This window comes from Populus nigra, chromosome 3 (assembly GCF_951802175.1).
Source record: "Populus nigra chromosome 3, ddPopNigr1.1, whole genome shotgun sequence".
NCBI lineage: Eukaryota > Viridiplantae > Streptophyta > Magnoliopsida > Malpighiales > Salicaceae > Populus > Populus nigra.
The window spans coordinates 8,878,427-8,947,402 of NC_084854.1; the positions used below are offsets into that span (position 1 = coordinate 8,878,427).

At 31.4% G+C, this 68,976-nt stretch overlaps 4 protein-coding genes and 1 long non-coding RNA gene across 7 annotated transcripts; 2 read left to right on the forward strand and 3 right to left on the reverse strand.

Moving 5' to 3' along the window:
• Positions 1-6,715: 6,715 nt before the first annotated feature.
• On the reverse strand, positions 6,716-9,290 carry LOC133688794 (uncharacterized). 2 transcript variants are annotated; one of them, XR_009841205.1, is made up of 6 exons: positions 8,892-9,290; positions 8,615-8,797; positions 8,387-8,513; positions 8,177-8,290; positions 6,944-7,211; positions 6,716-6,789 (listed from the first exon to the last, which is right to left on the reverse strand). XR_009841205.1 is itself a non-coding variant. In XM_062108406.1 (5 exons), exons 1-5 carry the CDS (start codon positions 9,162-9,164, stop codon positions 7,096-7,098), a joined length of 813 nt encoding a protein of 270 aa, XP_061964390.1. In that variant the 5' UTR covers positions 9,165-9,290; the 3' UTR covers positions 6,716-7,095. The 2 variants fall into 2 exon arrangements, 1 of the variants encoding a protein (XP_061964390.1); XM_062108406.1 differs by having other exon boundaries at positions 6,716-7,211.
• A 412-nt stretch (positions 9,291-9,702) lies between these two features.
• LOC133688585 (uncharacterized) lies at positions 9,703-14,619 on the forward strand. Its single transcript, XR_009841177.1, has 3 exons — positions 9,703-9,792; positions 10,092-10,161; positions 14,467-14,619. It is a non-coding gene; the product is annotated as an uncharacterized LOC133688585 (long non-coding RNA).
• A 5,972-nt stretch (positions 14,620-20,591) lies between these two features.
• LOC133689997 (cinnamoyl-CoA reductase-like SNL6) lies at positions 20,592-23,119 on the forward strand. Its single transcript, XM_062110127.1, has 6 exons — positions 20,592-20,782; positions 20,868-21,025; positions 21,131-21,319; positions 22,291-22,444; positions 22,539-22,731; positions 22,818-23,119. The coding sequence occupies exons 1-6, from the start codon at positions 20,659-20,661 to the stop codon at positions 22,897-22,899; spliced, it is 900 nt and encodes a 299-aa protein (XP_061966111.1). The 5' UTR covers positions 20,592-20,658; the 3' UTR covers positions 22,900-23,119.
• Positions 23,120-23,339: 220 nt separating this feature from the next.
• On the reverse strand, positions 23,340-26,484 carry LOC133689998 (uncharacterized). Of its 2 annotated transcripts, none has more exons than XM_062110129.1 (8): positions 26,190-26,484; positions 25,953-26,077; positions 25,730-25,878; positions 25,567-25,646; positions 25,232-25,268; positions 24,819-24,860; positions 23,722-23,822; positions 23,340-23,555 (listed from the first exon to the last, which is right to left on the reverse strand). In XM_062110129.1, exons 1-7 carry the CDS (start codon positions 26,430-26,432, stop codon positions 23,752-23,754), a joined length of 747 nt encoding a protein of 248 aa, XP_061966113.1. In that variant the 5' UTR covers positions 26,433-26,484; the 3' UTR covers positions 23,340-23,555; positions 23,722-23,751. The 2 variants fall into 2 exon arrangements, with proteins under 2 accessions (XP_061966113.1, XP_061966112.1); XM_062110128.1 differs by having other exon boundaries at positions 23,340-23,575.
• A 25,130-nt stretch (positions 26,485-51,614) lies between these two features.
• Positions 51,615-53,506, reverse strand: LOC133688066 (UDP-glucuronate 4-epimerase 1-like). The gene has a single exon (XM_062107453.1). The coding sequence runs from the start codon at positions 53,140-53,142 to the stop codon at positions 51,847-51,849; it is 1,296 nt and encodes a 431-aa protein (XP_061963437.1). The 5' UTR covers positions 53,143-53,506; the 3' UTR covers positions 51,615-51,846.
• Between the last annotated feature and the right edge of the window lie 15,470 nt (positions 53,507-68,976).

The window sequence follows — 68,976 nt, forward strand, 5'->3', positions numbered from 1 at the left end:
CTTTTCATGTCATCTGCAATTCTTGCCCAGTCACTATTAGAATAGCCACGAAGCTTAAAATTCTGAAGATGAGAGAATTTTATACCATAGTTTATTATACCCTTGATATATCTTACTATCCTTTTTGCACCTTGAAGATGTAATTCACTTGCACAATGCATGAATCGTGAGAGCAAACTTACAATAAATGCAATGTCAGATCTTGTTGTTGTAAGATACATCAAACACCTAATTAGACTTTTGTATTGACCTTCATCTACTTTGTTTGTTCCATCATTTTTACTGCATTTTTCTTTTAAATTCATAGGAGTGCTTGTGCTTTTGCAATTCTTCATGTGAAACTTTTTTGAGATCTCTTTAGCATACTTCTTCTGACATATAAAGATTCCATCATTGCTTTGTTTCACCTTCATTCCAAGAAAGAAAGACATCAAACCAAGGTCTATCATCTCAAATACATTGAGCATTTTAGTCTTGAACTCTTCTATTAGTATCTTATCATTTCCTGTTACAAGGAAGTCATCAATATAAACATATATAATAATTAAGTTTGCATCATTTCCTTTTACATATAATGTGGCCTTACTCAGACTTTTAACAAAGCCAAGTTTATGTAGATACTCATCAATTCTACTATATCATGCTCTAGGAGCCTGTTTAAGGCCATATAATGCCTTTTTCAACAAGTAGACCTTTTACTTTTGTCCATTGACTTCAAAACCTTTTGGTTATTCTATGAAAATCTCCTCATGTATATATCCATTCAAAAAGGCAGATTTTACATCTAACTAGTAAACTTTCCAATCATTTTATGTAGACAATACAAGTAGCAATTTGATTGTATCAAGCAATGCTATCGGTGTAAAAGTTTCTGAGAAGTCCACTCCAAACACTTGAGCATAGCCCTTCACAACTAATCTGACTTTGTATTTGTTTATAGAACCATCTGCATTTTGTTTGGTTATATAAACTCATTTGACTCCTATAACCTTTTTATGTAAAGGCTTGTCCATCAGCACCCATGTATCATTTTTTTCAATCATTCTAAATTTTAATCCATTCATTATTCTTCATTGCCTCTTCAAATTCTGCAGGCTCACAAATAACAATATTACCACTTCATAAATCTTAGAAAATAATCTTGTACCTCTGATTGGCTCATCATCAATATTGTCGTTAATAATCTCCCAAGTTGATAATTCCTGCTTCTCTTCTGGTTCCTTCCATTTCCATTGTTTATCTTCCATAAAGTTAACATCTCTGCTTACTAGAATTTTTCCATTTTACGGTTGGAATATTCTGTAAACTTTTGATGGGTTGTTGTATCCAATGAACACTCTTGGTTCAACCTTCTTATCCAGCTTGTCTCTTTTAACTTGTGGCACATAAGTGAAATAAAGGCAACCAAATATTTTCAAATGTTGCAGATATGGTTTGTATCCAAACCAAGCTTTAAACAAAGTTCTTTTCTGCAACGTACTGGTTGGCATTCTATTCAGTAAATACATTGATGTATTTACACCTTCAGCCCATAATTTCTTTGGCATCTCTTTTACATGCAGCATATATCTAGTCATTTCCATAATGCTCTTGTTTTTTCTTTCACTCACACCATTCTGTTGTGGTGTGTAAAGTGTTGTAAGTTGGTGTTCAATCTCGGATTCATCATAGAATTGTTGAAATCTTCCACTAGTATATTTCTTTCCATTATAAGACCTTAAAGTTCGAATTCTGTATCCATTTTGGTTTTCGACCCATGTTTTATACTTCCAGAATATATTAGCAACTTGAGACTTGAATTTAAGAAAAAAATCCAGCAAAATCTGGAATAATCATCTATAAAGATTATATAGTATCTGTTACCATTTAGTGAAGTTGTTCTCTAGGGACCTCTAACATCTATATGTACTAGTTGAAGTTTATGTATTGCTCTCCATATAGATTGAGGAAAAGGTTTTCTAACTTGCTTTCCATATTGACACAATGCACAGTTGGTAGATCTGTTCTTCAGTTGTGGAAAACCTCTAACAAAAATGTGTTTATATATATATATATATATATATATATATATATATATATATTAGCCCAACATAATGAAAATGCTCAAGCCTTCTATGCCATAATTCATCATTGCATGTTTTTACGGCAAAAACACTCTACTCCTCCATAAGATTTAAAATAAAACCTTTTGCTTTCATTTTCACTTTGAAAACGTTGTTGCCTATGTTGTCTTTGATTAAACGCTATTTGTCTTCAAATATCACATTGAAATCTTTTTTCATAAGTTGTCTAACACTTAGCAAATTTTGATCAATGTCAGACACATAATACATCTGAAATGTACTTCAAACTTGATAGACTATTTATAGCAACAATTCCTTTGCCTTTGACAACAATAGAACCACCATTTTCAATTTTAACTTTGGAAATAGCAGTTTTGTCAAATTTCTTGAACAATTCTTGATAATTTTTCATGTGCTTTATGAAACCACTACCAATTAACAAGGAATCGTTTGAGTTGTTACTTGTTGTAAAACATGATGCAACAAACAATTGCTCCTCTTCAGGTTGTTGAGCAATATGATTCATTTTTTCTTCATGTTCATGTTGTTGTGATTTGTAGATTCTTTCAATATGTCTAGTCTAACCATATTTTCTGCATTTAATGTCTGATATCCACCAACATTTTCTTTGCTAGTGATTTGTTTTTTAACAGTAAAAACATGATGGTTATGTCTCCAACTTGTTTCTATAATTTTTAGCCTTTTTCTTCTTATTGAATATCTTGTCTTTGCCTCCTCTTGGGTATTGAGCACTTGCTTGAAAAGCCCCCTGTATTAATTCCTCATGTCTCATCAATCTTCTCTACTCTTGTGCCTGCAAAGCATTTACCAATTCTTTAAGAGATATATTGGTTAAGTCTTTTGACTCTTCTAATGAAAAAATCTTATACTCATATTTTTTAGGCATGGTTACCAATATTTTTTGCACAATTTTGTCATCATAAAATTCCTTTCCAAGCAATCTTACTTTGTTTATTATACTTAGTAATTTGTTAACATAATCTTCGATGTTTTTTTGTCTCTTTCATCTTCTGCATTTCAAAATCTCTAATTAAGTTGAAAGTCTGCATATTTTTAGCTTTTTCATTGCCCTTATGTTATTTTTTAAGATAGTCCCAAATACCTTTTACGGATTCCAAATTCATGATTCTTGTGAATATTGTGTTTAACATTGCAGCATATAAGGAGCCTTTAGCTTTGGACTTCCTTGTGCATCTTTAGTTGAGCTATTGTTGGATTTGTTGGTAAATCAGAAACAACATAGTTTTTTTCTACAGCTTCCCAGAGATCTAATGCTTTAAGATGAACTGTCATTCTAATAGCTCAAGTTTCATAGTTATCACTATTGAAGACTGATGATGAACCGTGTGAGATGATGGACTCAGTTTCAATTTCTAGTGTTCTTTTTGGTTTTGTATTTGTAGTTTGGTTTGGTTTGTGTTTTGGTTTTCTTAACTCACAAATCTCTCAAGATAATAATATTCTGAAACCAATTTATTAATTGTTTTACATTAAGTGCAAAACATGAACATAAAAAAAATAGCATAATGAAAGAAATTAAAGAGGATAATTTTATTGATTGTAGAACACTCTTAAATAAAAATAAAGTTTTAATTTGAAACAAAAATTATTAAATTTGAAAATTACGAAACAAACAAATCAAATATAATTAGATTTTATTCCTCGAGACTTGGTCTTGAAGTAGATATCTTTGGCAGCAAAGTCTCCTAATTTTCTAAGACATTCTTTCAACAAACAGCAAACAATACCTAGAGCAGTGAAGCAGCTCTCACAGGAAGCTAGCAACACCGATGCTGTCTTAGCGAGAGTAGGGGGAGGATCCATCCTCACCTAAACTTAGCAAATTAAAAGTAGAACCATGCACGTTATATGCTTAAGGATCGGCAGACAACTGACGGGCTGGTCGTTTTGGTGCCAAATTGCACACGGTTTCGCTAAATGTTTGAATAAATGTAATCCATCATCTGTGGAGTATTTATAGTAGCTTGATTGTAATAAACACCTTGGTCATTGTTGCAGACCAGAAGCTTTCCCAATAATTCATCATCATAGTAAGAGCTTGTTATTGGAGTTACGGACTGGTGCAAGATCCATTTCCTTCCCTCCTATTCAGTTCTTATGCGAAGATTTCTATCTTGTTACAAGTTTTCTTAAGCCTGATGCAAGGGACATCTAGTCCGTGCACAAGATCTGGAACACACACACACACACACACACGTTTATGAAATGTTCTTAATGTAAAAGGTGCAAAAATTTGACAATATTTTATTAATTGGAACCTATTATATTGACAATTTTTTTCTTTTTTCTTTGTATCTCAATGCATGCAATATCTTCACCAATGGCAACACTCCTTGAATTTCACCCATTTATGCATGACATCTGCATGTCTATGTATGCATAGACATGTAATTGTAATCCCACCAAATTCCCCTTTTTTCTTTTCTTTTCTTGATTGCATACACACAGGGCAGGGCATAAGAAAAGCCCTGCTTATCAGTTTGATCAATGTAGCTTCTTTGGGTTTTAAGAAACTCTGTTTTTTTTTTTTCTCGAATTATAGAATGGCAGCTGGCGGAGGACCGCAGTAGTCCATAAGAAAAGATATCGGAGCTTTGAAGGACTCCACAACAGTCGGATTGGCAAAAGTAAATAGTGAAAACAAGGTGATGTTTATGGCTGAAAATTTTAATTAAGCTCATTATATTGCTCATTCGCTGTCTTGGATGTTAGTCAATTGTAATTACAAAGAGCTAGTCATGTGGTCTAGAAGATTGATGTTGTATCGTGAAGGCCATGGTTGCATGATGAAGTATTGTCCAAAGAAAAACATATCAAGAGTGTGAGTGCAGATACCTTCTTAATCTTCTTCTTACAAGTTCTCATTAGCGTGAAAGTTGGTTAAAATTAATGAACATGTATTGTCTTGTCCACATTCATTGAAGAAGAACACAAATGCATGCTGGAATGTGCCAAAATCAGTCAATTTCAACCATTTATTTGCTTAATGTTCAAAAGTATAGTTTACTTCTTATTGGTGTTCTAATCAAATATAGAATATTCAGTCTGATCTTGTAGCATGTTGCAATAAATCTGTTACATTGTCAGAATTTCTGTTATTGTCTTCGTTACAATAGTGCACCGTATATACCTGTTCTTGTATGTTGTCAGCTATATTCGCTGCACTTTCGGCCTCAAGTCCTCGTGCTGATGTTGCTTATGGCATACATGGTCTTACCAAACGTCTTGCTAAAACACATAATTGGACGGTATGCTCTTGATCATCTTGCTGACATCAATTTCTTACGAATTTCTGCAGTGTTTCAAGAAAATATGCAAGATGGTTGGTTAAACTTACAGTGGAATGTGCATTACAGTTTAAGTGTTCCATTGAACAGTGATTGTCGCTGTTTTTTCAGTGGCTTGTAAAAATTCTGGTTTGGATTTCGTCCAACCCTAGCCCACAATATACAATAACCTGAAAGTTATGGGTGCTTTCGTGTAAAGTGGGTGGAAGCTCTTATTCAGTGCGTCATATATGACCTCTGGTTTACAGAAAATTTCCCACCAAATGTCTAGAAATGGTGAGGTGCTTAACTTTATTTGTGCTTTATGTCCCTTGTTTCCTTTACTTTATTTTTCCATTTAAAGTAAGGATTTCCCATGATTCTTGTTCATCGAAGATACGAAGGCTTTTTCTCATGACGGATTCTCAACAGATAACTACAGAGCTTGATACCCCATACTTGCTTGAGCATTTGCAACTTTTCAAGGAGCTGCAACTTTCTCGCCTACTTGCAACAACTACATTCTCAATCATGCAACAACTAAATTCTCGCCTACTTGCTTGCAACTTTTCAAGGAGCTGTAAAAGCTTTCCAATTTATAAGGGTTGGATTTCAATTCATGTAACTTTACTTCGATTTTCCCTTTCGAATCAGAACTTCCCTCGGTCTTCTCTTCATTTGGGCTAGGCATACACCTTGGCATCATGAGCTTGTTCTTCTCCTCCATTTTATGCATCCAGTAACACTGCACTGCCAAGTACTGTGCAAACGGCAGCCATGAGCCAAGAACAGCCTTACCTGATATTGCAGCAGCAGCAGTCGAGTATGGTTGGCCATGATTCAAGTTCTACTAATCCTTTTGGGAATCCCTTGTAAGATATAAAGTAGCCATCCTATCCAGCTCAAACCATAGCCTAATTTAGAGATCACAGGATTAAGACATTTCAGTCAACAAGTTTGTGGCCGACATGACAGGTGAGGAGCTGACAGGTTTAAAAGCGTAAGCAGCACTCCTTTCTGCAGTCCGAAGCAGGGAAATGCAGTTTACATTGAATAGTTAAGTCATCCATTGTTATACAGTGGGAGATACAATCCTCCATCTCTCATGCGTAATGGAGAAAAATACGAGTATAGTCTCCATGAATGAGATTTGCAAAAGTAATAGAATAATAACACAGAGTTACACCCATATGAAAGTCGAGGCCTAAATAGCCCAAAGTTTAACGAGCCAGGCTTTAGTTTTGTGAAAACTTTTATGGCTACCATTCAACCAAGTGATGAGCCAATGACCGCTAGTTGATCATCTGCTTAAAGAATATTTAAGGAAGAGTGGGTGAAAGAAGATTTACAAAGCAATAACCAATGTTCGTTCATCACATAAAAGTTAAGATCGCCGAGTGCTGTAGATCTGTGCTTCGCTGTTACAAAATGAACGGAGAGAGAAAGATGGCAATTACTTCAACCACAAAATCAAGCAATACATGATTTAAAATGTAAACTTCCACTGCCAAAATATGAAACTTCATCACTTGATACTGTCTTTAAGAGAACAGAAAGAACCCTTGCACTTACTCCTTTATAAACTTTGTCCTACTTGTATTCATAGATTCTGCACACAATCTGAAGTATAGGATTGGTTTTTCCTATCTTTTTATCTGACAGCCTTCATTCTTTCTTCCAGGAGCTGAAGATGTTGTCCTCGTTGCACCAGACAGAGCCAGAAACTAACGTTGGAATGAAATGGAATAGGAACCAGTATTCGGATCTTGAACAGCTTTGAAGTTGTCAATGCTCATGCCAAAGCGGCCTAGCAAAGAGTTTCCCATCTCTTTCAGCTTTCCTGCTCACAAAGAAAAAATTCAGGTTAGACACACACGTGTGCTGTGCAGTGGTGGAGAAGACAACGAAGTTTATAACCAAGAATAAAGAGTACATAGCCAAGAAGAGGAGAGGATTTCACACAGAATAAAGTGTATATAGCCAAAGACTGATACAATGGCATGACTCCATGACTATAAAGCACCTAAGCTCCTTTAACAAAATGATTGCATGCTCCATGATTTCGATAAGAACAAATCTTTCAAGATATCATCACATAGATTAAAAATTTTCTTATTCACCTTGCTTCTAATGAGCAGCCAGAAAAGAGCAAATGACAGACTAGGACAAGTGCAAAAAATGTCTACACAATGAAAATTTAAACTTGAAAACGCTTTCATTTTATATGGTCATGCGGACCTAAAAACATTATCTGTAACTGAGAATCCAAAGTTTACACTATCAAGTCTTTCTATCCATTTTATATCTTCTTGCCGCATGAGCATTGCCTCTCCTGGCTTTGGCATCCATCCATCAACATCAGAAATTAGAAGGCAAAACACATGATAACACCACTGGGTTGATATAATCATCAAGGGAAAAAAGAAAAACATTGACAGTATTATTTAACAAATGATGGACAATTGAAGAGACAGAATCTAGCCACTGCCTTGCCACTAGTAGTTTCAATTGTTTTGAAGATCTTAGGGGAGCAAGAGGTGTTTCAACCTCACTTTTTTTTCTTATTTCCTCTACTTTCTATAGAAGGCATGGCTCTATGATTGGGAGTATATGTTGATGGGACGAGTAAAAGGAAGAAAGCACAAGTTTTATCCTATTGAAATTGAAAGAATCATCTTCCAATATCCAACATAAAATTGGTGATTGCAGTGTAATTCCAATTAAATACGTTTCTATCAAAAGAAAAGAAAATAAATGTATTCAAGTACGAGGGGAAAAAAAAGGTAGTTGCTCCTTTCAGCTCACCAATCATCTCTTCCTTCATCTTTTCTCGCTTTTCTGCAGCAAGTGGCTCCAAGCGGCGAATGGTTTTCTTTGCTTGGTCATTTGAAGGATCAAATTCCAAGGTTTTTTTCATATCTGAAAATACAAAAATATAATTGAAAAGTTTCCTCTCCTGACAAACAGAATCTTGTTTTAAATGAGAAGATAACAAGTGCAAGAACCCACACTAACCAACAATAGCCTCCTCAAAATGCTCGAGCTTTTCATGAGCCTCTCCTCTTCTAACAAGAGCTTTCATGTAAGAAGGATTCAATTCTAACGCTCTTGAGCATTCCTTGATTGTGTCCTCGTATTTTCCCTAAAAAAATATAAATTTAAAATCACGCAATTACCATCTTGATTAGGCTTTCTTTAATAGTTGCAGCATCGACAGGTAAATTGACAATCACAAGAAAATACCAATTTCAAGAAGCAAACGCCACGATTGAAATGGCAAATGGAACACAACTCGACGGATGATGGCACGTCCTGTGGGGAAACTTGTAAAGCAAGTTCATACTGTAGTAATGCCTCCTCATACTGCCCATTCCCAAACAATCTATTGCCTTCCAATTTTGCTTCATTTCCTTCTTCTACACCTCTCTGTTTCACAACCAAATCCAAAACCTAAATAAGTGGACAAGTAACATCAATCTTGCCTCGTTATTCAGCTAATTAAAAAGAGAGAGTGAAAAACCTGAATCAATTCGGCGTTGTTTTGAGTATGTTGTTGTTGATGATCCTCAGCGTTGTTTTCGGGGTTGATTCCCTTATTGACAATATCTTCTTCTTCGTTGTCGCTGACTCCGCGCTCGCTTGCCGTTTCAAACCCATCGGAGTCGCTTCCGTTCTCTTTTGTTGTGGTGGTGTCGCTGGTGGTGGTTTTTGATGTTGAAGCTGTTGGTTGAGGTTCTGGTAGATTTTGTAGTACGGTCTCTTCGTTTTCTTCTTCTGGTTGGATCATCACCATTGTTTTGTTTCTACGAGAGAAACACAAGCTATGATTATTTTATTTATTTGATCAACTCTCTTTCTACCTCCCCCACAAGGACGGAAGGATGGAAGGAAAGCATCCGAATATTCTCGAACTCTCTTTCCAATCATTTTAACGACTATCATTTACCCTTTTATTGATGATAGATTTTTTATTGATGATAGATTGATAGTAATGGGCATGGTTGTTAAAAATGTACGATTTTACGAATTTAAGCTCATAAAACATACAGAATCGGAGTTAAAACTTGAAAAAGAATAAAATTGATTAAATTCGGTCAAACTCGTATAGAACCAGGTCAATTAGTAAAAAACATTAAAAACATAACGTTTTCACGAGTTCATCAAAATGTCACCAAATGTACTAACACAGAAAATTAGAAATGCAAAATTAGGTGTAATTTTGACTCAGCTGTGCACTAGTCTCTTTCCTAGTTCCCACCCTACCACCCTCATCCCACCTGTGACTTCGTCCTCGTCCCTGTTTCACACTCTCCCTGACTCCCTTCCCCTTTCCCTTTCCCCTTTCCCTTTCCCTTTCCCCTTTCCCCAGAAAATTAAGAAATCACTTTCCCCCGATCTGGAGTGTTCTTGGCGAGACGAAGGTAAGAATTGATGCCCAATCCCAAGCTTTGTTTTTTCTATCTAATGGTGGTGATTAGAGACAAAAATGATCTGGGTATGCTGTGAATCTATGTTTATCTTTTGGGTATTCTATTATTAATTGGTTTGCTTCTTGGTATTTTTTCAGAGGGGGAGTGGTGCTGCACTACTGCTAGTAATTTCGTGTGCAACTTTGTTTATCTTCTGTGAAGCTTTCTAACAATGGTTTACTGCTGTGTGTTGTAATTTCTTTTAATGTTCACCTATGCTCTATTTGATCTTGCTTGCTTTGGTGTTGCAGATTCTGTAATTCTGCATAAACAACAAAGCAACGAAGCAACGAAGCATTCCAGGATTGCACTCTTGTCAAGGTCACTTTCCATTATTTTTAATAAGCTTCTTTCTTATATGAAATTTTGAGAGAAAACTGAAACTGAATGTGAAGGGAATTTAGGTGTAATTTATCTAGATATTCTGTAAATGTGTGTAATTTCTTGCTTGCTAGTTTTGTGTGTTGTAATTTCTAGCATTCCAAGTATTATGTAAATCCGAAAACTGCAAACATTAGGGCAATTGATGCACCTGTTTGGAATGCCTTTTGCATTTAATTTATCTAGGCCTTTTGTGTATTAATGGATAGGTAGTCTTGGAATGCCTTTTGCAGTGCTTCATTTGTGTTTTTGTGAATTGTAAATCATTAGATTACAAGTTGTCACCTTCCATACTTATGTAGTTTAAATACTGGGAAACAAATATTTCAATTCTTTTAGCAATTGGCACTGTATTTGGTGGCAGCAGGGCAATTGATACTTAGAGCCTTGCATGATGTCTTTGTTGTTGTTCTTAGGCAATGCTATGGTTGAAAACTTCAAATCAGTTATTTAAATCACTTATTGACAGAAATGCATCATTTGCGGAGACTTTGGCAAATTTAGGATTCTAGAAGTTTAAAATCCTAATTACAATGGCTATCTGCTTGGCTTGTATAATTTTCCACAAGTCTTATTGGTTCCTCCATAATTCTAATCCTTTATATGGTAATGATTTTGATGACTGTTTTAAGAATAATGAGGGAGATAAAAACAATGAGGGTGTGTTTATTTTACATGACACACCTATAGACTGTTTGTTTTAGGTTTGTTAACTTTTAGTTATTGAAATACTATGGATATGTATGAATTTTTATTTGAATTATGTATTTTAAGATGTTTGGATATTTGTATTGTTTATTTTACTTTTATTTAAATTATGTATTTTAAGATGTTTGGATATTTGTATTTTTTAAAATATTTTACTTGCGATTTTACGATTTTAGTTAAAATATTTTACTTGCTATTTTACAGTTTTTAGTTAAAAAATTTTACTTCTGATTTTACGATTCGAGTTTACGAGTCGAGTTTATATTGTATGTTGCGTGTCGTGTCAAAAAAGCGTTTTTGACAACCTTGGTAATTGGTGTTATCCATTACCCAAACTCTAGAATGCATGGGTGATATCATAGTTTTGAAACCCGATCTAGCCCAGCAGGTCGACCCGGAACCCGGCCGGCCTGGAATTGAAACCGGGTCAGGTTGAAGAAAAAATAAGAAAAGAAAAAACCTGGTATGACCCGGCGAGTTGACCCGACGACCAGGTTAACCCGGTAAGACCCGGTCAAAAACCCGGTTTCAACTCGTTGATTTTTATTTTTTTTCTAACTAAAATGACATCGTTTTGATATATATATATAAAAAATAATTGACCTGGGCAACCCGGTGACCTAGTCAAAACTCGGAATCCGGGCCGGCCTAAAAACTATGGGTGATATAGTAAAATTACTTCTTTTCATTCTTGGAATAAAAATTAAGAAGCCTTTCTAATGTAGGTATTTTAGTATTTTTGTATCGCCTAGAAGGATTACCAAGGGTATATTTATCCTTTTTAACTTTTAAAAATAATAAAATGATTAAATTATCTCTAAATAAAAAAAAATATGAACATTTGATCAATGGTGTTTTTGTCTTTTTATTTTTTTATAAAACACTAAAAAGATATTTTTATCTCTAAATTCAAGAAAAAATAAGTTATACATCTAGAGATTTTTTTGTCCAGTCACAGCAATTCTTTTTTAATTAAGATTAATGGAGGGCAGTTTGGTCATACATTTTGAATAGTTAATATAAATATTCAAAAACTTGCTAGTGTGTGCTCTCCACTAACCGGTGCATGGGAGGCACTTGTAGTTTTTGAACAGCACGTGTGACTTCTTTTAATGGCCAAACAAGCTTTTATATCGTGTTGTTAGAAGTGATTTTGTGTCATGTTCCTTTTGGAATGATGCATGTCAACGACGGTAAAGTGGTTTATCATTGGCTGGCTGTACTTATTTTTCCTTTCTTTCTCTCTCATCTCAAAAAAGTACTGGTTGACTCTCTTTGTTTTTGATATTTTGATTTCAGTTCTTATTCTTTTGATTTCTAATTTTTATTCTTTGCTCTTTTATAAATGTTTTATTTGTTTTCAATTTAGTCCTTATAATCACAATTTATCATATTTTATTTTTTTTATTCGATCTTTATTCTTTTGATTTTTAATTTTTTTTACCTTTCTATAAAAATTTTATTATTTTTCAATTTCATCTTTCAATCCAAGTTCATAGTGTTTTATTTTTTCTTCAATTTGGTTCTTATTTTTTTGATGTTTTTTCTTCTGTTAAAATTATTTTTCTTTTCAATTTGACCCTCTAATCTAAAATGTTGGGTTGCCCTCTAGTTTATTTTTTATTTTGATTTTCTCCCTCATTCTTTTAATTATAACTTTTTATTTGAGATCATTTTGTGTAATTAATTTTTTTTATGATTTCATCCTTCAACATTTGATTTGTTAGGGATTGTGCTTCGTAGTTTTTCTATTTATGGTGCTTCTAGTCTAATGACTTAGGTTACATGTTTAAAAAGTTAATAGGATCGACATCCTTTTTTTACTTCCTTTCTTTTTTGGTTTCATCGTTTGATATTAGTTTTTTAAAAAAAGATTGACTTTCTGGTTTTCTTCAATTTCTTTTCTATCACGTTATTCTGGTCTAATGACTTGGAAAACAGGTTTTACAAGTTAACCCAGGTTAACTTGCCTCATATTTCTCAGATCGCATGTCTATCAAACTAACTCATGTTGATTCACTCACACACACACACTTTTAGATCCAATTTCAACCAACTTATTAAACTCGATCATGGTTGTAACCCGAGTTGTTTGTTTTTCTTATTTCTTTTGAAGGCATATGTGGTACCTAAACTATTGTTGTCTTTTTCTTATTTTCTTATTCTAATTTTGGTTTTTATTTCAAGTGATGTTTTTTTAACATGTTTTCTTTTTAAAATGATTTTTTAAATTTATGTTTCAATTAATATCCTTCCTCTATAATTATTAATATGTTTCCACATAGATGAAATTTATTTTTAAAATAAATAATATTTATTTTTAAATAATATTTTTAATATGTGTAGTTTTGCATGAATTTTTTTTTACCTTATTCATTCAACTTTATGTGTGTGTCTATTTCTATTATCGTTTAATTAAATAAAAATTTGATTTTAATAAAAAAAATTCATTAAACACTCTGGTAAATATTCCACGTTACAAGATCAAGTATATTGATTTACATCTATCTCTTGATTTTTTTAATTTTATTTTTAGTTATCATTAATGATTTTTTCTTATAGATGGTTATCAATTTATTCAATTTGATACTTACATAAGTTTTTTAATTTATACTTATAATTTTTTATGTTAAAAAAACACATAAAAAAAGCTAGCATATCTATTTTTTTTTAAATAAAATATTTGATCTCTAGCGGAGTACAGTTATCTAGCTAGTTTGGCTCTAAAACGTACCATTTCTAGCTACAGTAGAACTGGCTGAGATAATTTAAATTTTTCATAAAAGTTTTTCGAAGATGAAACTTCCTCCTGACTGCTGATTTAAGCCATGTTAGCCTAAAAGTATTCCACATTTTTTAATGTTAATTGTTATGCCTAGTATAGGTTAATAAACCCATTAAAGATGGGTTTGGGGCGAGGTGCAGTGCGGCCTCCTTTTTTAACTTAGTTGTTTGATATATAATATTAAACAAGCATGTATGGGTTAATCATGTTTTGTTTTTATTTTTTATTTATTTGGATTTTTATTTAAAAAACTGGAGATTATGTGATAACTCAATATTCCTGAACTTAGCTAAGTGCAATGCCCATGTATATATAGATCTAACAATCCACTGGACCTGACACCTCTGAACTTAGTCAAGTGTTAACCCCATACATGTATGAGTTTAGCAATCTATCAGACCCAGCACTCATAGACTCATCCAAACACTAAACCTAAGCATATATGGGTCTGGCGACATAATTAAGTCAAATATAATTTTTTTTTCTCTAATTAAATGAAAGATATTTTTCTTCTGATTAAGTTGGAGATTTTTTTTTCTCTGACATAGAATAGGGGGGAAAGTGATGGAGAAAAAGATGAGGATGAATTATAAAGACCAATTGAATCCTTAGAAGTCAAGGTTTTGAATCTCCACTTTTCATGACACATTTTATTTTAGAGTCTTTTTAAAATATTAATGCATTTTCTCTCAAAAAGTTACTTACTTAAGTATTGGAGAATCTTTAAATTCACCAAAAAAAATCTTTTGCAGGTATCAGACACCAATTACCAGCCACCTTGGCTAAGGATGATGGATCAGATTGTCAAAACCAAGAGATTAACCAATTATCCAAGGCATAAACCTTGCCCTTGAGCTACTTGAATTTTTTAGTATCATCAATGACACTATCTATGAAAAACTAATAAAAAAAGTCATCGATATTTCTTTCAAAATTGGTTTATCAACGTCTCTAATCACCATCAAATACAGATAATCAAAACACTCTAGCCATTTCTACAATTGTTGGCACATTTGTTCCATTAAAGCTTTAACAACTCTTTAATAAGAAAAAAAGGCTATGCAACAATTTAATCGCCCTAAGTTAATATGCTTTTTCTAATAGGCTTAATGAGACAACCAAATTTAGGCTAGGTGTTTTTCAACTTCACTAATGCAATTAGAGCCTCGAGATTTTAAAAAGCTTTCAATAAATACAAGTGGAATGTTGATTCAAACTGTAAAACATGTAAAGTTTGTTTGTCAACCATCCAGAAGACATCAACTAGATAAACTCTATTATCTCCTCTTTTGGAGCTGAAACAATGATCTCAATAGAAATGTCATCAAGCGATTATTATGTCTTAAATGGGCAATAAGAATGTATCATGATCATATACTAAAAATGTAAGTTTCTTATATGTGAATTAAATTATTCACAATAACAATGTTTTTTTTTTCTTTAAATGATATTTAGGGCAACAACCTCACAACCTTCCAAGGATAAACAAATTTAATCTTCCTATCGCGATTGTATAATTTACCTTGGAATGGATGGATCTAAAGCCTCCCTAGTGCAATTGTACAACTCTCTAATGATGGGATTGACATTATATCTTTTCGAGGCAATGATCTCACAACTTTCAAAGGATGGAATGGACTCAGTTTTTCTAGTTTGATTGCACAATTTATCTTAAAAATGATCAACTAAGTCTCTCTAGTGCAATTGCACAACTTACCTTGAAAAAACAATGAATCAACTTTTGCATATTGAGAGGCTGAAGGCAAGGGAGAAGATGAAAAAAAATGTTTAACAAGTCTTTTGGAGCAACTTTCCTAACTGGCACAGGTCAAGAATCAGCTTTTGCATACCACATCCATCAATATGCAGATGTCTATACAAGCAAGCCTGAGAACTTTTTGCTCTATCCGCCTGAAGCATGGCTTCATGTACCTTTTCATTTCATATCAAGATCATGCCACATCATGTGAAGGTATGCTCACATTTTCTTCAGAAAAACTTTCATTTTTCTCTTCCTTAATGAATAGAAAATGACAGTATATTGGTGTTCTGTGTGCTGACTTGAGGCTTTCTTCATTCTATCCTGGATGCTGTGTACATGGCTGCCTCACCATATGTTACAATATTTCATTTTATAAATCATGCAGGGTTGTCGGAACTCAGAAACAGATCGTATTTCTTGTTTTTGTTTTCTGTCCAAAGGAATAGAACTTATTATTTTTCTGCTAAATGTTGGATCTAGACGTCCCATCATCTTTCTTGTGGATGTGATTGTCACTCAAGACTGTTCCATTGAGGGAAAGATGCTAGATTTCAATTCTGGAGAAAAGAAATATTTTCTTCTTTCCAGGTCACGTCTCTGCTTTTAGCACTTTGTCTCCTACTTTTCTTCACCAGTCTCCTTTGTATCTATATGTATGAGGTGAAGCACTTTGTCAAGACATCGTCTAAAGACTAGTGACCTCGAATTATATATATATTGGCACAGAAGCTGAAAGTTTAGCATTTTGCACATGGGAACTTTCTTTTTTTCGTTTTGGGGAACCCAAATCAGAATAGATAAAGAACAAGGAGCATGATATTTCTCACGGAACTTCATAGATAGCAACTATGCATTATGATCTCTTGAACCAATCTCTGCTTTTTGTTTTTTGTCAAATTCCATCCAGAAATATCTATCTACTTCTATGCTTATAATGTGATTTTTATTTTCCTAGGTTCCATCAAGCTCATTCAAGAATCAATAGATTTTCATTTCCAACACGGTTATCCGGGGCTGGTTTTGGCAATTTTAAGCATCTGACTCACGTATTTGGATGATGACTCTAAAGTTTGTTCAGACAATGATGTTTCAGAAATGAGGACATGACAGCAACCTTTCAGTTATTCTGGTAGGGACTAGGAACACAGGATTATTTCCTCTTTGGTTACATCTGAAGATGCAGAACATGCCCTTATGTATGTGAGGAGTTGTAGTTTGACGTTGCAATGAGATTAGGTGACTTTCTTGAACCCGGAGAAGAGTGCCGCCGTCCATCGTAGTTAAGTATACATAATATATTCTTTAAAATCTGTTCTTGGTTCTGCAGTTTCCATTATTTGCAATCTCTTACGAACAGAATGTGCCAGTTGAAACACTCTCGGGCAGTTCATAATTCTCTAAATAAAGCTAATTATTTGTCCTGTTAGTGTAGTTGTTGGTAGAATTTGTGGTCTTATTTTTTTATAGTTCCAGTTATGCAGCTGGATTGTGACCTTGCATTGCAATTTGGTGCATTATGCGATGATTTGCAAGGCATGTCAAAGTGCTGTCATCTTTAATTTATGATTATATATTACTGAGAACCACTTTTATATATATATATATATATATATATATATATATATATATATATATATATTATTTAAATAAAACCAACTTATTCAACCAGTAAAAACGATAACCGGATTATTAAATTTTTCTTATTTAAAACACTCCCAGCAGCTAAACATTCTTTAACGGAAAAAATAGTAGTGGTAACTACTAAACTATAGGAATGTGACACGGGTGCAGTGACAACTAACAAACATCAGTCCAACGGTGTATTCCAAGTTGCAGTTGAAGGCACAAATCTTATATATATATATATAAAGAAGTAACAATAGTAAATGGGTAAAAAATCACAAAAAACATCATGATAAGCATGGAAAAGAACCTTTATTCAATAGCAAAAAACAATGTTTAATTCTCAATCAATTAAATATGAAAGGATAAAATAAAAAAATAAAAAAATCAGTGTAAGTCAACCTGAGCTAGCATGATAGACATATAATTTGTGGATAAAGAGGTAAGCTATTGCAAGTTAACCTGTCAAACCCGTGTTTTATGTCATAAGGACGAGATAACCTGATAAAAAAAAATTGAAGCAAACATCAAAACTAATTTTTTTTTAATAAAAAACAATGTTGAATGACAAAACTAGAAAAAAAAAAGCTAAAAAAAATATACCCACCCCAATTAACTTTTTAAATATGTGATCCAGGTCTTCATACTGTAAGTAGCATGGAAAAACTGTGAAGTCCAATCCCCAAGAAATGAAATACTGAAAAACAAAATAAAACAAAATCACATAAAAAAATTCAAAATAAAAAATAAGAGTTAAAATTAAAATAAAAAGTAAATTAGAGAACAACAAGTGTTAAATTGAAAAGAATAATAACATTAATAAAAAAAAACCAAAAGAATCAGAACTAAATTGTAAAAAATAATATACCATAAATTTGAATTGAATGATGAAATTAAAAACTAATAAAACTTTTATAAGAAAGCAAAGGAAAAAAAATCATAAATAAAAAAATAAGGACAAAATGAAAAAAAATAATATATAATAAAAACAGTGAAAATAAAATGTCAACACACATTAACTTTCTAAACATGTAGCTTAGATAATGAGATTACGAATAACCTAAAATAATTAAATGAATAATGAACTACATAAAAATACCAAAATATCCCAAAACCAAGACTTATGAATTTGTTGAGAAGAAAAAAAGCATCTTTACACTATAACAGTGACTAGAAAAACGTGTTTATGGCCAGAGAATTTACCTTCCATTTTAGTTGTGTTTTTTTTTTTAATGCGTAATCTGTGACTTTACGAGGAATCTGGTGTGGATGTAGATACGAAAAAGGTTGTATTTCCTAAATTTGCATGCATGTATGTACTGTAGCCTTTAAGATATCGGAGATTTGAGTGATCTGCAAACCCCTTCTTCTCCAACAATGGGCCTGGTGGCTTGAGCATCATCATTCGATGTCCTTTGGATGCTATCAGGTAAATATATATATATATATAGCTCATTATCCTTGAAATTAGATTACTTGGAAGCAGGTTATAACAACATTTGATACAAATTTATCTATTGCACTGAATTTGTTTATGATTTCATGCAAAAAGAGGTTCATTAATTCCATTCTCGATGATTTGCCTCTCTTTTGTTCCCTTCCTCTATTTTTTCTTCTCCTTTGGGTATCTGAAACGCCTTTTCAGTTGGGTGGAGGGTCATGAAATCTTCTGTTTAATTGTTAGTTCGCATAATGATGTATAATACCTGCTATACAGTACTCTACGTCTCAACTACATCAACAAAGCTGTGGACTCTGAGGTCAACAAGTAGATACCCAAGTAGATAAGTCAATGAAATACGAGTGGATCGCCTACTTGTGGCCATATCAAAGTAATAAATGACGGCCACACAGGACTCCTTCAAACCGTTAGGTTCGTGGTTAACCAAAACTGCAAAAGCATAAAGCTTTCTCCTTCTCTAGGGAACGACTACTTTCTGGTGCGTTCTTTTTTCCACCTTGTTTCCGCACGCAAACCCTTCTTCCTTTCATGGAAACCTTGTGCAAGAGTGGCAACCTAGCATGCCCGCCTTCAATATTATCTTCAGGAGTTGATTTTTCAAACTAACCCTAATTAAGCTTTGATAACATAATCAAATTACTCCCATGTAAGTAATGAGGCGAGGCAAGCAACATCATACTAACATTTGAAAAAGGTACAGTCAATCAAGTTTCTCCTAGTGGTGAAGCTAGTTTGATCATGCAGCTCCATCCATCAAATTGGATGAATTGTGTGCTCAAAGTGAACAAAACCCAATGATTCAAGGTTTCTTAACAAGTTTCATGGCCACATGTCCCCTTGTATTGTTATCACCTAGCTAGCTATCTGCAGAGCACATGGTCGACGATTACCAAATATTATTTCACATCAAACTCGTTACAACAGAGCATGTTTACTTGTCCAACCTGAACATCAGTAGATTCCTCCCAAACACAAATGCACGTTTTCTACCTACTTAAATTAAACGATGATTTTTAATTTATTAAACCCAAGAAATCGAAGGGAAAATCATGTAATTCTAGTGGTATAACAAATAGGCTTTGAGGCATGAAAATGACTTTAATTAAGGTATTAATTGTCTTTATTATATTTGTTGCATGGTTAAAATAATGTATCTTCAGAATATAGCAAAACTTTAAATTTATAGACAATAATTTTAATAAATTTATTAAAAAGTTTTGTTTTATTTCTAATAAACATAAACAGATAATTTATAGAAAAAAATTAGAGAGAGAAAAAATTTATTTCTTGTTTTTTTTCTGTCAACATCAAACTTGTATTTATAAATAAAATAACATCATTTCAGATCAATATATATGTAAAGTTTAGAAACATACCTTTTCAGACTAATATATACGTATATAGAGTTTTAAAGGTAACTTTTCATTCAAATTATTTGAATAATTTGACAAAAGATGTTATGTATAATTATTAGATTAATTAATTTTAAAAATTTAATTGATTATCTCAAATTAATAAATTTAAAAATAAAAAAAAAGAACATTTATATTACATATGACTTTTCCCCCAAATCTTTTCTTCAACATTCAAATCTATTAATTTGATTTTTTTTCAGATTAGAAGGTATAACAAATCCTTCAATTTTTTAAATGTAGAATAAATTTTTCTTTAACTACCTATGTACAAGGTATATTTTAACAAGCATTCCACGTCTAGACACACTCTTGACACATGAACGCTCAATTTCAGAGACTTCGACAACCTACCCTTCGTTCCTTAGCATTATTGACTAATAAAAAAAGTTAACTTGTACAAAACTTATAATTTAGTGACGTCTAATAGCATTTTTACCGAAAAATTCGAGGGTTTTCGTGCAATTTACCCTTGATGAAATCGAAACATAGAAAGGTCTTTCAAGCGAAAAGATGGTGAGTAGATGGGAACGTGTAGGAAAATAGTTCACCAACTCCTCTTCTATTCTCTCACCTTCACATTCTCCCATAAACATTGCGACATGTGTATATAAAAGCTCATTAAAGAAGGAGCTAGCTAGCAGCAAAGAAACATCAACAGAAAGAAAATCGAGAGAAAGCTAGAATGGATATTGAGGAGCTACCCTCAGTTTGTCTTCTTGATGCCTCAACCTATGTGGGTTCTTGGATCCTCAAGGGGCTGTTGAGTAGAGGATACACGGTTCATGCAGCCATACAAAAGAACAACGGCAAGTGCTTATCTTCATAATAATTACCTGCTGTCTTTGATGATTTTGTGAACCAGTTTTTCTGTTTTGGGTGGTTTTCGTTCAGGAGAGACTGAGATAGAGAAGGAAATAAGGGGCTTGGGGAGAGAGGAGGAAAGATTGGTGGTATTTGAAGTCGATGTCTTGGATTACCATAGCATTCTAATTGCTTTGAAGGGTTGTTCTGCTATGTTCTGCTGCTTGGACAGTAGAGACGGCTACGATGTATGTTGATTAATTGTCTTCTAGACTTGCTAGCTTATCCATTGCTTCTCAAAGTAATTACATTTTGTGATTAGGAGTGATTGTTTTCATGGTTAATTTGGGCAGGAAAAAATGGTTGATTCGGAAATTAGAGGAGCAATCAATGTAGCGGAGGCTTGCGCACAGACCGATACCATTGAAAAGATTATATTCAGTTCTTCACTAACTGCAGCGATATGGAAAGAGAGCATTTGTTCAGAGAAGGATGTAGACGAGAGGTCTTGGAGTGATCAAGAATTTTGCAGGAAATTGAAGGTTTGGATCTCTGAAAGATTTCACTATCTATCTTGATTGTGCTTAATGCCTCTGTTTATCTTTCTTTTTCTCCACTAGCGAGCACCTTGAAATAATAGACTTGTGATGATGATGAACTCTTTCTACTCACAATTTCCCATAGTAATAAATTTTAATTTATTTTCAAGTTTGAAAAACACATTAAATTTTGCTCAACTCATTTTAATTTCACATTACTTTGTTTTTTCTAAACTTTGAAAGATAAAACAAATCAAAAGATTATATGAGAAGGTTGATGAGAAAGTAATAAATTTCTCAGAATAAGATAATACTAAATTAAGCGTAGTTAATAGTGGAAAGAAGATAATTCATAAAATAATTAATATGTTTTTATAAAACTAAAGAGATTAAGTTATGATTAACTCTGTATTACTTTGAAAACTTCATAAAGTCTAATAATCAAATCCTAATAAACCATTTAGTAGGTGGTATGGTGATAAGAACTTGAAATCAAGATATTTGTTTTCCTGTAGTTTCAGGTTTGAGTTATGTGGTTACTAATATAATAGTCACTAGAAACTTACATGATTCTTAACTTTAGAGTCTATAAAATTAATTAATGTACACACAAACTCTAATATTAATAATAAAAAAAATAACCAAGCACTAATGATCTTTACTATTGAGTAAATTATTGTTTCTTCCTCTTGTATTTTTGTCTGTACCTTAACCCTTTCCTTGAGCGTTTAGTAATAATGAAGTGTTGAATTGTCACCAATTTAGATGTTTTTCTTCCCAAAATACCCTCTTGAGATATATTAATTAAAAGAAACTTATCAGTAATCAGGTATTTTTCTAGTTATTATATTGCTGAAAACATTGGGATTAAATAATTATTCACTCAGATTTATTTATTTATTTATTTATCTGGATAGCCATGTAAATCTATGTACTATAACTACATCTTTTGCCGTCTCTTGTTTAATTTACAGTTATGGCATGCCCTGGCAAAGACACTCTCTGAACAGGCTGCTTGGGCTTTAGCCATGGACCGTATGCTTAACATGGTTTCCATTAATGCCGGCCTAGTTCTGGGTCCTGGTGTCTCTCAGCAGAACCCTTTATCAACCATGTCATACCTCAGAGGTAAACATGTATGGCACGACATATTCATTAAAAAAAAAACGGCATCTTACTGTAAGATTCTGAAATGATCCTCAAGCCACCAAACATGTAACAGGGGCAGCTCAAATGTATGAAAATGGGGTGCTGGCCTATGTAGATGTGAACTTCCTGGCTGATGTCCATATTCGAGCTTTCCAGGATCGGTCCACATGTGGCCGATACTTCTGCTTCAATCAGACGGTCACTACCGAGGAAGAAGCTGTCAAGCTTGCACAAAGCCTGAACCCTTTAATATCATTACCGCCAAGGTAATTGTAATAAAATGAAGGGTTTCTGTTGACGCAAAAGATTGACCAATTTGGGCTCATTTTGCGCTTTAATTAATCATATACAGGTATGAATACCAAGGTAATGAAGTGCACGCTGAGAGGCTTAGGACAAAGAAGTTGAACAAGCTGGTCGAGGGTGCTGCATAGACTTGTTCATGGGCAAGGCAAGGTCGAGTTCAGGTCGGGCCTGCATCATCCTGGTTTATTTTTGCCTGCCTTTGTGTGTAAAAAGTAAAGTTTTCCGCCAGCTTTGTGATAATGGAGTGTGTACATCTTCTAGTTATTTGACTGGAATCATGTAGGAAGTGTATTTGATGGTTGATCAGCTTGAAAAAAAATCACAATCTAGATATGAAATTGATGGCTAGTTGCAACATTCTACTGCTATAGGAGGTAAGGGTGGCTTCCTTCCATGGCAGCCTCGCTGCCTCCATGTTAAACTTGACACCTGGTTTAAAGGAGACTGGGTCATCTTTTTTGACACTGAATAAAAATAATGCTTCTGTGCTCCACTTGAACAAGGTTGGAAAGTGAATTTCCCGATACAGGAAGTAATTCATTCATGCTGGCACCCTAAAGAAATCAGATAGAAAAAACAAATTGCATTTGCTCATGCCTCATCCAATCACAAGAACAAGTCAGTGCATGTTTGTGCCAACACATCCAACATTGTAACCAGAAATCTTGCCTCTCCCATGCTGGGTAGGCATAAACCAGGAGGTGGACGATTTCTCTCCTCCACTGCTTCTTGCTAGCCAACTCATGGAGGTTAAGGTGGGATAAATGGGAGGAAAAGGTAGGACCTGCATTATTATTGGTCAAACTGAAACAAATGTTCAGGTTGTAGAATCTTGATTGAAGATGTTTAAAGCAATAAGACGAGGGGAAACAATGGAGATGATTTTCCAAATCTAATCAATCCCCGGGATCTAAGTAGACAATTCAAGGTCCAGGAAACAAAACAAGTACCTAAACATCTGAAAATCTCAAAGCTAGAAACTAGCGTTCCTTTCTTCTTCTTGATGCTATCTCTAAGGCCCATGCTTTCCCCACTTCAGTCTGGAACTTCCCTGCAAATTTTTTGAAAAGAATTGCTAAGGCCCTGATGGCTGCGACAAATAACACATGATATAGTCTCACCACTATGTTTTTCCCCCCAACATGAACGCATGTGTGCAAGACTTCGAATTCAAGTTATAATAATAAAAGCAGTGGAGTTTTGAGAATTTTACAATTTCAATCCCTTCTTATTTTTAAGACACGATTCTCTCTTCTTTTTCTACGCCCTGAGGCATTACATGAAGCCAAAACTGAAATGCATTTAAGTATGATAACAAGGCGCCATGAAAGGGAACACTGCGCACATTAAAGTATCACCTACACTCCCAGAAAATAAACATAGCCACATTGGAAAATTTGATCATTGAATAAATGCCCAGTCTGCATTTTCCTAAAAGCCTTTAGTCCTCCAGTGACGTAGGTTATGAAATTTTTTTAATGGATAACTGTTTATTACTGCAAACTGCTTCAGATGATATTCTACAAGTCAGCTGGGTCCTCCACACTACCACTTTAATTAATCCCTTTGCTCTGCTATTAACCCACTGATCCAGCAACCAATTTCTTGACTCGTATGTTCTTGCCCAAACCTTCAACTTTTCAAACCCCGACCAATATATAAGCCTAGGCCTTCTTTAAACAACACCCAAATATCAAGAAGTTTTTTTATGTCAAGGTAATTGTTGCCTCAGACCTTTACGATAAGATTAGAGGTTCCCTTCAGAAAAACAATTGTTTCACTAGATTCTTACAGCATCAATGCTTACTTCTACTTCACTGAAAAAATGAATACTCTTGAATTTTCTTTTGTCCATTAAGAAATTTAACAAAGAACAAAAAAAAATTAGAAATGGTACTAGCATATGCAAGTAGGTCGTATTTGCTAGTCAACATTGTCCAGGTTAGCTTGGAATTAGATTTAGCTCTTCTCAGAAAAATTGAATCCTCCATTAAAATCATATAGAAAATATAAAACACCCAGAAGATGAGCTCGGAAATTTACATACCAGCAGTTGACTGGAAAAATTCTTCCAAGTCTTTCCCTTGCTCTGCAGAAAACCAGATATGACTTCAGTTTCCATTTTATTTTTTTTAGGTTTCAACCCATTGAAAATAATAATATAGTGAAATACTACAAAGAAAGGGCTACAATGTCAAATAATATCCATACAATTAGGCAAATGGTTATGAGATGTTTGCACTATATAAGACAACTACATGCGGCTACTCGTATTTTAAATACAGAAGAATATTTGACCCTCTAATACAGACTGTTACACAAAAGATGGCCATATAACTGTAAGAACAAGACACAGGCTTTATCTAAAATAATTTCCAGATCCTTATAAACAATAAGCAGGTGCTTGATAGAACTCTGCACTTATGAATACATGAAGGAAAGGGAAACAAGAAGCCTCACCATTTTCATATTCTAAAGCTTGAAGGATCATCTCCACCTAGTAGAAACAAAAGGATAAGAGCAGAATCAGACCATCCATTGTCGAATTCCTTATAAGTACCAGTGATCAAACACACTCATCCATTAACACAGCACATGACATTCTAATTTGACACTGGCATTTTCCGTGCAATGAATCAAAATCATGATTTTTAAGCTACATCATAGATTCCTTATTTGATATTCCTTCCTAGCAGATTGTTTCTTGTACAGAATTTTACAATATCCAAAACAATTTCCACATTAACAAAATCTCGAAACACTCCCACAATAAAGACATTAATAAACGCTAATACCTTATCAAAATCCTTAACAATTTTAGCTTCTGGTGTCGAATTCTCCTCGTACTCATTCCACAACTCACTCATTTCCTTCGCTACAAATTCACAAAATCAATTGGTTCGCCATTAAACAATCACACAAAAAAAAAGAAAACATAGCAATAAAACAAACTACAACCTCTTGACTCTGCGCCAAGCAATTTGCACATATGCTCCAATGCTTCCCTCTCTTTTCTGCTTTTTTCAGCCTTCGGAACCCCATCCGAGGGCGTTATGTCTCCAACAATTGCCTCAGCGATATCATGAACTATCGCCATTTTTATACATCTGAAAAGGCAAAAAATAATAATAATTACCAAAAACTATCAAATGCAAGCAGTAACCAAAAAAAAAAGACTAACTTGTCACGATCAATGCCGGGAATATCAGGAGCAATCAGAGCCATTAATCCCATTCTGTACATATGATCTGATATTGACTCTGGTCCTTTTATGCCCCTCTTTACCCATCCTGCTCTCTTCGTAGTCTATTTATTTCAAAAAATCAAAACAAAAAATTATAGCATATGCAAACAGAACAACAACTTTTTGAGCCAGTTAATAAACATTTATCGATTTATTTTGATTCTCAGTTCTCACCTTGAGGCGGTGACAAAGAGAGAGAAAATCAATCGTGGAGGAAGGAGAGGGCGAAGGAGAAGGAGAAGCGGTGTCGTTTGTGGTGAGGGAAGAGGGAGAGGAGGAAGGTTGGGTGGCCATACGGCGGAGTTTGGAGGGAGTGAAGGAATTGAAACGGAGTTGAGCTGAAGTGAAAGACGGAGCGAGGAAGAGTAGCGCGGATGATGATGATTTACAGAGTAAATTTCGGCTTCCACTTCCCATTTTTGGATTTCTTTTCCTTTTTTTTTTTTTTCTTTTTTGGAAATTGTTTATAATAATACTGTGCGAGTATTTTCTTTAACCAAAAAAAATTGAAAAAGAGGAAAAGACAGACAGAGAATCCTTATATACCACACTACGTAATGGGCTTGTATTGATTAAATCTGGATCGTTCACGCTTCCAAGAGATAATACTTTAACTTCGCGTTATCGGTTTAGATCCAGTCATAGAGAGTTATAGCATATAGAAATACACTAATTGGTGGTCCATTATTCAGTCATTTAGATTTCTAGCATATAGAAATATAGTAGATTGGGGTCCATGTTATTTAGGAGTAAAGTCAGTTTAAGATTAATAAAGATTTTGGATAAAATTATAAACAAGTTCTTTTAAAATATTTAAAAAAAATTTTATTATTATTTTTTATATATGTCTTACAAAGGGGTCTTAAGCAATTTTTATTTTGGATTTATAGTCTTTTGTTAAGCGGAAAAAGTATCTATTTCATACATATAATTGGCAAATTTATTTCACTTATTTGGCTTCTTTTCTTTTTCTTTTTTTCTTTTTTGTTAAGTGAGGGACTTGGATAATTGCTCAAGTTGCCAATATACTTTAGCGAGCTCTTTTTATGAAAATATATCTTTTTGATATTTTTAAAAGAATTTAATGATTTTATTTGATAACAAATCAAAAATTAAATGAGAATGAGATAATTCTATATAAAATAAAATAAAAAATAAATAAATAAATTTGAAGCTCAATTCCTAACAAATCAAATGTTAAATGATAAAATTAAAAAAAAAAAAACAAAACAAGCTAACTTGATTCAACCCAAGTTAACCTATCAAATACATAATCTGGTCATGAAACTAGGATAACCATTTAGAAAGCAAATTGAATAAAAATTGAAGCTCATTTATCAAATCAGTCAATGTTGAGGAACAAAACTTAAAACAATTATTTAAAAAAAAAAAGCAACTTAAAAAAACACATGAGTCAACTCGGGTTAACCCGTTAAGCCCGCAACTTGGGATATGAAATGGAGATAATCCCATAAAAAGGAAAAGGAAAAACATCACTAATCACAATCCCCAACAAATCTAATATTGAATGATGAAATTGAAAAAAAAATCAATTTTAAAAAATGACATAAAAAAATATTGAAATCAACCTAGGCTAACCTTCTACATGTGTGACTAGAGTTATGAGGTTGGGATTACCCCCATAAAAGGCAAATTCAAAAAAAATCATGAAGTCAAATTCTTAATCAACAAAATATCCAAAGATGAAATTAAAAAAATATCAATAAAAAGGAATCTAAAACAAAACCGATAACAATAAAAAGAATGAGGAACAAATTTGATATAAAAATAAAATGGAATCAAATATTGAGGAGTAAAATTGAAAAAAAAATCAATTAAAAAAAGGATTCAAAATAAAGCAATTAAAAGAATGGGGACTAAATTTTATATAAAAATCAAATGATACCAAATAGTCAGGGGAAAAACTAGAGAAAATCAATTTAAAAAGATTCAAAACAAAACAAATATAAATCAAAACATTGAGGATCAAATTTGATTAAAAAAAATGACAAGATGCCTTTAAATTTTGGCATGCTTGGCTTGAATTTTACAGAGAGGTGAGAGAAAAATAGAAGAGAAGAAATAAAAGGTCACCAGAAACTCATTGTTGATCTACCATGGACACACATCCCACCACTAAATAGGGCTCGATGAGACGGTTCTACGCCACCATGAAAGGCAACACAATGACATTGATATTGGAACAGGTCGCATATATCACCAAAGTGTGGTAGCCTCTTCCCACGCGTTAGCTCAATTGCCTTTCCTGACCTTTTCAGTCCTTGTTATTTTTTTAAAAAAAATTAGATCCTCTATAGAGTCATCAAGCAACACTATATGATTTATTACATGTGTCAACTAAGCATGTTACAAGGTTAAAAGCTAATAGGATTGAAAAGGCATTCAATGGGTTAATTTAGAGATATTTTGGCCCTATTTCTTACAAGACTTTAAATGCAACTTATTTTTCTACTTACAGGTATATTGCACTTATTTTTGTAATTTACAGTTTTATGTTAGATATATCTGTCGATCCAACCTTTGGATTGGGATGATATTTTGTTAGGTGATTCTAAAAGCTTTTTTTTTATACAGTTAAATTTTCATAACAATTAGACATAAAAAAAGCCTTGCGATAAAGACTAGAAACTATCGTACGAAAATTATATTAGTTTCCTAATTGATTTAGGATTATTTCTCTATTTTATTTGAAACTCTTTTATTATTTTTTCAGAGTCTTGTTTAGGATGTTTTACCTAGTATCAATAGGGGTTATTTATTTTATATTTAGGTTTTAATATAAGAGATTGATTGATTATTCAAAAATAAAACTTATGTGTGATAATTTACTCTTACTTTTGCTTCATCATCAAAAATTTTCAAGAACTTATCAAAAATTAATTGTCATAGTGCAGTTCATCCTTAACCTAGAGTTTTTAGTTCTTTATAATCCATGGCTCGAGATTTTGTCCTTATACATTTGGTTCTTAGTTCGTTATAATCAACGGGTCAGGATTTTTTATCTAATAATTTTGATATCTTTATTAAGGTAATCATTATGTCGGGTTTTTTATCATAATATAATTTTTGCTTTCTCTAGTTTTCGTTTCTTATATGTGGGTTCAAAGGTTCTTACTCTCCAAGTTCACATCACCTCAAGCTTTAATTTTTTAGGTCAATAAAATGTATTTGATTTTGCAAACTCCAGCATCGAACACACGCCGAACTTTTTCCTCGACATTGTTGAATCTCCATATTTAGGCCAAAAAAAAAACCTATCAAGCTAAATTACAAAGAAAATTTGAGGGATGAGAAAAAATGAATGTTGAATCTTTCCAAATGCAATTTGGCCCCCGATGTTCGTAAAATAAGTTCATATCTAGGCAAAAAAAGAAGAAGAGAAGCTTAGTACTTGTCCATTGTTCAAATAAGTCCCAATTGCTTTAGTTGTTCTAATTTAATCTAAGTTTATTTTATTTTCAAATTAAGCATCAATGGAGAGTTAAAAAAAATTTCTGACACCATGAGTTACCAAAACAAAACCAAACAAAACAAATAATCAAGTTCAATCACAAATTAATCAAATGAAAAAGGACCAAATAAAAAAAATGAAGAGAAAATACATTGATGAAAAATGCATTGCCTCACAATGTATAGTAAAAAGCTTATGACTTTTAGTTTTTTCTTTAATATAAAAATTACTAGCTTTAAAACCCGTCTTATGCTACATGTAGAATTTCAAATTACTTCTTAACATAATAGAGAAATGTATCAATATTACCGATGTGTTTTATTGAATCATTTTTTAAAATGAAAAATGCAAGGATTATATTTATATTTAATAAACTAAATTAAAAATAATAATGAATCAATCAATTATGAAAGAGTTGTTAAAATTAATTAAATACTAAATTAAGTCAATATTTCTTTTAAAATAAAAAACAAATGAGTATGTAAATATGTAACAACCACTTTTCTTTTGAAATTATGTGGGTTTATTTATTTTATCTTAGAGATTATTTTTCTCATCAAGAATAAATTTTTTTTAAAACAATATATAATACAAATACAATTTATTTATATTAGCTATAAAAGAAAAAAAATGAAAATATAAAGGGGTAATTATAAAAACTCTCCTATAGTCTATAGTTTAATTGCATTTTTACTTTCACGTTATACTAATAATAGTTTGCATTCTCAGGGAAAAAAAATATATCTAAATATTTACATGTTTGCCTTTATATTCAATTTAATATTTAAAAAGCCACCGGAGCCCAGAGCCTCATCAAAATAACGTATTGTGGTGGTTAAAGAAGCATTTTAACAAACAGCTTGTATGCGTGCTTGAAACGAAGCATTCTGACATTTCTCAACAGTCAAAGATTGAAGCTTAGGAAGGTGGCTAATGCCAGAAGGCGGATTGAAGAAGTGGTTTCCAGAAAAATTCAATCTTTCAAGAAAGGATAAACTCCTAAGATCAACGGAACTTGTAGCTTCGAACAAACCAGAATACCTTAGATCTAGTTCTCTCAATGAACTCAGACAATTGAAAGAAGCTGATAGCATAGCTCTAGAGCTAGAACAGCTTTGTGGTTAAAGCCACGATAAAAATCTTAAAAACCAAGACTTAGATGGTATATGATGTTGTTAAAGCCACCAAATGATAACTTTGTCAGCTTCTTCAAATATTATTTAAAACTAAACATGCTTCTTCCAAGGTGTTGGTGTGATACGTGCTGGAGTCGTTGAACCAGCCCCAATTGTGCGGCTCAGACAACACTTGTGTGGATGGGTTATAAAACAAATTGAGCTAGGTTGGGACTCACCAAGGTCTTCCATGGCATGGTGGTTTGACCACTCCACAACATGAAATTATTGGAAAAACGAGCTTCATTGATCTTTCACCGGGTTCTAAAGAAATTTGCAATCTGATACATCAATGCTGCTAGATAGACATCCCGAGCAAGAGGATGAAAATGTGGATTCTAGATTTTGGCCATTTCGTTCTAGGACTCAGAGCGCATCGATTTCTATTCCAGTGAATTCCATGGAGTCCTATGGTTATGAAACCAACCTTGTTGGCTATACTAGTCCACTGCGTAAAAAAAATTGAACCCTTTTAACAATCTGAAAACCCAGTTCCTCCTTGAGTTGATCCCAGGGACTTCTTTTTGTCACAATTGAAACCAAATTCCTTCCTTGCTTTCTAGACATGTCGACGAAAGGAAAGCTATTTGACATTAAAGATCAACCAAATCTCCTTTGACACTCTCCACAGCCTCTTTTTTTTTTTTTTTTTTTGATTCGAGGAAGCCCCACCTCCGGAAAGCGCACTTTGTGGGCCCAGGTAAGTGAGTAAAACCCCAGCTGTCCCAGGCTCTTACAAGAGGTGCACGTCCTGACTCGAACTCGAGACCTGCTGTGCAGATCTTAAACCCTTTGCCACCACGCTACACTTCTTGGGGACTCTCCACAGCCTCTCCCATCAACCAATATTATAAATCTTTGTTTTAATTCGTTTTATAAATAAAAATAATTTCTCAAATGAATAACATAAATTTTATGGATAATTTATTCCTTTGGAGTAAAAATTAATACAAGACAATAACAAAAAATTTTCTATAAAAAATAAGAATACAATTTAATAATTTGATGAACTTTGATATAGTTTTGTTTGTATTTAATATTATTTTTTGGGTTATTTTTAATTATTTTTAGTTTTTTACAGGCAAATAAAACGCTAATAATATAAAATATAGGTTAGGAGTGATTTAAAAATTTTATTTTATGTTTTTTAAGGTTTTAGATGGCTAATAAATAGGAAAATAATGAAAAACGGGGATTACCTACTTAATTAGAGGTGAGATGAGATTTGTATATTAGTATTGGAGATATGTTATAATGTTAATAATATATTAAAGGTATAATAGTTAATAAAGAATTTGAAGGATCTGGTGCTGTTATGCTTTTATATATAATTATGAATTATAAACTTTCTTCTTTTATTTAAAAAATACAATCTTGGAGGTATATTAAAGGTATATAGTTTGGACTTTGGGTTATATGGCACAATCTTGGTGGGTGTTTGTGTATTAGGTTATTGCCTTAAGTTACATTGTGGGTCTGACTAAATTTCTTTTAAAGCAAAAAAAAACCTATATGACAAAAACAATCCAAGAACATGGATTCAAAAATAATTTGTCACGGTGACATATTGTATTATTTTAAGTTAATCCTAATTAACTTGAAAAACTCATGATCCAGATATTAAAACCATGATAGCCCTATAAAAAGTAAATTAGAATAAATTAATCATATAATAACAAAAAAACAAAATATATAACAAATGCTAAATCAAAATATATATTAAAAAAACACTTAAGACGAAAATATATCGGATCGATCTTTATTTCGTGGCTTAACTCGTTAAACTTGCAATCTGGGTTATGAACTCTATTAGTTTAAATAATTTTTTATAAATTATTTTTACCTAAATATATGATAACAAAAATAGAGAAATTTTATTTTTAAAACAATTGAAAGAAAAAAAATTAAATGAAAAAAAAAGATGATAACATAGTGGATTAATATGGTTTTGTAGCTTTATCTATCAAACCCACAACCCGGATCATAGACTTCATTGAGTTTAATAAATTTATTTTTAAATTTATATTTTTTCTAGATATATGAAAACAAAAATAGAGGGAAAAAATTCTTTTTAAAAAGTTAAAAGATGTAATTGGAAGGAACAAAATTGAACTACATACAAATTAAAAAAATACAAAAAAGACTAGGAGCACGGGCTTTCAACCAAAGTCCGCGTGTTTTTTTTTTTAAAAAAGAGATAGACGGTGCATTATTTGTTTTTACCTAGATTGCAATCACTAGTGGTGGTTGGAAAATCATAGGTTGTTTTTTGGGTTAAAAATTGATCTTTCAACCCATTTTTGCCTAAAAAACACTTAAATGACAATTATAACATCATAAAACTATATTTTCAAGCTAAAACATGGTTCAAGAACATAAAATCAAATTGGGTAAAAATTTCATTTCTCGGCTTCAATATATTTTTTTATGTAATATTAAGGTTGAAAACACTCACCGTCAAACTTCTTTTGTATAATAGAACTCATTGACACTAAAACTAATCTTTTTTTTTTGTCCAAAATTGATGTCAATTGATAACCTTTTCTCTTCTCGTTCCAATCTAGTGATTTTTTCTCTTCATTTTCAAATTCAAGGATTGAAAAATAAGATAAAATAAACTTTTGGATTGAAATTGAAAAGGGATTGTGAAGGTTGAAAAGAGAAGGCACGAGGATAAAAATAAAATTTTCAATAAAAAAATTAATTTGTAATTAGATTTATCTGTGTTTTACATTTTAGTCCTTTATGTTTTAATCTTTCCCAAACTTAACAAATTTTAAGAAATTATACTTTTATTCTTGTATAGAAGGATGCAATCGAAATAAAAAACTACAGTAATTGTTGTAGGCATTTTAGTTCAATAAAAATTTTAATTGGTAATGGGATTTTTTTGTGTTTTATATCTTCATCCTTTATGTTTTAATTTTTCTCAAACTTAACAAATTATACTTTTATTTTTGCATAGAAAAAACAATTGAGAACACAAAAAAGAAACTACAAACGTTTTAGTATGTGTTATAATTTAATATATCATACTTCTATTTTTGCTTAGAAGGATACAATACAAAAAAGAAGAAGCTAAAGTGATTGTCACACACACACACACACGAAATGAGAGAACATACCAAGTTCAATCAATAAATAGCAAATAAGTACACATACATATATGCACACAAAATTGGTTTGTGTGGCGAACATACTCAGTGAGCTACCGAAGTGCTTGGTTCGGTGTTGAATCGTACTAGCAAGCTCATCAATACTAAAGAGCGGTCCCCTTTGCAGCGAATGACCGCTGCAATAGTGCAATCATTGGAACAAGCCTGTTTCCTCCTCCGCCACATTCTCCCACGTTATAGTTTTCTCTTGATCGCATGATTGGCTGCGTTTTAAGGTTCACATTTAATTCTTCTGGCATGCAAATGGAAAAGATCGCCAGCTTTTGACAAGAATGATTTACCTTTATCACATGATTATTAGCTTTTTGATTGGTGGAAGAAAAGGGAAAAAAAGTGGCCTTGCCGTTGCAACATACATTTGGTCGATGACGGCATCGAAGAATTTCAAATTGAATTTGAGTCTTTTCACAATTGGTGTGATGGTCTTCAGAAAAAAATTGTTTTCCAAAATTCATACCTAATTAACTCCTGCAAAATAAATTCTCTTTAGTAAAAATATATAAAAAAATAATATACAGCAAAACAAAAACAAATCGTGTATGAGAGTGTATGTTGTGATTGTTATATATGATATTGTATAGTTGTTTATGTTTGATTACCTAGTGACATTATGTATTTATACACCCCATGTCATGCCGTAACCAATTTTTGATATCTTTGTTTTTTAACATACTTTTAAAAATTAAAAATTAAAAGCAATAAAATTAAAAAATAATAAGTAAAAACATATATTTGTAAAGAGTCAAGTTAAGAGAGTAGCATACAGACTCCTTTTAGTTTTTTAGTTGTATTTTTTATTGAAGAGGGTGTGTTTGAATAAAGAGTATGGTTGAAGAGGTTGCTCATACCCTAATGAAAAATTAGATAGAGATGGTAAAACAAGCTTGCAGAATTTTTATAAAGACTTTCTAGTTACTTAGAAATTTTTTAAACCTCCGGGTGAGATGATCCCTAGTATCCTTAGGTCTTATTAAATGTTTTAGCATTTAAAATAAATGATGGATGTCTTGGAAGATAATTATATGGAGACATGGAGATTTCATTTAGAGATATAAATATTTATCATGAAGATTATTTTTTTGATGAAAAATGTCTAAAAATTAAGCCAGACAAGTCCTATACTAGAACAAAGATCATAGGATATGGAATGAGTAATTGTATGTGCTAGAATGAGGTGTTTGAAATTAAAAAAAAAATTGTTTATGCTTTAACTATAAATCATTTGGAGAATTTGTATGGATACACAGAGATGAACAATACTATGGAAAAAAAACATATGAAGACTAATAGGAGAGACAATATTCCTTTTTTATTGAAAAAATTAAATAATTTTGTTATGCAAATTGAGGTATAATTTCTGAAAATTATCTGATCTAAAGAAATGTTGATTAGTACTTAAAAGTGCGTTCTCATTAAGGCTTTATATTATTATATTCACTACCAGAAATTCGCTAAATAGCAACGGATTTACCGACGGATTATTTCTGTCGGTAATTTGAGGTCGAAATTACTGACAGACACTTTTCCATCTGTAATTCAGTCGGTAACAACCGACGGAATATTTGCCGTTCGTAATTCAGTCGGTAACTACTGACGGAAAGTTTCCGTCGGTGGTTACCGACGAAAAAGTTTCCGAATTAAAAAAAGGCAGGCCGTTGATGTGGAGGTTTTAGCGGGTTATTTTTGCCGACGGAATCACCGACATATTCAAAAAGACAGCTCGTGCAGTGACGTGACCGGTTCGTCATTTAAATTGCCGACGGAATCACCAAGGGATTTGAAATGACAGATCCGTACGGTGACGTGTCGATATTTCCGTCAAAATCACCGACGTACTCACCGAGGGATTGTCCGTCGGTGAAACTGTCGGAAAAAGTTAATATATGTCAGCTCTGCTGACCCTCTCCTCCCCTATTTCTCCTTCTTCTTTCTAATCCTAACTCTCTCCATCGGCAAACAACCAGCCCCCCTCCCCCCCAAAACAAAAATCTCCCTCATTTCAGCACAACAAGTTATATTTCTTGAAGTTTTGTGGTCACAGCATCTGTGTTCTGATTTACTGACAGATTTTATCAATTTTTATAAGTAATTCTATCTTTTTAAATTTTAACGTTTAATTAAATGTCAATTTTATTGTTTTTTTATTATATGTATTTTGTTAGTAGATGTACATGTTTTATTGTTATTTCTCAAACAAACTTGTAGTATATGAATGTATGGAATGAAGAGTCATGACTGCCACGTGTTTATGCAAACACTTATCCCATTAGCTTTTTGTGATTTGTTGCCAAAGGGAATATGGGATGCACTCACGAAGATCAGTCATTTTTTCAGAGATATATGCTACAACAAGTTGAATGTTGATAACATTGAGAGGCTTCAAACAAATATCGTCGAGACACTATGCATACTTGAGATGATATTCCCTCCATCATTTTTTGACTCAATGGAACATCTCCCTATACATCTACCATTCGAGGCAAAAGTGGAGGACCGGTCCAGTATAGATGGATGTACCCATTCGAACAGTTAGATATTACAGTTGCAATGTAATTCATATATGAAAGTATTTTCTATGTTTTTCTTAATTGAAAATACTTGATTAATTCAATGCATGTACTTGTTTAATCTCAAGAAAAAGGTTAAGAACAAGGCGCATGTTGAGGCTTTGATATGTGAGGCCCATATTGTTGAGGAGATCTCAACATTTATCTCGTACTATTTCGAACCTCATCTGAGAACGAGAATCAATCACGTTCCACGGTATGATGATGGCGGTGAAGTGCCTTCCAGTGGGAACTTGTCAATATTCTCCAATATTGGACGACCAACACCTAAAAATGCCGTAAGATGAAGATATTTGTCGGAAATAGAGTTCAAACAAGCACACAACTATTTTCTATTTAACTGTGATGAGCTGAGATCTTTTATTCAGTAAGTTTATATATGTGTAATACTAATTAAACTTTATGAGTAATATACTGTTAATTGTATATTGTAATATCATACACTCGCTATCACTTGCAGGCAACATCGACAATATTTGCTCTCCAATAACTCACAGCTGACTGAATCCCAGATCTTTCAATTACAAGATGAATAATTTGCCACGTGGTTTAGAACACATGTAAGCACTATCGCAAACTCATTCTAACTTGCAGAATTACTGTACGTATGCATGTCATTACGAGATTCTCGTTCATTTACTGTTTATTGATGTACATTACATACAAGGTTTATCAAATGGGAAGGAGTGCACCCAAGTCATTGTCTTCACTAAGCATGGGACCTGAAAGAAAATGTAAGTGCTACAACGGGTATTTTATCAATGGATATGTTTTCCATACTGAAGAATACGGGCAAGGAAGAAAGACATACAACAGTAGTGTTTGTGTTAAGGGATCCACTAGTAGTGAGTTAGAAGTTGACTATTATGGTAGATTAGAAGAGGTCGTCGAACTGCAATATCATAACAAGCAAAATATAGTGTTTTTATTCAAATGTTATTGGTATGACACGACTAACAGAGGAATCAGAGTTGATCTGCACTATGGTCTAGTCAAAATCAACTCAAAAGCTAAACTCCGCAACATAAACGATGTCTTTGTTTTCACAAAGCAATGTCAACAAATTTATTACACATACACCCCTTCATTTAGAAAGGATTGATCAAGAGTTGATTGGTTGTCCGTTTTAAAAACGAAACCCCAGGGTCATGTCGAGGTTGTTCAGGATGAGAATGAAGACACAAGTGTGCGAGATGAAGTCTTTCAAGTTAGTGAGTTGGTTGAACCATATCGAGTTGCTCCTTCGATTGAATTGGAAGAAAATTCAAATTTTTGTGTTTTCGATGATAGTCTTGTTGATGTTGACGCAAAGGAGTTGAATGTTGTTTTTAGCTCTAGCGGACAAGCAAATATCGATGAAGAAGACGATATCCATATTGAAGATTGCGATGAAGGTGATGACAATTTAATTGATGAAGAAGAAGAAGAAAATTCTGACTAACAATCAAAATGAAGCCCTGTGTAAAACCCTTTCTTTCATGTAATTTAGATTATGGATGATATATTTTGTAACATGAAATATTTATTACTTGAAATAATTACTTGAAATGCCACAATCACGAAATAATTAGTTGAAATAATTATAAATCATGGATGATATATTTTGTAACATGAAATAATTACTTGAAATACCACAATCACTGATGTTCATACCGACAGAATAAGTCCATCCGCATTTCACAGAGAGTTCGAAAATAATTACTTGAAATGCCACAATCACCGACGTCCATACCGACGGATTAAGTCCGTCGGCATTTCACAGAGAGTTCGAAAATAATTACTTGAAATGCCATAATCACCAACGCCTATACCGACGGATTAAGTCCGTCAACATTTCACAGAGAGTTCGAAAATAATTACTTGAAATGAACAATCACCGACGCCCATACCGACGGCTATAAGTTCGTCGATAAGTTGTCGGTGGGTCAATATTACCAACAAAATTACCAACAGACTGTGCAAATTCCAAAGGGGTGTGCATTAAATGCATCTCTGACCGCGTCATCTTCCCGACAGAATTACCGACGAACCATGAAAAATATGGAGGGTCATGAAAAATTTTGGTGCGAAATTCAAAAAATACCAACGGATTAAGTCCGTTAGCATTTCACAGAGAGTTCAAAAATAATTACTTGAAATGCCACAATCATCGATGGATTAAGTCCGTCAGCATTTCACAGAGAATTTGAAAATAATTACTCGAAGTGCCACAATCACCGACGCCCATACCGACGGCTATAAGTCCGTCGGTAAGTTGTCGATGGGTCAATATTACCGACACAATTACCGACGGACTGTGCGAATTCCAAAGGGGTGTGCATTAAATGCATCTCTGACCGCGTCATCTTCCTGATGGAATTACCGACGGACCACGAAAAATATGGAGGGTCATTAAATATTTTGGTGTGAAATTTAAAAAATACCGATGGATTTTTGACACTTTACCGATGGAATAAATTAAAATAATAATTAATTTTATATCTGTTGGTGAATCCGTCGGTAAAATACCATATAAGTTCCAGCGACTGCCCCTTCAGTTTATTTTTTCTTCTCCTCAATTTTTCACCTTAAATTTCGATTCTTTTCCTCTCCGTTCTTCAAAGTTTTCACCTGCAATCTCTAGCAAGTTTTCTTGTGAATCTTCATTAGTTTAAAAGGTATGTGTTTTTTCTATTTCATTTTACGTTAAGGGTTTTTTTTTGCTATTTTTTTTGTTATGTTTTTTGTTTTGGTGTATTTTTTGTAATGTAGATAAAGTATTGAATTCAACACATTATTAAAGTAAGCATATTTCATTCCTAAAATCTATAGTTTTGTTTTTTGAATTTATTGAATATTTTTTAATGATGTATTGGCATAATTATTATTAGTTAATTTGTTGAATATTTATTGTTAATGTTGAATTTACCTTAGAATTATTAATTGAATATGTTGGAATAATTATTAATTTTACTCTATTATTGCATGATTTGTGTTTAATTTTTTGCATTTATTTTGATTGTTATTCTAGAGGTTTTTTTTGAATTTATTGTTTTGTTGTATTGGCATAATTATTGAATAATTTTTTGAATTGTAATTGTTAATGTTGAATTTACCTTAGTATTAGTAATTGAATATTTTGGAATAATTGTTAATTGTACTCTATTATTGCATGATTTATGTTTAATTTTTTCCATTAATTTTAATTGTTAGTCTACAGTTTTTTTTTATTAAATATATTTTATTGTTGTATTGGCATAATTATTGAATAATTTGTTGAATTGTAATTCTTAATGTTGAATTTACCTTAGGTTTAGCAATTGAATATGTTGGAATAATTAGTATAGATTGGGTCGATTGGTTATGGCTTTTGTTAATATGTGCATGTTTGTGGATTTGGGTAGTATCCGGTATAGGGGAGGTGCTGTCGAATTTTTTTTTAACATTTGAATTTAATTATATAATTATTTGTATAAAATTATGGAGATGCGTAGAATGAAAACCAGAGCTGGTCACTCATGTACGGTCACAACTAGTTCGTCTAGCAGCGATGATGATATTTCCTTAGGTGCCTCTTAAAAAGAGGCACCTACATCACCTGCGCCGTCAATTGATACTGCCTCTTCCAACGCTTCTTCACAGCGCAGAAGAGGCGTGCCTTCACAGCAGAATCAATTTACCCGCAAGTACAAGGCACAGTGAAAGGACGACCTTTCAATGTAAGTTTGTTAAGGTTTTATTAAAAAAAAAATTACAGCATAAATTATGAAGTAATCACTATTTAATTTATTTCATTTATTTTCAGGTTCACAAACATTGAGACCGCCCGAGTAATATCATCGGCGTTTAAATCGTCGATGGAGATTCCATTGTTTCAATGAAGTCAAATATCCAAGCATCCTGAATGGATGCCTCAAATCAATGCATGGTTTGACAGATTTCATGTTGGTGTTAATTTATAATTTTCAGCTTATTTCTAAAAAAGTATTAATATAATTGTAAATAAATTATTATTTTTTATTTAAACTTGTTTATTTATATACAGCACAAATTCTACTGGGACAGTGAGCATAACATTGTTGTGAGGAGGGTGTGAGAAAATCACACAGCAACTAGGTAAGATTGAAAACAATACAAGATTTTTTTTAGACAAAAATTTATGTTTCGAAATGTAATTTTTGATTGCGTGAAGTAAGTTGCGTGATTTTTGGTATGAAGCACAAAAAAGGGCAAAAAAAACCGCGAGGGATAGGGGTTTCTAAGACTGGAACAATGTTGCGGATTGGAGGGATTTCAAACCGATATACATCCCAGAAGATATATGGCCGCACTATCTTGAGCACGTGACGTCTGAGCGGTTCACACGATGCTCACAGTCCGATGCTGGCAACCGGAATCAGCTAATTCATGGCTCGGTGACAACGCACACTGGCGGCTCCGTTCTGTTTGCTGCACATGCGAAACGGATGGTAAGATTAATTTAAATGAAATATATCATTAAATTAAGTTGTTGTTAATATATCTTTTTTCATTATAGGCTACGTCTCTTGGACGTGAGCTGAGCCCGATGGAGCTGTTTGTGGAGAAACATGTGCGGAGTCAAGACCGCTAAAAGGGGGCGCAACAGTTTGTTGATAGCCGTGCTCAACATTTCATAGTATGTTTGTTCAACCATTTTATTTTGTAAGTTATTATGTTTATTGAATTAAATATGATGATAATTTTTTTTATTTTCAGGGGACCTATAATAATCGGTTGAGGGAGAGATACGGGGACGATATTTTGACCCATCTGGAATTCGATCCGGATTTGTGGATGGAGGTTGGATCGTCAAGTGGACCCGATAAAAATTGGGTTTACGGGCTCTCCAACTCTACGGCCGACAACTTGTGGTCGACCCGTAGTGTTTCAACCGTTAGGAGCTCCCAATCTAAGGAGTTCATGGCCTTGTAGCAACACACGGCTCAACTCACCGACAAATACGACCACCTATCAGTGGAGTACGCACAACTCAAAGCGTCTCATGCACAACAAAGAGCGGAGTCTGAACAAATCAAAACATCTCAAGCACAACAAAAAACGAAGTATGAACAACAAAAAGTGACTTATGAACAACAAAAAACGGGTTGTTTAAATCCTTCTTCTCAAACATGCAATCCTAAGAGAGATAGGTGTGCGACACTCGATTAGAAAGTAGATAATCTTCCACTTGATGGAAATAATATTTTTTCTCAAAAGCTCATATCATTATTGACCTAATCTCGTATTGGGATCTTTTTTTTATAAGGAGTAGATGAATAAGATTTGGATGTGGATTGATGGTGATAACCATGTTTTTAGCTAAGACTTATAGACACTTTATTTTTAGATATTTGAAGTCCAAGCCTAGAGCATCTAGCTTGAGAATGAATTTCATGGTAGGAGTTGTTTTTATATAGGGTTAGAGTATAACTGTTTTTATTTCTACTTTCCTATACATCAGTCTAGACCATTTCTTTAATGAAATAAAGTTTTCTACAAACACTTTGTAGCACATATAATGGAGCTAGTTGTAGTGTTATTTGTTGAAGGAGTGATAAAGTTCAAAGATGTTTTAGTGTAGTTAGAACTATTTTCATGAAAACTTTTATTTTATAAATAATTTGTTGGAGATGTGGAAGAGCTGATGTATTTATGATAAGGACGTTAATTACGCTCTCATATTCTAGTGTTTTTAAGTTATTGGTTATGGAAAAACTAAGTGATATTTAAAAAGAGAATGAACTATTTCTTTTTTAATTTCCTAGAAATAGCACCACTGATGAAGTTAAAAAAACTTCAAATTGAAATTGGGCCTTTCTAGTATTGGTGCTATGAGTTTTGTAACATTTCTTTTAAATTAGGCTAAGCTTGTGGCTTATGAATTCTTGCAAAAAAAAAGAGAGTCCTTTTTCAAGATAAAGAACCCTTTGATGTCTAATTTAACAAACATGTATAGTAAAAAGAATAAAAGCATATAAATGTATATATTGTGATTATTGTATATGATTTTGTATTATTGTTTATGGTTGTTACCTAGTGATGTTAGGTATTTACACACCTCAATTCATATAAAATTATCTCATAAAGAGTAGAGCCATAAACATACAATACAAAGTAATTAGAGAGAATAGTTAATTTGTGCAAGTGCTTCACTAATAACTTGTGAGATAATTTAGGCTTTTAATAACAATTTTATGGTAGGCATCATAATGATGATTTATACGCTCGCACTAATAGCTTATAGAATGGAGAATCAAGTGAGTGTTACATAATACTATCAGCTGGTTACACAGTGTGAACATATATGTGACAATATTTTTTTTGTTTCTTTTTGTATCCCTTGCATGTTTTCCAATTACGATAATTTGAGGATTAAACTGAAAAGTCAGTGAATAATTAAGGACTAAATCAAGGGAAAATAATCTTTCTTGCATGTTATCTAGTTCAGCTAATTTAGAGATTCAATTAAAGATTCGTTAAAGGAATAAAGATTAAATTGAAAAAAAGGAAAAGAAATTGGGCTTGATGTGTGCAATAAACATGCTAGTTAATGGTGGTTTTTATTGGATTTATCTTAACAAGATCTTTTTTTTTATCCAATGCATATAGCTAGGGGAGCCACGATGGCACTTTAGTGGCCTCCCTTTCCTTTTCTCGTCTTATTGATTTCTGAACTAGTCTTTTTTTTTAACTTTTTCTCATTTGTCCCTTCCTAAACAACTCTCTCTCTCTCTCTCTCTCTCTCTCTCTCTCTCTCTCTTCTTTTTTGTTAGCCCTTTTTCAATCACAAAGGAAGATAATGGTGTTTCTCTAGAGATTATAACGATTTTTATAGCATTAGGGTATCCCCTTCTTTTGTTTCTTGTTATGCTATATATTAGGTTAAGTATTGCTTACATCTTTATTTATGGAATATATATGGAGATGATAATAACCTCCCTATATGGGATTTGTTTTTCAAGTGCATTATTAGCAAAATAGGAAATGCTCTCAATCTTCTTGATCCATATAAATTTTATTTATTGGATTTTTTTAATTCATACTTTATAGTTTTCTTGAGAATTTATATTTTATTTTTGTATTGAAGCCTTTAAAATACAAGCACCTTACATATTTATGTGTTTTTTTAAATCATGAGAATTATCAAAGTACATATAAATAGATAAATAAGTTATAAGATGCGAATTTATAAGACATTGAGTATTGATTATGCATGTTTAGTAATTTTTATTTTATTTCATATATATATATATATATATATATATATATATATTATTTAGAAGAGAAATTAACATTTGCAGATCATTAAAAAAACTATGAACGATCTAACATACAATTAATATGAAAATTATTGATAAATTTATCAATTAGATGATTTATAATATTTTTATTATCTATTGCTGTTTTTTTCTTCTTCTTATTAAATGACATTATAGCATGTATAAAGTCAATATCTTACATGCGACATGCATCCTTTTGTAATGTTATGGTAATAGCTAGAAGTACATCACTGAAATAAGACCAACATTGTAAAAGTTTTTATAATACAAGGGTTTTTTTAGTAAATTACTCTGAGTATCCTATGGCTTGGTTATTTTTTTCACTTTGCAACCAAGCTTTCAAATATTACACTTCGTAACGTGTAATCTTAAGGCAAATAATACTTTACATCTTTAAAAGTTGGTGCTAGGAAAAAAAAAGTAAAAAGAAATGTGTATTTATTTACAAGATTACCATTATATTTAAATAATGACTAAAGAGCCATTTGTTTTCAAAACATAATAATGTATAAACAAAAATAAAAAAATAAAAAAAAACCTAGCCTTCATTATTTTCTATATTCTTCCCCTATCTCTCTTACAGAGTTGTCAACCCCCTAACCCATCTCTTCTTATAGTGGTAAGCCCTTTGTCTTTCTCTCTCAATTGACAACTATCAAACTTTAACTAAGACCCACACCATCATTTCCCTCACCAACCAAATAAAACTAAGATCTATAACACTAAAATTGTTAGCTTTTACACATCAACCTTTGTATATTAGAACTTTTATAGTGGTTAACTATATCATTTAATGGATGAGAATGGTATTTTTGAAGTAGAATGCATTATTAGATACCTAAAGTTTAAATCTAAAAAGATATTGGATAAAAAAAGTTCTTTTTAATGCAGTTTGTTATCGTAATTCTTGTATCAAAGATGACATAACTATTGACAATTTCTTGGCAATAGATGTAATTGATATTCCTATTTTCCTCATAACCTTAAAACCAAACCTGATCTAACTTTAACTAGTTCTTACGACCTCATCTAGTGGGTTTGTGTTTGAATTTCTTACTAGATATGTGTTTGATAGAGAGAGCATGAGAGAGACGAGAAGGTTAGCAAAAAAAGAGAATGAGTTATGTGGTAATGATTAACTTTCATGTTTTAATATATATGAAGGCATTATTATTTTTTCGTTGATTTTTAAAATTTACTTTGACAAAGGTTGCAAAGTATAATATTCAAAAATTTGGTTACAAAGTTTTTTTAAATAAAAGGACCAAAAAATAAGATGTTTCGAGTAATTTACCTTTTTTATGAATTTATAATGATAATTCTATTCATTTTAAAAAGAAGATAAAATAGATAACAAGTTGTCCAATATGGGTCTTGGCCCAACATGTATCCGAAAACTTTGTTATTCAATATGTTTAGGTAAGCTTGACCACCCCACAAACTATGTAACTTTAGTGTTAGGTCATATTGATTAGGACTGAGCACAACAACTGAACTAGGTAACAAAGGTGTCCAGTCACTTGGGTTTGGCCTCGGTCTAACCTCTAGCTACTCTAGTTGGGCTACATCTTAACCCTAGGCTATAAAAAAATAAAGATGCACGGTCAATAATGGGTTGGCCAAAACCTAACCCCATATAAATTTTAAATAAGCCCAAATGACTCTCTGGCATACAGAGCAATGCTTACTCATGTGTTGTTACAGTCTCAAAGATGTTAGTATGACACTGTATAATTACTTGTTTTAGAAGCCATCAAAGCTTGTAGAATCTTCACATGCTAATTCTTGTACTAATCATTTTATTGGCTTGCATTTTGGTTAGAAGAATATTATTTTTGCTACATGTTAGACTATGTAATCAAATCATTTTATTTGTTGAACTACGTGACTTATTGTTATTTTTTTGGTCAAAACAACGATCTTCAATAATAACATAACTTCTTGTCATGATTTCTCTTATAGAAATACAAGTCTGTTACCTTACTTCTTATCAAGTAAGCTACACGTACTTTATCAAGTAAGTCACATAATCTTGTTGATTAGGGCATATAAATACCTAGGACCATCAACACATGAGATCATTAAAAAAAACATGTGCATAACCTTTATTTTAAATTTATTCTCATACTTTTTTTTAGCTCACCTATTTTCTTTATGTTTTACTAAATCAAAGGTTCCCCTAAGTGCATAGAAGACCTATTTTTTTTTTGTAGGGAATACCAAGCCCGAATACCTTAGCTTAAAAATTAAATCTAGATACTTCAATCCATAATCAATCGTGAGAAGTCCAAAATTCATTTAAAGTTTCAATGATTATCACATGCAATACAAGATTTGAGTAAACTAAAATATATAATAAAAAAAATAGTGAAGGAGATGGAGAATGAATAATAGTTTGCTAAATGTTTTTGTTTTCAAAGAAATGCCTAGCATCATATAGGGTCATGTTTTAGCATTTCCATTTTTTATAAGAAAATTACATTTTAGGCATGAAATTTAATTATAAAAATGATTAATTTTATATAGAAATCATCTCTATAAAATTAAGTACCTTTCTTATTTTGTTAGTTATACCACTCACTACTAGAAACCTAGAAAATATTGATGGAATATTCCATCGACGTATAATGAAGATTTTGTTAGCACTGAAAAATGTTAACGAAATCAATAATGAAATACTATTATCAAAAAACATCTCGTCTGATTTTCTAGTTGATTAAAAATTCCATCAACATTTATTTTCTTAATAGAATTGTTCATCGATTATTCCATCAGTAAGTTTCTACACATTCTATAAGTCTAAAAAACAAATTCTAAAATAGGTGTGAAATTTCTAGTGGAAATGTCGTTGGAACTACATTTTCATTGGCAATTCCATAATAGATTTCTATTTTTTTTTTGTTATAATCCACAAACCAACAATTAGTTGCTCATAACAAACTCACAATCACAATGAAAAAGCATCTCCAAAAATTAACTTATACAAATTTCACAATGAGTAATGCTAAAATGGATTACATAAATCTATGAGTTTTCACTAACAAATTCATATAAATAGAGCACAATAATGAAATAGATAAAATTCCATATATAAATGGTTTTAAAGCAAAAATAGATATAAATAATATATTAAAATTCTAATAAGAAACCATTAAAATTAAAATACAATCAAATCAACAATGTGAATTATATATATCTAGTACATCACATTAAAGGTGATAAAAAGATGAAGGTGGAGAGCGAGGAAAGGATCATTAATTGAAAGATTTAAGAAGATGAGGAAAAAATACACTTGTAGTTATACTTAGTTGAGCCCAATACATCTTATTTTTTTTTATAGATGTTTTACTCTTATATTCTCCTTCTCAACAAGTATTTATTCCTAAACCCATTTATGGACAATCTTATTAAATTCATGTGATGTATAGCTTGGGCTAAAATATAGTGTGACTACAATTAAAACAATACATCCTGCCTTCAATTCTCGAGCTGATGCTATAAGCAAATCATAAACTCGATTTCTATTAGGTCTATCACTTACAACAGCCTCCAACCACATTTGAGAATCATGAAAAGGATGGGTGAAAATATCTTCGCCAAATTTTGCAATCATGTTAGCATTATATATCTCATATAAAATAAAGTAAATTTTATAAATTCAATTATATTTCACATTATTAATGCAAATAAACAATTCGTAAACCAATTATAACTATTAAAAAACTTATAACACTTCTTCCTTTGAATCAATTATTTTTTACTCTTTTTCCTTATCTTTCTTTTTTATATGAGTTTTCTCATGTAACTACTGAAGTCGATTCTCCAACCACACTTGAGAATCATGAAGAGGATGAGTGGAGGTGTCTTTACTAAATTTGCAACCATGTCGGCATTATAAGTCTCATATAAAATGCAAAAAAGTAAATTTCCCAAATTCAATTATATTTCATATTGTTAATGCAAATAAACAATCTTAAACCAATGATAACTATATAAAAAAAACTTACAAAAACACTTTCGCTCTTGTATCGATATATATTTTTTTCTCTTTTTCCCTATCATTCTATTTTATATGATTTTTCTCATGTAACTCCACTAGAGTCGATTCTCACCCAAGTTGTTTTTTAAAAAAAAATAAATAGTTTTTTAAAAGTCTCACAAATAAACATATAATTAAAAATTCAAGAAAATAATAAAATATATAACAAAAAGCTATTATTAGGCGTTTTGCATGATTGATAAATGAAATCAATCATTTGGTGTGTTTGCTTATCGAACCATGAGTTTCTTTATTTTTATTTTGTGTACCATATCATGAGTGCTTTGTAACAGTTTTTGAAATCACAAATTGTTGACACAATCCCAATTATGCTATGTAACATGCCTCATTTTATAGTTTTTTCACTTCTCTATGTCATCTAACCCAACCTTTTTAATTGCTTGTTCATAGGCACCGTACAAAAAATCACCCAACCTTATTCATAAATTTATTAACAATAATTAGGTAATGAAATAAAAGAATATCATTTTACAATAATATAACATTAATTGATTTAAAATTATCTAGTTGCACTATGGTTTGCCATCACTCTCTTGACAAATGCCTCATTGCTCTTGTTCTAGCAAAACCTTTCCTTAATTGATTAGATACAAAAAATAGTTTCTAAAATTTAAAACACTAGTAACTTTAATTAAAAATTATTTATCTAACCTTAAACTTTTCCCGTCAAACACCTACCATATATATCCATTCATGATGGTCATCAAGCTTACTTTATTAAAACAATGGCTCTGCAAATGATCACTTCATCGTAGAGGTGATAAAACAAGGAGCTTCAATATTGGTAAGCCTGAAAATCAATTCAATGAACATATTTTCAAATAAATTTAATACTTAAAATAACTCTAGAAAAAATAACACTATAAGACAAAAAAAATATTATATAAAAAAAGCCATCATTCTAGTCTACTATCTGTTTGCTTGAAATAGGCTCTAAAAAAAAAAGATACCTGATCTATTGTTTTTAATGATTTAGCCTTGGTTTGTAACCTCTATATTGGGTGTCTCTTCATAATTATCACCTAAATTCACGGTATGATCATTGACACCATTACTTGAAGAAGAAGTAGTATCTAACAAAACAATGAACACAATTCAAAAATTAAATCAAAATGCACTGAGCATCAGCGTGAAAATAGGATAAACATATGTTATCAATTCCACACATATTTAATTTTCCCAAAATTTTCAACTTAAACATAAAATTGACAAAAATCAATCGGTACCCATTAAATTATCCATCATTTTTTTCAATTCTAACACATCTAAGTTATGAAATCACTCCCAATCTCATCAAGTGACCAATTAAATTCATTTATCTCAAATCCCAAACAAACCCTAAAATACAAATCATACATTAATACAACAAAATTATCATCATAAAACAAGTAAAACACTTAAATATTCAAGAAAATTACAAATACTACAGATAGATTTCAATAAATCAACTTAAAATATAAATAAGTTACAACAAAAATAAGTGGGTTAGCTTACTTGGTGGAGTGAAACTTGACAAAAAATAGAATCAAGAAAACGAAGCTAACTCTACTAGACAAAAATTACATTTATGTTAGCGGGTTGGGTGGTTGGATTGAGGGGGCACTGAAATTAATAAAATGTGTGTGTGTGTGTGTGTGTGTGTGTGTGTGAGAGAGAGAGAGAGAGAGAGAGAGAGAGGTTGTTGTAATTCTAATTGAATGAAGAAGAAGAAATGGGGAGTGGAGAGGACCAAGGTTGTCAAAAATGTTTTTTTGACACGACACGAAATATATAATATAAACTCAAATCAAAAAATCGTAAGTAAAATATTTTAACTAATTATATATTAACAATTTCAATCAAGTAGTAATTAACAATATAACACAATTAAAATAAAAATAAAATAAACAATAGAAAAGTCCAAATACATTTATTTTATTCACATTGATTCCTCTACTTCTTGGACAAATCGACCCACTTACTTCGTCATTTACAATAAAGGAGTCTCTTCAAATTTTAATTGATCATTTAACAACTTCTATCATTAAAAAAATTATAATAATTATAGTCAAAGTCAAGCCCTTGATTATCAAATTGCACAAGTTTTGCAAGATATAAATTTAAAACAATGAAAATGTTAAGAAACACATTATCAGAATGCATAATTTTATATGTTTTTTCAAACTCGTAAAATTGTTTCAATTTTACCGAGTTTAATCAAGTTTGATCGATTTGACTAATTTTCGAGTTTTAATCCGATTTGACACTTAGATACATATTGACTCGTAAAATTATAAGATTTTAAGAGTCAACTCGTTTTTTTGACTGAATTGGTGGGGCACCGAAATTAATAGTGTGTGTGTGTGTGTGAGAGAGAGAGATATGTTGTTGTAATTCTAATTGAATGAAGAAGAAGAAAGGGGGAGTGGAGAGGAATATCAAGTTTTAATTCATTTTTAAATTGTTAATGAAATTTTGTTTGTAATTTGAGATGTTAATAATGCCAATGAAATTACTAATGGATATTTATTTTATTCTCTCACTATTTTCATATGAAATTATTAATCCAATGATAAAATATTTTCCATTAGTATTTTTATTTTTATTAATTTTCTAGGAGTGATGCTTCATGCACCACTTGAATGGGGATGTGCGGTCTCTTTTGCTATATTTCTGTTCAAAGGCTAATAAATCTCCGAAACAGCGATCAATTTCCACGCCATAGAAGAAATCAAAATTCAAGATTTAAGGAACCCACGTCTTACAAAGAGTTCGTGCTCAAACTTTGTCGGTGGATTAGATGTCTTCACTGTGACTGTACAGGAATTGCCCCACAAAAAAAAGTATAGCCGTGGCTCCTATATTCCTGTATAGAACCATCCTTTTATAATTGTTTATCCAAACTCCTCCCAGACATTCATTCCCACATGCTAGCCAATCAAAACTGTCGGTGGCTTTTCTCCTTTTTCTTTTATTTCTTTTTTATTAGCAATTCATTGGATTCTTCTTCTTCACTAAAAAAATCCAAAAGTGCTGCGGCTATCATTGTGATGTTTAGTTGGAGTGTATTAGCACCATTAATAATTGCTGATTTAAGACAATATAAAGAGACCAAGAAAGATTAACCGACAAGATGATGAAGTGTTTATATAAAAATATATTAAAATAATATTTTTTTAAAAAATTATTTTTAATTTAAAAAAACTAAAAAAAATTAATTTTAAATAAAGCAAAAATAAGAAAAAAAAGGTACAGTAACAGTACAAAGGACCCACAACAAAGCCCACGTCCCATAAGTTCACTAAAACAAGCCCATCCATCGAACGCTTTCGCATCATTGTCGGCAAAGCAAGCAGTAACTCTCAAATGGGACATCGGCTAGTACAGGCTTTACAGCTATGCGAACCGAGCCAACCCAGTTGATGCCGTACGTTGTCATTTTGGTCGACAAAAGTGGGACCCAACATAGATTTTGTTATTCTTGCTTATTAGCGTATATATATTTTTTTAATATTGTTTTAAAAAAATAATAAGTGAAATAACAGAAAAATATGATATTTATAGTTTTTTATTGTTATTTTAAAATAGCAATATCTAAAAAAAATAATTAAATAAATGGGAGAAAAAAAAGAGAAAAATCTCAAAAACATGTCAAAACACCGATTACAACACTACTAATTTCATAAAAAAAAAAAATCTTCTTATTGGTTGGCAACTCACTTATAACCAAAGTGTGTTATATTTATCATAAAAAAATAACAGGTGAGTCTTGTTTTTCAATATTGTGATAATTTTCTTTAAAATGTTACCTTTCTATTTCATTATTTCGTTGCAAACTTGCAATAAACCAAAAATAACCCAATTAATTTTCACTAATGTCCTCCACGCAGTGAAAAAGGAAAAGAAATATTACTACCGAATGTGTCAGGTGAATAATCTTCCTTTACATTAAAAAAAAAAAACAACAAAATTGAGGTTTGCCCCTCCAAGGAAAGAATAACGTGTCTTTTTCCCTTTTTTTACTTTTTCGACCTTGTCAGATTTTCTGTTTCCCATTTGTCTTTTTTTTTAATGGAAAAACAGCGAAGCAAAAGCCAAAAAAAAAGTAAAAAAAAAAAAAATCTAACTCACAGCTTTCCCATGATTATATCCGTAGTAAGAGAGATACCACTTAACAAACTTCTTCAACCCGGTTGCCAAATCAGTAGTCGGTTTATACCCAAGTTCTCTGTGGGCCAAACTAATATTTGCATGAGTGAACGGTACGTCACCGTTTCCAGGCATATCCACAAGATTTCTTTTCGCTTTAACCTTCAAATGCCTCTCCAGTAAGCTCACGAGTGTCGGTACCGTAACAGGAGACGTGTTACCCAAATTAAAGATCCGATAAGGAGCGGGTCCCCGCTTCTTCCCACCAGACCCGGTGCTTTTACCCGAAGTATCCAATGACCCAACACAACCTTTCACAATATCATCAATAAAAGTAAAATCCCGAGCCAAGTCAGCCCGATCCTTGCCACGATAAACTGTGATCGGTTTCCCTTGTAAAATGTTTCTCGTGAAAGAAAAGTAAGCCATATCGGGTCTTCCCCATGGACCGTACACAGTAAAAAACCTTAAACCAGTAATTGACAGACCGTAAATATGATTGTAGGTATGAGTAATTTCCTCACCGGCCTTTTTTGTAGCCGCATAAAGACTAGCCGGCTGGTCTGTCCGATCAGACTCAGAGAAAGGAACCTTTTCGTTTAAACCGTACACAGAACTTGATGAAGCCCAAACGACAGACGGCTGAGGGTTAGCCGATTTACATGCTTCAAGAAGAGTGACCAGGCCGGCTATATTAGAATGCACGTAAGAGTGTGGATTCTCCATGGCGTATCTGACTCCAGCTTGAGCCGCCAAATGCATAACGTGAGTGAAAGCCACAGTATCAAAAAGCTTAGCTATTAACCGCGCGTCGTTTATATCTCCTTCGACGATAAAAATCCCTTGGTTGTTAAGGAGAGATTTTCGGGCTCTCTTCAACGACGGGTCGTAGTAGTTGTTAAAATTGTCTATCCCGACGACGCCGTCTCCGCGTTTCTTGAGAGCTAAAGAAACGTGGCTTCCAACGAAACCGGCTGCTCCGGTAACAAGAACAGACATGCCGTTAGAACGGTGTATCTGGGCAGAATGGCGGATTTGTTTCTCCCACTGAATACCACCCCAAGAAGCGGTGAGATACCGGCTACCGGTATAGACAAAAGATTGGAAACTCAAATACGACGCCGTTAAAGCAACCAAGAAAAGTGCCCACAAGAACATGGTGCTCGTGGAACCGAAGCAACGGTGGAAATGGCGATTCATGGTGTGGGCTCGATCGATCTTGAACTTACCAGGTGTTGAAGGGAATAGCTCATCCTCTAGTGATGGCATTTTCTTTCGATCTCCTTGGGGGTTCTATTATGTGTTTGTTGGGTGATACTTGGAGTTTCTTGAAACACGTATTGGTTGTCTTGATTTGAAAAGAAAATGGGGTGGTTTTTATTTTGGTTAGAGAAGATGAAATAATAATAAAAAAGAAATACAAATGGAGAAATACAGATGCAGAGAAAATAATGGGAACTGCACCTGCTAATGGAAGGAAGGGGAAGGAAGGGATATATATAGTACAAAGAGGCAACAAGTAATACGCGTGAACGCGTCAAGGGACGGCCAGCCAGATTGGAATAGAAAGAAACAGAGAGAGACTGTAAAGAGACAGAAGATAAACAGCAAGAAATTATTGTTACCTTGTATTTTGTTTTTGTTTTGGACTTTTAACAGAGAGAAAAGTAGATAAAGAGAGACCACTCTCGAAAAATTGTTGTCGTAGGGGTGCGAGTGTGAACACACCGCTTGGGAGATTGTCTAGAGAGAGTGAACTTGCACTAAATTTTCTTGAAAAATGAAATAGTAGTCGTAAATTATGTTGAAAAAAATATGTTAAGGCTGTTATTAAATTTGGTTAATGAATTAATCTTGAAATTTTATAATTTAATTCTCTATCTAAGTTTTAAAATAAATCATATAAGAGTTAACTTGAATTAAATTGATTAATTTTATTAATTAAAATATAATTTCTATAACTAGTAAAAACATGACTTAACTTTTAACAAAATTTTAAAATGATAACTTTTTTCGCAAAAACTATTAAGACAATAATAGATTATATCGATATCAGTATCCATGCAAATCATGTTATGAACTCTATTGAGTTTAATAATTTATTTTTTATAAAATATTTTGTTAATTATAGGATAAAAATATATTGTCACAAAATTAAGCACCAATTTAAAATTGAAATTTTTTTGGGACAGTGATAACCCTAAAATAAACAAATAAAATATATAAATAAATAATGTGGTTTATTTCTCAATCAATCCAATATTAAAAGATAAAATCAAGAAAAAACTATTAAAAACAATTAACGGACCAAAAACCAAAAAAACATATCCGACAAGTGGGTGAACTCATCAAATTTATGATCCGAGTAACCCAAGCTAGCACACCAAACTCGTGAACTGGGTTATGAACTTTAGTGAGATTATAATTTTTTTCTAAAATTATTTTTTATTTAACTACATGATTAAAATATATATATATATATATATATATATATATATGATCATAAAATAAAATATCAACTTAATACGGAGATGCTGTAAGAAATTAAGCGACAAATTAAGATCAAAATAGTTAACATCATAACATGAGTAATTAACATTGTTATGTTTTATGAATTTCTCTTTTATAATATTTGTAATATAAAAACACATAAAATTTGTAATAGAAACCGACAAATACATAAAATTTATTGAATAAAAAAAATACAAGGCTGCACATATGAAATAAAAAAATCAATATTAAAAGAAATTTAATCTATATAAAATCAAGAAAAAATCACAGATAAATCATACCCACCTCTTTAAAAACTAAACACGTCCAATATCATTAAAACAATCATCAGAAACTAATTAAAAAATAATGTGGTTTAATTCTAATTAAAAAAATTTAATTGAAAACAAATATCAACTAATGCATTATTGTTTTTTAAATAATAATAATAATAATAAGAATAAGAATAATAATAATAAGAATTAGGCTAGACGTTACAGGGCCTAACCCAATGAAGCAACGACCCAATGAAGCAACGACCCACACATGAGCTTGTATTTTTTTTAAGTTTATAGGGAGGATGACACATCATCGACCCATTGCATAAAAAAAAGTTGATGTGTCACCTTCATCAGCAGACGACGTGTTGTTTGTTCATCCCCAAAATTTGGCTATTGTGGTGAACAAAAAAGCTGAGTCCTTTGTTTTTTAACCCAAAAATTCATTTCAACTTATTTTTGGTCCAAAACACCTAGGAAACACCCTAGAGACCATGTTAAACCAATCTATAGCCATGAAAAATGCAAAAAACTGCTTTAAACCCAAAATCCATCTGAAATAAAAAAAAAACCTTCTTGAGCTCAGATCTGATTTTTTAGGTGTTTTCAAGGTAAAAAACACTTATTCGTACCTGCCTTTTTATATGGAACCATTTGACACAAAAATGACTATTTTGGTGGTCGGACTCTTTACTAACATACACTTTCTTTCTCTAAACCGGAATCCGACGACCTCTCTCTCCTCAAACTAAAAAAAAACTAAAAAAATAAAAAAAATAAAGTTCGGTACCAAAATTAAATTGAAAAAAGTCAAGGGTTCGGTCACTTAATAACTAAAAAAAATGAGAGACTCCAATGAATTTTTGACATGAATTTTCAATCCACCACATATGTTACCTTCCTTTTCCACTTAAGTTCCATTTATTTCAATTCAATCCTCCCTTACAAAAACAATACATGCAATTAAGTTCTAATTTGGTTTCAAAATGGTACAATTGTGCAAAAATTAGTTTGAGGACCATATTAATTTTTTAAAAATTATACTATTGTAATCCACGGTAAAATATGAGAGAATGAACAATGTTTTTATGAATAGTAAAAACACCACACGTTTTAGCTGTACATGTAAAATTAATTTAATTTAATGTGAATTAAGACCGGTAATGTCGTGAATGTTAGCGTGAAGCACTCTTAATAATAGGGGTGAACAAAAAAACTAAAAAATCAAATACACCAAAAAAACCGAATCATGAAAAAAAATTGATTAAACTGATTAGAATATTGAAAAAAAAATATTCAGTTTGGTTCAGTTTTGATTTTATAAACTTGAAATAAAACAAATATAAAATAACCAAACTAAAAAAAACCAAACCGAACCAAAACCAAGCCTCTCATAAAACTCATTATAAAGTCTAAAAAAAAGCCCGAAAAACAATATAGTTTTTGGTTTTTAATATAAAATAATCGAACCGAAACGAACCAAAACCGATGAGTTAGATTTCGTTTTTAATAGAAAATAACCAAATCAAACCAAAACCGGTCAGTTGGAATCGATTTTGATTTTATTTTTTATATTTTAAAATTTTTTAATTTAGTTATTTTTATAAATAAAAACTAAATCAAACTAAAAATAACAACATGTACTTAGTACTACTAGATTTCTCAACAGCCACTCTTATTTTCCTCTTCCTTCTTTCAGTGAATTAAGAGCAACGATGTAGAAAAATATTATCAATACATCACAAGGAGCCATATGTCACGAACATGTTCTTCGTTGCCATACTTGCAATTTACTTTGATTGGTAGGACACCCTATATATGTTTTCTATTACTGAAGACACCCTATAATATATGTTTTCTACACCTACTCTGTAACTCAATTGTTTTAAAGTATGCTTTATAATCTCTAGTGGATTATTTATAACAAGTATTTTTAACATTTATTAAATTAAAATATTATTTTTCTAAAATCTGAATACTGTTATGTGAAGTTTGATAATCTATAGTTAATTTAGTTTGTTTGATTTTTAAAAATTATAAATAAACTTAATTTCATTGAAATAAAAATCAAGACATAAAACAGTTAGTATTTAGGACATATAAAATAGTTAGTAGTTTCCCGATCAACCGAACCCCAATGTCACTACTAGTTATGAAACTGAAAAAGTTATCTATGTCCTAGCAAAAATAAAAAGAATGTTTAAAAATACAATAGATAATGTTTTTTAAAATATTTTTTATTTGAAAATATATTAAAATATTTTTTTATTTTTTAAAATTCATATATTAAAATGATTCAAAAATATTTTTTAAAATTAATTTAAAAAAATAACATCAAATTTTAATAAAAAATTCAATTTCAAAATCAACCCGCACAAAATAGGTGTGTGTGTGTGTATATATATATATTAATGGAATCTGAATTTCTATAGTTGAAAACTTCAAACCTTATTGAATTTGGAATGTTTTGATTGAAAAACTTGGTGGATCTTTCACCATTAGAGGTTGGGAACTATGAATCTCACCTTGAAATATCGAAAACAACAAAAAAGAGATTAGATATAATTGTTGCCTTGCGCGTTGAATTAATCTAACTTCAGCGTTAGAGCTATTAATTATAGGTTAGGATAGTGATGCGTGGCTTAAATATGTTTTAATTTAATGATAAAATTGTAATAATTAACCTATAAAGAATCTTTAGTCATTAAATTAAATTAATAACAAAAGCAATCTTGTAATTTTTTAATTTTCTTTTATTGACTAATTGTTTATATGTTCAAGTCGGTACGTACTTAGACATTATAAATAATGTGAAGTGAAATTTATATATTAATATCAAAAACATGCTGTACCTTATTAAGAGTATAATAGTCAATTAAGAAAAAAGTTCTTAATTGACTATTTTTTGAAGACTTTGTTGTAAATATATTTTACGATGGCATTGATTGACGATTATTGTTCTTGAGTTTGTATTTTTCTGATTGACGATTATTGTTCTTGAGTTTGTATTTTTCTGATAACATTGATCTAATGATATATTGATTTACCTGATTACCAACAAGTAACAATTATATATGGTTTCAAAAGACTTCACAAAATGTTTTGAGTCTGAGATGCGAAAATTGCAAGATTTAGGGGTTATTATTTTTAGTTCAGTTCGGTTTTTATATATAAAAAATTAAACCTAACCGAAACCGGTTCAAACCGACCCGTTTCGGTTCTGTTCGGTTCAGTTTTTTTAGACAAAAACCAGTTCAAACCAATTTGGCTTTGGTTTTTTCCGGTTTGGCTTGGTTTTGACTAGGTTTTTTCGGTTTAAGTTCGGTTCGTTTTTTCCGGTTTCAGGTTTATAAAACCAAAACCGAACCAAACTAATCAGTTTTTTTAAAATTTTAATAGGTTTAATCAGTTTTTTTTTTACGTTTTGGTTTTTTCAGTTATTTTTTAATGAGCTAGATGATAAGCATAGTTTCTATTTATTTTAAATAAAATTTAAAAAATAATAAAGGTAATAGCATAATAATGAATTTTATAGCATTCACGTTGTAATTACCAAATAGTCAAGCATTTCATTCATATTCAAACACTAAATATCAACAAGTAAACTCTCTCCCAAAACCGAGTATTGATTTAGCTTATTTAATTATATCCCATTAGTATTTAATTAAAATATAATTAAATGAAAGCAGAATTTTAGTAAAAAACTTTGGTAAATTTTTAGCATATTTTTTCATGGCCCATTACAGTGCCACGAACAACAAACTAGTTTAGCATGACAATGTGCCGTGATTAGATTGAAAGACACGCCTTCGAATGAAAGAATTTGTTGCTCGATTTGTGTTGTCTCCTTCCTTTTCACAGACCTCACCTCATCTTTGTTCAAAACTAGAGCTATCCCAAACTTTTCCAGAGCATTATATCTGGTCATGCATAAGATCCAAGATATACTTTGCTCGCAAACAGTAGATAAGCCTCGCTGGGGATGGTCAAATGGGCTTCGTGAATGATGGCTTAAGTGGAGCACAAGTTTGAGGCCTACACTGCTGTGCTAAATTTAATCTGGTAAGAAGATAACTCACTTTGTCATCAAGACCTTGGCCTCGTTCGGACTTTAACTGAGTGTGAGTATCCATCAGTCAAGATTGGATTGCAGGAGAAAAGTATCGTCAAAGCAAGTATCTGCCAATTTGCATCCTCGGCATGTTAGGTATCCAAGCAGTCTTTGGCACCATCTTCATACATATCCCTTGCGTCCTTCAACTATGAACACATCAAATGTAAGTCTACAGGACCAGTCTTTATAGATGCCAATCTTCGAGGACACAGACAGAGATCCGAGCACTTGGTTAATGTAGTAGCTGCGTGTTGCATAATTAAAGTATTTGGGAGCTTGAAGAGCAAGTAAAAACTTTTGCAGAAGCTGGACCACTGGCTGAGTATATTGAGACTTGAAGTGCACTCAGTCTAAACCTTCTGGGACAGATTTTCCAAAGGATAAAGCCCATTCATCCCAACAAGGAAGAGCATGAATTAGAGGTCATTTTTAAGTGGTCTAGAACGGTTTTTCTTTCATTGTTAAAGTAAAAGCGGGAATTCAACTATCTGACGTAAACTTGAGAATTCTTTTTTTAATTTCTGGATTTATTATTCAGTGTCGTTTTAATTACTAGAACTAAAATGATAATTTACAGTGCAAACATCTTTATAAATTTTATCAAAATAATACAGAGAGTCCAAAATAAAAAAAAAAGAATAATTATTCAACAAATAAAAACCTTAACCTTTTTATATGGATTATATCCTTTTATATATGGTTAGAGGAGACGGTTACTTCCTTTAATAACTTCTTTAATAACTTGAATCAGACCCATCCATCATGGACGGATCAAGTCTAACCCGATAACCAACAGCTCCCAATACCATAATTTTGAATACATCCATTATTCATGTACAAAAAAAAAAAAGAAGAAGAAAGAAAAGCAAAACTAAAGATATGGTAGGACAAAACCGTTCCTTGTCCGACAAAAAAACTAATACCTGTTAACAGAAAAGCTAAATCATATAAAATAAATACTATAGTATATAATAAATACTATAGTTATTTTTATAAAATATTATAATATAAATTGTTACAATGTTTCCCGTAATTTATCAATTATACTGGCAACATTGTGTCTTCCCTTGCTAAATATGTTTTCCCACTGTTTAAATGACTAAGGGGTTGATCCTACACCCAATTTAAAAATACAGAGCACATAAAACAATCATAAAAGAGTCAAAATAATATTTTGTAATTTTTGACTTTCTATTTAACACACCCCTTAGAGTTGCTCTCACATTTGTCCAATTTTATCTTCTTCCCTAATAAAGTTCTAGGCTTATGACATAAAATAAATATTTTGACCATTTTAGGCCCAGAAAAGGCTTCTTCCCCTGCTACAACCCTCTTGATTCTCATTTCCATCTCTTTCACATTACAATTAGAAGTAGGTCACTATTTTCACACACAAATAACTATTTTGCCTCTCCAAATTACCTTCTTCTGTTCAAGTTGTCATATTCAGTTTATGATATAGAAACCCAGTTGAGAAGTTTTTGCGACAAACCTAGTACCTTTCCTCTAAATAAAGCGTTTCGCTATTTCACAAAGCGGTCAATTAAAGCTTACTGTCTTTTCTTTTGGTTTTCACAGTATCTCTCATGGAATCCTTGGTAAAGTCCTAAAGCTATGAATTTTTATTTATGATGGAATGACCCATGTAGGGGTTTCGCCATGTTTTACATCATTGAGTGACCAAATTAATTTTTTACGCTTGCCAGAAAGCCTCAATTAGCTTAAGGGATCTTGGTGTTTATGTCTGGGGGTGGTTTTATTATTTTACTATATGCTACTAATATGGTGGAAGGGTTTGTGTAGAAATATAGAGGTTTATGAATCATTGGATTTGCTTAATAAAATGAAAAAAAGATTGATATTTTAGCCTGATATTGTTACACTGCCAGAAAATTAATAAATACAAACGGAAATACCGAGAGAATATTTCTGTCAGAAATTTACTGACGGTCTTTACAGATGGAAATATTTCCTCGGTATATACTGAGGGAATTACAATGAGAAACAAAGTAATTAAAACAAAGCAAATTTACCAACAGAATTACCGACAGAATAAATTCCGTCGGCAAAACTGTTAGTAAACTGTGAACACTGTTCATCATGTCAATTATAAAGGGAATCATCGATGGAAAATTTCGTCGGTATTTTCTAGAGAGTTCTGAAACTGTTCACTTTCCAATTGCACTGTTAATTATTGTTCTTTACAAACAAAATCATCGACGGATTGAAAAGTCGTCGGTGTTATTTGATGGTTTTATGAAAAAATTAGATTAGATTAAAAATTAGACGAAATCACCGACGAATTGAAAAGTCGTTGGTGATATTTGGCGGTTTCTGAAAAAAAAATTTAAAATTAAATATTTCAAATGGAATCATCAACAGAATGATTAAAAATATTAATATTTAATTATCCGTCGATAAAACTGTTGGTAAAACGCCTCAATAAAAATCCTCGAATACTTATTTTGACAACAACCCCGTCTCCTTTCTTCTTCTTCTTCTTTTTCCCCACATGTAAAAAAACATCAATATCCATTTATTTTTCTTCTCTTATCTCCTAAACTTTTTCTCTTCTCCTCCATGCTCAGGTGTGTCTTCTTCTCCTTTTTTCTCAGTTTTTTTTTAATTAGTATACTTTACGAATTTATTTTTTTCTCTTCTTAGCTTCACTTGCAACTACATTACGGTAAGATTTTTTTTTCGTGTTTTTTTTCACTATATTTGTTATTTTATTTTAGTTTTAATTGTTTTTGTTCTTAATAATTGTATGAATGTTGTTGTAGGATTTGTTTTTCATATTAGATCAATTTTTAGTTGATTTTTTATAGGATTTTAAACTTTTTTCATATGAATTTTTTTAGTTAAATTTATTTGTTACAAATTTGTTTGAGTTGATTCTCTTTTTTTTCCAAGCATTTTGAGTATTATAGAGTGTTGATTTATATTAATTTAATTAATTTATAGTTTTGTAAAATATAATTACCAACGATAGATTCACGTTGGTAAATTAATTACCAACGGAATGATAGTGTAAATACCGACGAAAAAATCCGTCGGTAAATCTAAAGATTGTGGTAATTTTAGTTATAATACAATTATAAATGGACCTTGTAAAGAGAGAATATTGGATAAAGCAACCGATTTGATATTTGAAATGGAGGGGTCAAATTGTGAACTAGTTTCATTTACTTATTATATTTTGATATTTTGATTTTTAAGTTCTAAATGAATGAAGAAAAGCTCATGGTTGATCAAGCCTATGAATTCCAAATGATTTCTCAAGAGATCTGTAATGAAGGCATCCAAGTAGATGAACAAATGCAAGTTGCAGCCATCATCGTTAAGTTGCCTGAATCTCAGAAAGGCTTTGCCAAAGGTATGAGGCACAAACAAAATGAGCTCTCAATCGAAGCTCTTATTACCCGTCTAAGAGTAGAATAAAAAGTAAGGAACCAAGACAAAGTAATTGAACTCAATGGTTCAACTGGTACAAAGATAAATTTAATCACTTATAAAAATCCCCCTCACATAGAAAAAATTCATGGAAAGTTTAGGCCAAAGAAAAAATATTTCAAGAAAATACCTTATGAAAACCATTTTCATTCCAACCAAGCAAGAAATAATGAAACATGTCCTAAACTACAATCAAATGGCAACCACAACTATGATAAAAACAATTATGCTTGTTTTATTTGTGATAAACCTAAGTATGGTTCTAAAACTTATTGTTTCTTAAAACATGGGCTTGTTGCACAAGCTAATATCACTAAAGAGCCACTTGTGCCTATGATTTATGAGATTAATAAATCTTGAAGGTTGAGATGCATGACTGATTGATTCGAGAGCTAATAGATATGTCTCTAATAACAAAACCTTGTTCAATTAAATGAGAAAAAAAATCATGCTTGGTGATTCACACACTATTGATGTAGTAGGGGGTAGAGATGTTCTTACCAAATTTACCTCTGAGAAAGAAGTCACTCTTAAGGATGTATTGCATGCTCTTGAAATTCACAAGAATTTAGTTTCTGGTTTCTTTTGAATAAGGCTGGTTTTAAACAAGTTATGGAGGCTGATCAATATGTATTTTCTAAAAAAAAGGCTTATTTGTTGGAAAAGATTATGCATCTGATAGAATGTTTAAACTTAATATTGAATTGAATGAAATTGCTATTTTTAGTTACATTGTTTCTTGTGTGAATGTTTGGTATATTAGATAATCTCATATAAATTCTAAATATGTGAGAAACTTAAGTAATCTTGGCTTAATTCCAAAACTTAAGAATGAATTTGAAAAATATAATTTGAATTTTGTAGCATGACTAATTAAAATTTCAAGAAAACCTTTTAAAAGTATTGAGTATAATTTTGAATTATTAGAACTTATACATACTGATATATGTGATTTTATAGGTATTTTAACTCGTGGTGGTAATCATTATTTTATAACTTTCATTGGTATTTTTTTCAAATATTCATATGTTTTTCCTATGAAACATAAAAGTGAGGCTTTTGAAAAATTTATTATTTTTCTTAAAGAAGTTGAAAATAAAACTAGCAAAAAGATTAAAGGTTTCAAAGTGCTAGGGGTATGGAATATGGTTCTATTGATTTTAATAATTTTATTCAATCTCATGATATTGTGTATAAAGTTATAGCTCTATATTCGCCTTCTATTGATTTTAATAATATGGCAGAGTTGATAGCTTTAGTCACAACCAATGATGAAGTGGGTTGGTTACATGATTTTATATATGAAATTTTTACGTGAAAAAAACCAATACCACCTATCTTAATTCAATATGAAAGCATTGCTATTATTGGAACAATGCATAATAAATATTACAATGGTTATTCCAGATATATTAAAAGAAAGCATAGTATTGTGAAATCATATATGAACTATAGTACCATAAATGTTGTTGACTATATTAGTACAAAGAATTATATTGTTGATCATTTTACAAAAGCTTTGGCCAAAGATATGATCTAGATAACATCAAGGTGGATATGTTTCTTTAATGAAAATTTTAATATGTTCTATTGGGATATTAAAGTCATGAGAACATTCTTGATAAACACACTATATGACCATGAAAATAGAACCGTTTCCTTTGAGAATTGGGTGAGTTCTTTAAATTGTTCATGAAAGTCAAGATCAAGCACAAGGTCGCAATGTGTTGGTTTTGAAACTCATCACAAAATACTTAAATATTGTTTTTGGATGATACAATATTTATCTTTCAAAAAAAAAAATCTTAATCCAAGAAAAGGTTCACCACTAGCTTAATAGTAATATTGTTGAAGTACTAAGTAAGGGTTCAAGCTATTAGCACCTTTATTATATAATACATTTGTTTCCTTGCCCAAACATATGACTATTTTTTTTAAAAAAAAAATAAGTGGGGAATTGGTAGTATATTTTTATCAAAGTTCAAAAATTTGAGTTGTTATAAGAAAATAATTACCCTTTTAATTTTTTTCACTTACAATACGTTATATGCCTTTTAATTTTCTTGCTTTACAAAACATTATATGATTTTTAATTATAAGTTACAAAGCATTAATTCTTTTATTTTCATGTTACAAAATGTTATATGCCTTTAATTGCAAGTTATAAGACATTATGCATAACAATCATTTTCTTTAAAAAATGGTCATTAAATCTTTAATAGTTTAGAATTTAAATACTTGTACTCTCTTACCTATATATAAATATACAACAACATCTTAAATATCTATTCATTATATTATCTACATAATCTTTCTCCCAATAAACCAAAGCCATGTTAAACAATTTTATTTTGTTGTTCTATTTGAGTAAGAGTGGTGCTATTCTTTCTAGAGTTTCAAGTCTTACAAGTAGCTAGTGCAAGCTTGTGAGACTAGATAAAGTGGGTAAGCTTTTTGTATCTCTAAGATGTCTTGCAACACTTTCTTGATTTGATACATCAAAATTTCTGTGAACGAAGTATATCTTCTCAAGAAAACAACATGTTTATGTCTCATGTTAGTAACCTAAATAATTTTATTAAAACTATTTTTTGATGTTTTCCATTCGATTATCTTTATAATCTCTAACAAATTGTGATATGTATTATTGAATAACCAAACACTTTCAATAATATGGTTATAACAAAATGTAGTTTCAACTTTCAACCGTATTTTTTTTATTATCATCACGGGTGTTCAGGTTAGTTTGCGTACATCTCAACTAATTCCATGAACATTAAAATTAATGATCATGTAAGTTTTTAACGTCATGAAGTTTGTAGGACTCAAACTAATAACTTTTAAAAAACAAATTTATAACATGATGAATTGAGACTTTCAACCGAACTTGCAACACTGCTAGATGGACCCTTATTAATATTCATAGCAGTCGTAGTTTCTTCTTTCAACAAAGGAAATCATTTTGGTTCATTTACCACGCATGTTTCATGACTCGAACCCAACCCTAGAACTAGAATATGAACTAGCTTCTAACCCAGCACCAGAACCATCACCCGACCCAGATGAAGAAGATGATGAACTGGAATTGCAACGAAGGATCTAGAACCTGAACCTGCTCCAGCACAAGATCCTCATCCTCATCCTCCACCACCACCCAGCCCCTTACCCAAACCAACTCCCGACCCTCCAAGGTCCATGGCCAAGTCCTTTCTTGCAACCCGGCTTTCACCGACAGCTAAAGATGCAGCATGGAGGCCTAGAATTACTAAACACTTCAAATGGCCCATATTTTAAGCCGAGAAACCAAAGGTCCAAAGTACCAAGTACTATGTATGTATGTGTATACCATGTAAGAGTATTCTTTTAGTTATTAGAGATTACAAGTTTTTGTGGGAGGCGAATTGAAAGATGGAGCTATATTTGTACACTTGTAGATAGCGAGGCTTGGGACTTGGTAGTGGGCATGATAAAGGGTGTAGGCGTGGGGATTGTATCAGAAAGTAGAGGAGGGGACATCATGTGCTGATTTTCTTCATGAATTATTACGCATTGCCATGTGCAATGTGAACATTCTTTTTGTAAATTCCATTAGTTTACAAAAACTTGTGGACAAAAAAAGCTGAGAATTGGATTGCATGACACTGGGAGATGATTTTGGAGTCTGATTCGCTGGAAACAACGTTATGAAGGCGCCGTCCCATTATAGATCGTGGAGTGTTATCGATCTGTACTGTCGAATGCCGCTGCTTATGGAGGAAATTAAAAAAAGTATTGCTTAACACATGTTAGATATGCTAGAGAACATAATGACTGGAGTGTTATTAGTCAACTTAGTGGATCAACAAAGTTAGTGTGTCTGTATTCACATTTAGCTATAGTCTTATCTTATATTTGATATAACTATGTGATATTGTAATTTGTGCTTATATATATATATATATATATATATTATTTGAATAAAAAAAACTCCTTTAGACATAAAAAAAACTCACTACTAATAATGTAATGTTATATATAGTGATTGTAACAGGAGAAGTTATTTTAATTTTATAGTATTAGAATATAAATATTAGTATTGGGGATCCACTATATTTTTATTAAGCTTTACTTTTCTTAGGTTTTCTTAAGAGTTTTCAATTATAGATATTTATAAATATAAATAACCAAAATTTAAAATTTAAAAAATTATATTATGAATTATCATATTTTATTTGTTAGATGTTTGAAAAGACTCCTTTAAACAAAAATATTCGTAATTTTTATTTTTTTATCCCATATTCTTAATATCTATTTACCCACATATAATTAAAATTTCAAAATAAATTAAATCATATCAAAATTTAGTAAATCATCAAATTTCACCGTAGTTATTTTCTTGTAAGGGACCATTGGCTATTATAAAAAATAACATCAATTTTTATCCATGCTTATATTTTTAATATTTTCCTCACATATAATTAAAATAAAATTCATGAAAATAGAAGGATTTAATAACTAGAATGTAATACTATTAGGTTAAAAGTTAAATGGAGCCCTGAATAAAATTTTTACTCACATCATACATTTTATGTATTTTAATAATTTAATGAATTTTGATATAATTTAAATATTTTAAAATTTTATATTTATTTTGGGATAATATAATTTGATGAATAACATCAAAATTCATCAAATTATTGAATTAGTTTTTGTTATTTTCTTATGTTATTTCTTACACTTTAAGACATACACTAATAATTTTTAAGAAAGGTAATATTTATTTATAAAATCTTATTCAGTATTGTTAATTTATATTCATGAAGTAAAGCTTGAAAAAAGATACAACAAAGAAATGGAAGATTACGCTATTGGAGAGATCTTGGGTTGGCCGGCGCTGATGAGTTGTGGTCGCTGGATTTGTGAGTGGAGGTTGTTAGGTTCTTTTTGTCTGAGAGAGGGGAGAGGGATTCTATATTATTATATGAAAGAAGTAAGTTAAAAGTGTAGGAGAGAACTGTTAGGTTTTAATTTATTTTAAAAACTAGAATTTGTTTTTTAATATTTTAATTTTTATTCCATCATTTCTTCCGTATAAAATTATTGGCATAAATTTTTTGTTGTAAATTTTGTTGGAAACCATGAAAAGCTATTTTCCTTTGGTGTTTTTATTTTTATTTTTTAGTAGTGTAAATAATTTTAAACAATATATTAGAAAGTAGCAAAAATGTTATAAATTAGTTAATGAAAACATGTGCGATGAAGCACATACTAAGAAACTGGTTACAATAAATGATTACTCATAAGTGAATTTAATTTTGATTTTTGTATATATGGAACAGATATATATTAGCTGTAGCATGGACTAGAATATTGGCCCCTCTAGTGCTTCTTGCCAAATAATTTTTTTTAACATAAAAAAATTATTTTTTGTTTTCTAATAATTATTTTTAATTATAAACTTAAAAAATAATACATGTTGAATAATATCTTTTTTAAATGTTGATATAAAGACATATTGAATTATATTTGTTTTATAAATATAGAGATTATGACATAGTGGATCGATTTGTATTAACTTATCAAATATATAACTCAGGTCATGAAATCGTAATAGCTCTATAAAAAGTAAATTAAATAAACTATGAAGATAATCAACTCAATGTTAAAAGAAGAAATAACATGTTAAACTCACAAACCAGGGTATGAGATCAGGATAACCCTATATAAGAAGCAATTAAAAAAAATTTATGAAGTTCAATTTCCAACCAACTCAATATTGAAAGATGAAATAGAAAAAAAGATCAATTAAACTAAAGGATAAAAAAAACCTGAGTCAACCTATTAAACTCGCAATCTAGGTTATAAAACCAAAATAACTTCATAAAAAAACAAATAAAAATAATTACAAAGGTCAATTTCCAACGGATCTAATGGTGAAGGTAAAAATTGAGAAAATAAATAAATTCATGAGACTGAGATAACTCCATAAAAAGCAAGTTGAAAAAAGTGTGCAGTTGAATTCTGAAACAACTTAATATTGAAAGATAAAATAAAAAAAAAAAGAATATTGAGTTGTTAGAGGGTGAAATTGAAAAAAAAAATATTTAATTAAAACGAACAAAAAATAATTTGAGTCAACCTACCAAATCCATTACCCAGGTCATGAGATCAAGATAACCCCATGAAAAACAAATAAAAAAATTATGAAACCCAATTAATAAAGAATAAAAAATTTATAGGGTCAAACTGGGTAAACCTTCCAAACTCGTGATCCAGGTCGTCATATCAAGATAATTCTGTATAAAATAAATAAAAAAAATAAAAAACTTAATTCTCAATTAACCCAATACTAAAATAAAAAAAAATATTCAAATATTTAACAGCCCAAGTGAAAGTTTTGAGATATAATCATTAGTTTCTTTTATTTACTCACAAGGAGCTTCCTTTATTTACCCACATTGTTAAATTAAAAATAAATTAATTAAAATGGCTTAGTGTTTCACTATAGATCAAGACATATGGTATTATGGATTGAAACAGTGCAATAGTCATTTATCATTCTAAAAAAACCAATGAACAAGTTATTAAGGGTAGTATGATATTTTTACAGGGTGAAATTAATCATTGACAAGGAACAAATAAGTTTTTTAAACATTTTAAAACGATAATAAAATAACTAAATTATTTTTAATTAAAACATTTTTTTAAACTGGCGTAGAAGGACTTTTCATATTTTCACTATTCAAAGCACATTCAAATTATTTAATTATCCTTAAAAACAAAATTTCT

Coding starts and splice junctions, on each gene's coding strand:
- LOC133688794 (XM_062108406.1), bottom strand. CDS start 9,164: ATGGTGATGATCCAACCAGAAGAAGAAAACGAAGAGACCGTACTACAA. Junction 8,798..8,891: donor ACAACGCCGAATTGATTCAG/GTTTTTCACTCT, acceptor GTTGTGAAACAG/AGAGGTGTAGAAGAAGGAAA. Junction 7,212..8,176: donor GATGAAGGAAGAGATGATTG/GTGAGCTGAAAG, acceptor CTTTGTGAGCAG/GAAAGCTGAAAGAGATGGGA.
- LOC133689997 (XM_062110127.1), top strand. CDS start 20,659: ATGGATATTGAGGAGCTACCCTCAGTTTGTCTTCTTGATGCCTCAACC. Junction 21,320..22,290: donor AATTTTGCAGGAAATTGAAG/GTTTGGATCTCT, acceptor TTTAATTTACAG/TTATGGCATGCCCTGGCAAA. Junction 22,445..22,538: donor AACCATGTCATACCTCAGAG/GTAAACATGTAT, acceptor AACATGTAACAG/GGGCAGCTCAAATGTATGAA.
- LOC133689998 (XM_062110129.1), bottom strand. CDS start 26,432: ATGGGAAGTGGAAGCCGAAATTTACTCTGTAAATCATCATCATCCGCG. Junction 25,647..25,729: donor GCTTGGCGCAGAGTCAAGAG/GTTGTAGTTTGT, acceptor GTGAATTTGTAG/CGAAGGAAATGAGTGAGTTG. Junction 25,269..25,566: donor TTGTTAAGGATTTTGATAAG/GTATTAGCGTTT, acceptor TGTTTCTACTAG/GTGGAGATGATCCTTCAAGC.
- LOC133688066 (XM_062107453.1), bottom strand. CDS start 53,142: ATGCCATCACTAGAGGATGAGCTATTCCCTTCAACACCTGGTAAGTTC.